The following is a 52,391-nucleotide window of genomic DNA, read 5'->3' as shown; positions in this document are numbered from 1 at the left end:
TTCTCCCGAAGTCATCTCTCCTCTCTTGCCTATAAAAGGTCATTCTCATCTGCCTCCTAAGGATCCACTAGCAACTCTCTTTCCCTCTCTCTCTATACCTCCTCACACTCCCTTATTCTCAAACTCTCTCTGAACGTCCTTTGTCTCTTTCTGTAAGTATGTAAGATATGCTTATTTTCGTATGTAATGTCTAAAACTCTAAATATTTCAGTTTTAGTATATAATTTTCTATTAGTAAATATGTAAGATAATTTATTTCCTGAATATATATATTATATGTGCATGTAAAATATCTGATTAAATCAAAATATTAATTCTCGTCTAGCTCTTCTTCCATCTTTATCTAAGTAATTCAAAGATAAATAGAAACAGTAAAAAATAAGTAAACTAAAATAAGACTATAAAATTTCTATTGTAATTTTTTATGCATGGGTCGGACTATAGGCGTGTTGCTAGGCCCCAATCATCAGCACGTGCTTGTCACGCTCTCTCCATCCCTAGGTCGACGCCTGCTACAAGTTACGCAAACCGTATCGGAATTTCGTTTGGTTTTGCTCGACGATTACGGCGGGAGCGATCCGGGACGGAGCTCGTCGTGTAGTGTCCCTGCTTTCCTTCTCGGTTTGCCTTCTTCGGATGTTAATTTTTCGACCTTTTTGTTTTTCTGTTCTACCGTTGTTCGCATGTGAATCGTCCTCCGCCAATTCTCGATCTGATCGTTGCGTCTCTAGGTTTCTCATGCACGCAGTGTCTGATATCATATTGGGAAGTCCTGTTCTTCCACCTTACCTTTGCGCTGTCTCACAGGCACAACCTCCCCTCCATCGGCGATTGCTGTGGCGTTGCTTAATGTAGTTTTCTAAAATTTGTAATAATCCGTGAGAATCTTTCCCGATGGAATTTATTATTGTGATTGAGTTTGTTTCATCCCGCAACATCCTCATTTTCTTCTTCTAGTAACTAACTGTATTGAGTGCTTTTCCATGAAGAATTAGCTCAAATCACTCTCTATGAACCTCTGCTAGTACATAGAGTTACTTGATTATTCATTTCCCTATATTTAGACTGCCACTAGACATTTTACATTATTTGAATATATTGGATCCTGTGTTTCCAGGAATTCAACACCCGGGATTATTGTTTTTTTCATTGACAATATTAGACCGACTATTGTGATGATAATCAAATCAGAGCTAGATTGAATGTTAGTTTACTTATTTATGGTCTTAATATCTTCATTTTTTTGAAGAAAAATTTATAGGTAAATTCATAAATATATTGCAAACATTTCTATGCCATGATACCCATATGTCCTTTATGATAGATCATTGGATGCTGGAAATAGGAGCTTTGGAGCTGTCAATAGTCCTAGAGAGGAGTGGGAGAAATCTATTTGGATTTTTTAGGACATTTGAGGGGTTCTTGCTTTCACAGAGGAGAGCTGAAGTGGATGGTTTATCCAACATTTAATTTGCATTGGTTATTGCCGTTGAGCATTTTGGAGGGCTTGGGCAATGGAGCTTGTGGAGCACCATTCGCATCAAGAATTTCTTTCTTGGTTTGCTTCACAGTTTTGACCTTTTTCATCTTTAATTCAAAAGTCAAAGAGGGTCCTTATCAATTTGAATCAGCATCAATGGAAGTTGGGGATTAACCTGTGCAAGTTTCATTTTATGCCTTTTTATATCTAAACTTTGCTTTTTTATAGGGACTATATTTACAGTGGCAACCATGAGTTCTCGACTAAGTCGTACACTTTATGTGGGCAACCTCCCTATAGATATACGGGAATCAGAAGTTGAAGATTTATTTCGCAAGGTTTCTATCTAAAGACACTTTCTTCAGCTGTTAGATATACATCATGTCATTTTTCTGATCGAGCTTGAACTAGTCTTAAAGTCAATAATTCGTCTATGCATTTAACTCTGCTAGTTGCTGCTTGAACTCCAAGCACATGCTTCCCACAAACTTATAGAGGATGGGTGGCAAATGTATTCTTTAAATGTATTGTAGGCATCATCTCCAGTCATTAATTCCCAAATGGTGGTTCTTTGACAATGATATTTCTGATATTTTCTATCTACAGTAGGTCCAATCTTGTCATTAAACAATATACTGACACAATTTGGAGAAATATATCATTATGTCACATTGAGCTCTAGTTTTAGTACCAGAGGTATAGGATAACAATTAGACATATTTGTGAGTTGAGTATTTTAATGGTGTCAACATGCAGTCTTACATCTTGTTGTTATTATGATTGTGTGTTTGTCAGAATTTAGAACTGCATTTTTTATAATAATATAATCTCATTGTAGTATGGCCACATAGTGGAAATTCAATTGAAGAATCCACCAAGACCCCCTGGTTATTGTTTTGTTGAGGTAAATGCTTTTAACTGGGACTTTAATTACATTTCCGGGGTTTTTTTCGCTTCCAAATCTTATGATTTAAATTGTTTTTGTAGTTTGAAAGTTCGCGGGATGCAGAAGATGCAGTCAGGGGCCGTGATGGCTATGAGTTTGATGGACAACGTCTTAGGGTAATAAGCATTTGTATCATGTGGCTATTCTGTATAATTACTTTGTTTTATCTCATTATTTCATGAAGGTTGAGGTAGCCCATGGTGGTCGAGGGCAATCGTTTCCAGTTGGACGAGGTAGTCGGCGTGGTGGGGGAGAAAACAAATTTGGAGCGTCACATCGTTCAGAATATCGAGGTGATTTCCACTAATATGTAGATTTTTTGCTAGGTTTCTATTTGATGTATTACAAATTTGACATTTTTATATTTTTACAGTGATTGTTCGGGGGCTTCCTTCTTCAGCTTCATGGCAGGATCTAAAGGTATGGAAACTTCCTGTATACACTTCAAACAATTGTTTACTTTTTTGTTGACCTTTCAACTTTTGTCATCCCAGGATCACATGAGGAAGGCTGGAGATGTATGTTTTGCACAGATTTACCGTGATGGTGATGGTAGGTTCCAAAAATCTATTATAAACTCTCATCTATATGGTAGTTAGTACTTGCAAAAATGTGAGAACAGCCAAGATCATGGTGTCTGTTGATATATACTTGTTACACGCATTATATACTTGTGCACATTTCACAAACATTAGAAACTAGCCAATGGTTTCAATTTTGAGTGATAGCCATTTTTATTTGTTGACGTGAACTATTAAGCACTAGACAAATTTAATCTATGAACTATTAGTGTCATATCTAATAACACGAGATTTAAAAGACTTAACTATTACTAGATAGCAATGCAGATTTTGTTAGCTTTTAGTGGGATAAATTTCATGTAGTTAATGCCAGAAAAAGAGAGAACATAAATTAGGGTGGAATGGATGTGGTCTAAGACGACTGGTAGCTTCTATTGTTAAGCAAGTTAAATTGATGAGTTGAAGGTGTGAAAGATAAGGGAGACCAAATATTACCAGTGATATGCTGGAGGATCAGTTTACAATTATAAATTTGTATGATATCCTGGTAAGTGATGATTCATATTTCATTTGATTTTTTTTTTTTTTTTTTTTTTTTTTTGCACTCAGAGCCAATTTACTGATAACTCAAGTTTTTGGCCTTTTTGATCAAGATGTCTTGTTTTACCAACTATACTTTAATTGAGCCATAAAAACTATCAACCTGTCATAGCATCACTTGTAGACAACATGATTGCCTCGACGGAGGTGCCTAGTTAATTAGAGAGTGACAGCTTTGCTACAATAGGGCAAGGGGTCAATTCTTGCCGGACGCATGTCAGTAAAAAAACTCATACCATCCTTTAGCATCTTGGCGGTCGGCTATAAGCTGACCTTGTGATTTACCTCCCTTACATAGCCTGGGGGCGGGCCTTCGGGGAAAAAAAACTCATACCATCCTTTAGCCACTTGGTGGTCGGCTATAAGCTGATCCCGTGATTTACCTCCGTTCACATAATCTAGGGATGAGCTATGAGAGGCGTTTGGGGTGAGCGTAATCATCTTTTGCTATAACTTGTATACAACATGATTAATCCTCACCTATAGTTTGAAAATATGGATGTTCTTGTGTGTATAATGATGCAATGCAGGTAACTTGTTACATCAAAAGCATCCCTGATCAATCATCTCGCTCATAATATGAAATACAAGCTGAAACACATACATACACCGTTATCTATAATTCGACAAGAATATGGAAAAATAAGACTTCTTTGTTAAAATTTTGAATTTTCCTCCAGGTGTTATGGGGTTGGTGGATTATACAAATTCTGAAGACATGAAATATGCCGTAAGAGCGTTTCTTCTGCCTTTGCCATTCTCTTAGGAATACATTTGATGAATATTATTTACCTTTTTTATGCCTTTGCCAGATTCGTAAGCTTGATGACACTGAATTTAAAAATCCCTTTTCGAGGTCCTACATCCGGGTATGTTCTTTCAAAATGGCAGATGTGAATTACAGAATGAAGTCCTAATTGTCTTGTAAGGTTTAAAGTATTGTTCCATGGCGAAGGTTTGGTCTCCAGTTGGAACGTACAACTTTGGTACAGTTCCATGTTGACACCTAGCACGCTTCATGCTAAGATTAATTCAAATGAGTCATCTTCACTTAGCTGTCTGCCTCCAAATATAAGCTTATTGGACTTACAAAGTCAGTTGGATTGAATTAAATTTTTAGGGTAACAAGTTGCAAGCACCTTGAGTAATGTATACCTTATTAATAATGGGTGTCATGCGTGAGATTAAAGCATTATTTCTCGTACCATCCTAGTTAAATCAATCCTATAATTTTATATTTTTTCAGTATATAGGTTAAATAATATTCCAAGGACATTTCGTGTTGGAACTAGTTACGTCATTTGTCAATAAATATATCTTTTGGTTAGCTATTGGGAGTTGTAATTAGATTGGCACGACTAAAAGTAGAAAAGACACAAAATATCGATAGTCTGATACATATCACATTCTTTGACTTTAGTGATCCTTTGTACACTAGTATTGGTAAGCCGATTATGCTTCTCTCATCTCACCTTCTACTCTTCTCCTCTTTGTGATTAGTGGACGAAACCATGGTTTAAAATTTCATTTCGTGCCGGATGAAATTTATTGTTCCCGATACTGGCTCTGTGGGCTATGTGGTTCCGTCCTAAGGTCGCCAAGGCATCGTGATTCCATGGCGACCTCCGCGAGCATGCAGGTGAAAATAACTTAGAGAGCGTTTGGTTATCCCGGTTTCTATTTTCATTTTATGGAAAATACGCGTTTTCTGGAAAATAAAAAATGACTCTTAGACATTCTCTACTTTTTCAGAAAATGCCATCTCTGTTTTTTAGAAAACAGATGTGAAAACTGCAAACTAAACACTAATTTCCAGAAAATGCATGTTTTCTAGAAAATGAAAAACATGTAAATCAAACGCTCCCTTAGGTTTTAATAATTAAACTTAGGTCAATCTCAATCGGTTAGCTATAAATAGGATAATATAACGGACGTAATCAAATCCTAATGAAACTATCCTATTATATTATTTGTTTAATCTTGAAAATATATAATAAATTATTTATTTATTTACCATATAGAGACATCGAGATCTCATATTTTTTATTAAAAAAATATTTTATTTTTTTAATATTTGATTAATTCTTTTAATTAAAATTTTATATTTCAAAAATACTGAAATTATATTGACACGGCACGATACGATATCAAAACTGTATCGTTCCAGTCATAAACTGAAACTCCTATATGTCTTGAGATTTTAAACAATTGACAAAACTGAAGGATGAATCTAGTGAAGAGTATCTAATGGTCTCATTTGATTTGCTGACACAAACAAACAGCAAGAAATGTGTTTGTTTGTCAAATGTGCAATCTTATCCAACACAAACAAAGAGATCAAATATAATTTGATTGTTTTCCTCATTTTCTCCAGGTGAAAAGCTATGAGAGAAGTATGTCAAGGAGCCGAAGTCCAAGCAGAAGCCGTAGTAGAAGCAGAGGCCCTAGAAGGAGTCGGAGGTAAATTTATATTCATTCGTTAGTTGACTTGAAGCCTATTCCAGCTATATTTTAATTATTATTATTTTTAGCTCAAGCAAATGTTTTTTTTTGTTCATTTTTGACCGTTTAGCCATCTCTCTTTACTATAGTAACTCATTTCTACTTATTTTATCCAGCAAATCATATGAAAGGGCTAAATCAAGATCACCATCCAAACCTGAATCTCCACGACCCAGATCTCAGTCTCCAGCCAGAGCGTCCAGGTAGTTTTCTGCACCAGGTTCTCATCTTTTTTATATGAAAATTTGTCAACATCCTTTTTTTCCAAATTAACTTCAATGAATATTTTGCTTCCAGATCAAGATCTAGGTCGAGATCCAGTTGATAATTCCAGGTGATTTTTAAAACCTCAATTCTTGCAAAGTAGTCGAAAATAATGTGTGTTTTTGGCTTAAACTAAAATATTTTCCATGCAATCCTCTATTTACATGATAAATTCAACAAGTAAACAACTTGTAGTATGCATGGAAGTGCTGACTAAAGGGAGTTCATTTTCTCATTAAATGGACACATTGCGAGTCTAATGGTGTGCTTAGTTATGGAAATAACTATTTTATTCTTTAGGAATTTCTATGAAGTAAATATTTCTATATTTTGGTTGCAAAACTAAACTTAAAATATTAGCTCCCATGAAATTGTGATTCTCTATTCATAACGAATAGCTATTCAAATAATTATTCCATGATAATTACATTCTTTAAATAATATATATTCTTACTCTATCCAACCATTTAAAAAATAAGAACATATATAATGAATGCGGGTGAGTAGATAGGTTACTAGGCCATCAGGTAGATTTAGTGTTCAGGCATACCAATAGAGTTGGATGGGTTGATCGGGTTAGATTGACCATTCGATCCCATTGGGCCAGATTGGTTGGGTGAGTCTGCACAAATCAATTGAATGAGAAGTTTAGCCAATCAGACGGGTCAGGTCTGATGGAATGGTCAGGCAGGTCTGGATATCTACAGATTGCATTTATTTTATTTTTAAAAAAATACTCGGTAAACCTATGTTTCTATGTGCTTTTTCATTCCTTGATTTTCCAATAATTTATTTATTTATTTTTTTGCAGGTCTGCGCCTCTTCAAGATTAACTGTATTCTCTAAATTCTGCAAACTACCGCCGTTACTTCCGTGTTATCTCTGTCTCCTTTAAATTCTGCAAACCACTGCGATGCTTCAGACAATGAGCGAATTTTATCTGGCATATTCAACTCTTGTTTGTTCAATTTAGTTACTTGAATTCGAGTTCTATTTGTTGTTTACTCTTACAAACTGTGGATCAAACAATTATCAGCTGTTTTGTGTGGAATTATCGAGTGCTTTTCTTATTTTAAATTTTGTAGGCTGTGGGTCTTTATTTCTCTACATATTAATTTCAAAATGATTAATTTATTAGCATGAACATTATGGGCAACGATGGATAGACATTGCTGGGGACGATTTGTAATTGTAGTGAATTTGAATCTTCATTTTCTTTCTGTTGTTTTTTTTCCTTGTTTATCATGTCTCTTTATCTCCTGTGTTATTTGATGTGATCGTGATTTCATGGCTTGTAAAATCCATCGTTTTTTTAATAGGGCTAGAATCAATACATGCAAGTGTACACATGGGTATTTTAGTAATATCATATGTGTACATTAATTACATGCATGTACATGTATGCATTCTAATTGGAGGATAAAAAATTCTAGCTGATCATATTATGGCCAACAAGAATTATCGTTTCTTTAATAACCTATTTCACAATTGAGCATGCATTTAAAAAGCTTATTGCTTGCTTGCTCCTTAAACTTGTTTAATAAATGTGTGTCTCATAGGGGTGAGCAGTCAATCCGCCAAACTGACCAACCCGCTTATACCGATTCGAATCGAATCGAAAAAAAATAATCCGCCGGATGTAGGGTCATAATATTGCATTATCTGATTTAGTAGGGCCGGATAGTTTTTTATCCCAATAATCGAACCAACCCGATCCGATCATCTCTACTTGTAGCAATTAATGTTGATAAGCTGTTACACATTGTAGTAACTACTGCCGATAAGTTGCTACACATTGTAATAATTATTTCCGATTAGCTGCTATAACGTGTAATGAGTAATGTCTATTATCATTTTAAAAAATTTTATTTTTTTTGTTATATTTATATTTATATTTTATATTTCATTGGATATAGGGTCGGATATCCAAATAAATGATGACCCGTCGGATATCTGAAACATAAGAATCGCCGGATATAGGACTGGATGTAGGTTCCGATTTTGCATTATCTGATCTAGTAGGGTCGGATAATTTTTTACCCCAATAACTGAACCAACCCGATCCATGATCACCCCTAGTGTTGCATGGCTATTTTTTGGTATTTGCTGAGTAAGCAAATTTGATTCAGTTCAATTTTTATTTGCCCCATCACTTCCATCCAATAAAAAAAATATATCTATTATCTTAGCCGTTTTTATAGTGCCGATTTTACTGATATAGAGGGAGATGAATATAGATTATATTATAGATATATGGTGGGATAAATTTTAGATATAATATAAACGTGCTCAAATCAAATATATATAGGCCGTCCAATTTTTGTGTGCAGTCTGCTTCCAGTGAATAAATTCCTGTCCTCTTATCTTATGCTTTCTGTTTTTAGAAAGAAGTTGTTTTCTTTTAAAAAAATAAATAAATAAAAGAAATGTAAAACCAGAAAATACAACATCAAGGAATCGACTTCGTACCAACGAGGACATTTGTAGTCCTCGTCGTGGCAGAGCAACGAGAAACGTCCGCAGGATGACGTCACGGAATTTGTTGCTTTCCGTGGCGTCGCATATTTGAACCGTGAGCTTCGCCCGGGACTGAAGGCGGTTATTAAATACCCACTCACACGCCGCCACGTGTCACCTCGGCTTCCTTCACAACACAATTCATGGCAATAAGTATACCGCTCCCACCTCGTTGTCTTCCTCACTCACGAACTTCCATCGCTAGCGGACGAGCCATCTCATCCTCGCTCTATTTTCGCCTTCGATCGAGGAGTGGAGTTCGCCGGTGAGTGCAGTTGATTTCTTCCTTCTCGACGATCTTAAAAGTAAAAACTAGAGCATTTTGTTGTGTTTATTTTTTTGGCAAAATTTAGTCACTGATTTATTTCTCCTCTCCGATCTGAATCTTAGAACATTTGTTTCGTAGATCTTTTCTGTTTGGACACTTAATTTTCTGCTCCGTTCTAATCTGTGGAAAATTTCTCGAGGAAGAGCGATTCTAGTTCAGGTTCTTGAACTAAATCATTGTGATTAATGGCGCTTTCTCCGGCCTCGCCGATCTGAAACTAGCAATTCGTTGTTTACTTTTATTTTAGAAGTTTTGCTTCCGCTCTGTTCTTATCGGTGTAAGATTTCTCGAGGAAGAACTCGGATTCTAGCTACCTTAGGTTTTTGAAGGAAAACCTTGCGATTAATGGTCTTCCTCTCAGACAGTGTATTTCCTTCTCTCATTTAAAACTAGACCATCTTTGTTCTTTTCTACTGGTCGGTGGAAGTCTTCTTGAGGTCCAGGAATCCCTGTGGCTTCTAGCGCTTGATCTCAGTTAACATGGTTGCAATCGTTTTGTTAAATCGTCGTATTTTCTGTATTGTCGTTTTTTAATGCAGTCGTTTCAACTTCCCACATTTGAACTCAGATTACAGTGTCAGTTTCATGGCTAGTGCCTTGTTTTCATCTTTTTAGAATCTAATTAATTGAGTATGGTTTCTATGGTTCTAAAATAAAATATGTAAAGTTCTTTCACATACGGCTAGCATCCAAAAGAACCCGAACTGTTGATACAAAGATTGTCTGGTAAGTACAGAAATCTCCTCTTTGTTATTCTAGATTAGAGTGGAAGTTGTAAATATTTTCAGTACAAGGATGAAGGAACCCCTTTAGGGGACATTTTTGGGTTTTGTTTTTTGGATTTTTCAAAGTTTTCCAGTGATTTGAGATAACTTGATATGCTTTTCGTTTTATTAAGTTCTTGAACGTGCATCCATTTTATTGCAGCGAGGATACCCCCATGGCTACTGTGACTGCATCACACTTCATTGCTAAAACCCCATGTTCCAGCTACAATAGAGCTGGTGTTTCTGAGGCTCTGGCCTTCCGAATCAGAACGATCCCCTATCTGAGTAATCATGCCAGTAGTTTTGGAGAACTGAGATCTTGGAACCGGATGGATTCACGTTTGATGCAATGCGCAAAGGCAACCCCTAGTCCAGCAAGGAAGGGGATCCGACATGTTGGTTTAAGACACTTTGTTGTCTGTGCAAGTGGAATGAACTTGGTCTTTGTTGGTGCTGAGGTGGCTCCATGGAGCAAAACCGGAGGGCTCGGAGATGTTCTTGGAGGACTGCCGCCAGCCATGGCTGTAATCTTTATATGCTTTATCTCTTTGTGCCTAAGTCTCCTTGCAACAGATTGACTAATGCTTTTTAGCTTTTTATGCGCAGGCAAACGGACACAGGGTGATGACTGTGGCTCCGCGATATGACCAATACAAAGATGCATGGGATACGAGTGTCACAGTTGAGGTATCATACTACCTTGTTAAACTTAGATGGTCTTTCTTCAATTTCTTTAATCTCTCGTTAAATCATGGTCCCTGCATGCAGTTGAAAGTTGGTGATAGAATTGAAACTGTTCGCTTCTTCCACTGCTACAAAAGAGGAGTTGATCGGGTGTTTGTGGATCACCCTTTCTTCCTTGAGAAGGTTTTATTACATGACCATGATTTTTTTGTTGTTAATACTGTCAAGTTCCTCCAATTAATAATGAACTGGCACAAAGCGTTACTGCAAATCTGCATTCTGAAGGTTTTGGGAAAAACTGGAGGAAAGATATACGGTCCTGACACAGGAACTGATTATGAAGATAACCAGCTAAGATTCAGCCTTTTGTGTCTAGTAAGTCTTCTTTATATACTTCACTAGGAATAGATTTCTTTTGGAAGCTCTTAGTTTTATTGATGAGAAATTGCTCCCGCTGAGTTATTTTTGTGTGCCAACCTCTGAAAGATACCAATTAGCTTCTGGTGATATATAACCAATCAGTAATTGCAGAACCGTTTAGTTACATGAAAGTGCAAAAATATTAAGCGTGCACTTTCCCATTCAATGATCTTTTCCTATCATTAGGCATAAATTTCAGTTCAAATTTCTTGCTACTAAGATTCTCACAAAGGTGTGGATTGACTCTTCCAGGCAGCTCTGGAAGCTCCAAGAGTACTGAATATCAACAACAGCAAATATTTTTCTGGACCATATGGTATTCGCTAATACTTTCAGCCAATGTGCTTTTGAACTGATGATACCTAACAGTTTTTTGATCTTTGACAATCACTTATTCATCCAGGGGAGGATGTTGTATTCATTGCTAATGATTGGCACACTGCTCCGTTGCCTTGCTACTTAAAAGCCTTGTATCAAGCCTATGGAGTCTACAAGACTGCTAAAGTAAGTCTGCCAAGAACTCCCATTCTGTTCTTGCTTTTCAAAGCTTTATTACTGATTTAGGTGACTGATTGTTTGGCAATTCTTTTCTTTGTTTCAGGTTGCTTTCTGCATTCATAATATTGCATATCAGGGTCGGTTTGCCTTGGCAGATTTTTCACGTCTCAATCTCCCTGAAACATTTGAATCTTCTTTTAATTTCATCGACGGGTATGCTCCTTGATCATGCACCGTTATTTAATAATCTCGAGTTGTAAGCCATAACCATGTGGCTTCAGTTTTTTGAGAATGGAGAAAATCAGATATATTTGTTTTGCAGCTATAGCAAACCAGTGAAAGGGAGGAAAATTAACTGGATGAAGGCTGGAATTATAGAATCAACTCGAGTGTTGACTGTGAGCCCATACTATGCCCAGGAGCTTGTTTCAGGGATCGAAAAGGGAGTCGAGTTGGACAATGAACTGCGCATGAAAACCATCTATGGGATTGTAAATGGAATGGACATCAATGAGTGGAATCCGTTGACAGACAAATACGTATCAATAAACTACGACGCAGAGACGGTTCGTCTATGCCTTATTTTTTTTCGACTTTATTTTTAGCTTCATCATGAAGCTCACAATTGATGTTTCAGGTAATGGATGCAAAACCTCTCAACAAGGAGGCTTTGCAAGCCAAGGTTGGTCTACCTGTCAACAAAAACATGCCTGTGATAGCCTTCATTGGAAGACTAGAAGAACAGAAGGGTTCAGACATTTTAGCGGAAGCAATTCCAGAGTTTATTAGTGAGGATGTTCAAGTTATAGTGCTCGTAAGAAGGCTATCTTTTCTTCTCTCGACTACCATACACAATTAGACATCACCATGCTAATTGCGAATGATAAATAGGGTACGGGTAAAAAGAAGTTAGAGCGTCAACTTGCATTGCTGGAGGACAAGTTTCCGGACAAATTCAGAGCACATCTGAAGTTCAATGTTCCTTTGGCTCATGGAATCATGGCAGGTGCTGATATGCTTATTGTTCCAAGTAGATTTGAGCCATGCGGTCTCATTCAGCTCCAGAGCATGAGATATGGAATTGTATGTTGCCTCTTCTTATTCACCATTAATCTTTGAACTTGAGCACCTCAAAAGTGAACTGAGAAATTATTTTATGTATTTGACATTCGACCCTTTCTGAAATTTGATGCAGCCTCCCATATGTACCACCACTGGCGGACTCGTTGACACGGTAAAGGATGGCATCACTGGTTTCCATATGGGCCCCTTCAGTGTAGAGGTATAGACATGCTTCCTAAATCTAGATGCATCACGAATCACAATATATATTAGATGCATCAAAAAGATTCTGTTAAGCTCTGCTACCTTGTTCAGTGCGATGCCGTGGATAAATCAGACGTGGAAAAGATTGTAAAAACGGTGAAGAAGGCCCTCAAAGTGTATGGGACACCAGCCTTTGCGGAGATGATACAGAACTGCATGGCTCAAGATCTCTCCTGGAAGGTACATCTTCTAATCGTCAATCCCAACTATTCATTTATTGTGTAAGGCCTCCCTCCTAAAGGTTCCTAAACGTTTGGGGTATCCTTAATGTCCCTTTTGGCAGGGCCCTGCGAAGGAATGGGAGAAGTTCTTGCTGAGCCTTGGTGTTGAAGGTAGTGAAGCTGGAATAGATGGGGAGGAAATAGCTCCTCTTGCCAAGGAAAACGTAGCTACTCCATGAAACTGATGGGGCTAGGTGTTCCTCTCGTTCGCACAAAAGTAGTTTAACTGACACTCCTCACCTTACGTAACGTCCACAAGTCATCATAATGCACCATCAGTTGTTGCTTAGTGTGAATTGTTGCTTGCGTACGCTGATTCAAATTTTGAGAAAAGTAGCACCTTGGTTTTCAGAAAAGTGCTGACTCTTAACGTGCAAAAAATATACGTAACGTGCTGAAAATTACACAACTATAAATATAAACTCAATTACATATTTAAAATAATAATTTTCCCGATTAAATTAATTGAACCAACAGTACGTACCTACCATAATTGCCTATTTATAAAAATAATTTAAACAGTAAATAGCCTCAATTCCTCTGAGCAAAGAGGCTAATAGAATTTTATGCTTCCAAAAACACATGAATTAACTTTTATTTATATCAAACTCTACTAGACAACACTCATGCTTGCTGTGCAATGGTTATTTACTACACTATCAGAAGCATGAATAAAAATCTACAAGTTCGAGAGATCAAATGGAAAAAAAAAAACGAAGCAAGCATTCAAGTTTGAGAGATCAAACAGCTCCTTAAGAAAGAAGAGAAGCTTCTGAACTACAAATTGTGGCATAATAATCGAGCCGATAGATGGTATTCATGTACGTGCCAATTTATAGTAAATAAGAGAAGCCAGATGGCCTTGAAATTGGATTTAACAGACTAGGCTTATGATTCTGCGATTGTGACTTCAACCTCAACACCAGGCTCAATTGTAATGGAGGTGATCTGCTTCACTACTTCAGGAGAGCTGCAAAGATCAATTACCCTCTTGTGTACCCGGAGCTCAAACCGATCCCATGTATTGGTTCCTAGAATAATGAGTTTCTGGTCAAGTTCCTCTTCCAAAAGGCAAGTGTTTTACAAAAAATTGCAGAAATATCAAACAACAAAATGCATTGGTTACCAATAATGAAACTAGGACAGTAATTTGTTTATTATTGATCATCGTTTTCACAATCATATAGTAAGATTGCAGACAGAAAGTCAGAAAGTCAATAAGCAGTTTAGCCTGACTCAGTCCATCTGTTACAGGTATCCCATAGCCATCCTAATGGCATTCTGGTGAAACAAGTATCCACAAAACTTGACCAAACAGTTAAGACTCAAATAGCAAACAAATTAATGATGATAATTCAAATATAAACCTGAACCAATACTTCAATATGAGTTTTAGAGAGCTTGGTTTTTTTTTCTGGTGAAATAAGGAACATCTAACTACACAGAATTTCCATGATACGTACGAAGATAATTAAATCCAAAGTGACTCAACATTACTGTTGAAAATTTTTAAGAAGGCTTGCTGATTTCTAGGGTAAAGTGGCCATGTTTTCCTACAAATCTCTTATGAAAAAAGAAAAACTAAAATTTCGTATTTGAAAGAAATGAAGTGATATAGAAACATGTATTAATGAAGAATGCAAGTCTTCTTAACCACTATCAGCATACTGTATTATCATAGTCACACAGAAACAAATATACTATAAATGATTAGGGCAAACTCGAACTAGAAGAGAGGTTGCAGTACCTTCACCGCACGGAGATTTCCGGGTGGTAATGTTAAGTACCTTGGTGGGCATCCTCACGGGCCCCTTAACAGTCAGCGCCTTGTCCTTGGCGCCCTTTACCAGATCCGCACACACTAAAACATCGAACTCGATCAAAATAAATAAATAAAAAATAAAATAAAAAGGAAAAACAAACACCAAAAATAGAATGCACTACAGCAACCGAGATCACAAGGCCTCACCTTTCTCCAGATTCTTGACGTTCTTGGAGGAGAGGGTGATCCGGATCCGGTTCAGCTCCTCACGGGGCTCCTCCAGCCCTATCTTAGTTGGCTTCGCTGCTGCGTACGCTGTCGCCATTGCTTCGAATCTGAACAAGTCGATCGACAAAGTGGTCGGAGGAACCGAAATGAGCCAATAGATTACAAATTAAATGAGATATCACACAGTGCGCGAGGAAATGATCGAATCTCCAACACCGACCTTCCACTGGCTGCCACACGCGTCGAAGAAGCAAGAGAAGGACCGAGGAGGTATTAGGGTTTCGCTCTCTTCGGCTATGGTAGATTTTATATACTCGTACGGACCGAGTCAAACCGGGCCTTAACGAACTATGTGGGCCTTTAGAATTGGACCCAACTCGCACTTCTTGGGCCAACAAATCAGTGAGATTAATTCATGTAAAAGTTAAGAAACTCAATTTTTTCCCCCTTAATAATAAAATAATAAAAAAAAGAATGAACTTAATTGCTGTCAAAATCTCAAGAACACCCCTTAATTCGCATTCTCTATTTGCTACAGATGCATATTTAAGATACAAGTGATTAGTGAAAAATTAATCTTCAGTGATGACTAGGAACAAACAACTCGCGGTTGTTTTTTAAAACAATATTTACAATGTCGATGAACTTGTATCCTGTTTTCTTCTCCAAAGATATGAATTTTGCTGCCTCCACTGAAGACTCCAAGTAGCCATTCTTGCTGCCTTGTCGCATAACTTCCCCCCGCGACTGATGCAACATGAAACAATTCACAATCGATCACACCAACTGATCAACACACAGCCACGCATTATGTCTTAAAATTCAATACACAATCGCCTCAGCTCGGATTGGAATACGGGGCTTGAGATGAGAGTCCTGTGGGCAAGCAGCCGAATATCTTCTCGTGAGCAGTCACGAGATATACGGACGAGCTCCCACAATGCTCCCTCGCTGATCATGTCCTTTGCGTTGATTTCTGCATTGCAAAGGTAAGGGAAAACGACGGTAAGGTTTTGCGTTACTGATGGTGTTTAGGATATGTTGAAGTTTACCGTGTTGAGACAAGTGGCATAACGCGAGCTCAATGTGGCGTCTTATAGGCGAAGCTTCATGATTGGCATTTTTCACAATCCAAGGGAGAGCTCCATCCTCTATCAAAAGAGATACACCTGCCTTATCACCTGAAGGAAGGAAATTAACATGAAGTGTGAGCGATTGTTAAGCAAAGCGACTATGTGCACGAACTATAAATTTGGAGGACTTCCGAATGCAAGAAATGAAACACAACATTTGTGATCACTAGACAACACATTGGTAAAATCTACCGACTGTAAGTGCAAATGCACTAAAGAAAACAAAATAACGGAACACTCCTTAACTCTTGAACAAAAATCAAGGAGCATGTTTTTCACCTTGAGTAGAAGCTCTGGACTCGCACTTTGCGAAGTTGGCAATGCCTCGAGCAACTTGTGCAAGAACATCAGGGTGTCCACATCTAACCATACCTAGTAAAGCTTTGATGCCACCTTCCCTACTAAGCCTTTTTTGTAGCTTATCTGCAGGAAACAATAAGAATCTCATTTATCAATGGCTAGCTAAAAAGATGGGTGACTAGTTGTAGAGAAGTGTCATAAGATATTGATAGAAAAAAAAAAAAAGTAATCTTTGTTTGAGCTCCAAAGCGAACAGTTAGAAGAGAAAATTGATTGTATCTGCTCAGATGAGACCCCTGTTGCATTTGATCATGATAGTTGAGAACCAAATGAATATTTTGCGATGATCATAGGTACCCACAGTGTAATTATTTATTAATTTCCAGGTAATTAAAACAGAAATATCAATTCATAAAGAGAATAAAAATTTGAGAAAAAATTGAAGGAAAAAAAATCTATATGTAGAAGGAAACATTGCCGCATTATTCAGTGACCATTTGGAGATGAGCAAACAATAATTCTGTCAACCTGGTCCGTAATTATCATTCTTGTTATCTCAAGTGGATTGACTATATATATTGGAAGTACAAGAAGACGACATAAAAGAGTTCCAAGAGGATTACTTGTACCCTTTGACAATGCATTCAGTTGACACTCTAGAGGCAGAAAATAGGATATTCGAGAAAGGTACTATAATCTCCTGTTTCTCAAGTACAATTCTACAAATATATTTAAGATCTTAACTGATATTAACATAAGATACAACCTAACACTAGATCCCCACTAATGAGGATATGAAAAGATAAAATAAATATAACATTTGAATTAGGATTGTAAATGAATAAAATGTTTGTTAAAAAGCTTGATAAGAACCAATTTATGTTTGTTTGATGTTAATAAAATATAAAATGAACTAGCTTAAAGAATAGCGAGGCACGATTAATTATATGTTCATGGACGAAGCTCTTGGAAAATCCATTAAATTACAAACTTAAACAAGGCTCCCTTATGATTGATTACTTCAGTTTTTAATTTGATTGTATAATATATATTACATGGATACATTATGATGTTAGTTATATTTATTCTTTGTGATATCTTACAAAATTTATAGTTGGAATCATCTATTCATTCTGGGGACAATGTTTTAGTATTACTGGTTTTATATTTCTTTGGACAACCTTGTCTCTAGTTGAGCATGGTAAAAGTTCCAGCTCAGCTCAAGTTTGACAAGATTTTTAATAGACAAGTTGGATATTTTTTTAAGCATAATAAGATAGCAAGTAAGTTTGGGCACTCAAATGTGATTTGGATTAGAAAAGTGTGCTCTATCTATTTTGTTATCGCGCATGGTAAATCCAACTTACAACTACAAGCCAATGTTGAAGTAGGGTGGGTTGTGGCATTAGCATCTTGAACAAGGATATTAAAAAAGGGTTCAGTCTTACCATTCCCACATAAATTAGCAATGGCTCCAGCAACCATTCTAAGCGTCTGGGGCTCCTCAGCATCAGCAGCAGTCACAGATAACAAGCCAATGCCGCCTTGAGCCATGATAAGCTCTTGGTTGGTTTCTGTGGTGATAAAATGAGTAGAGAGCAGAAATTAGAAAGTCAGAAAAGGAGTCTGTGCTTAAGAGCGAAAAACTATGGTTCTTGTTGGTACAGATGCAAGAATGCATGACAAAAGCATAGGAGAACTATATAATATACTTGCCATTCATTGCGAGGTTAGCAATCGCACCAGCTGCTACCCTACGTATAGTTTCATCCTCTGAGCTTCTTAGAAGCATTAGTAATGATGTAAGCCCACCAGCCTCTACAATCTTCTCTTGGTTTGCTTCTGGTAACCAAGACATATTAACATCATACAACAAATAATTAGTATACAGAATTAAATGCTAAATGCCATGATGCACTCATAGTAAAAGAATCAGACTGTAGACGGCAAAGATGCGTAAGTTAAAGGCCACCTTCAGCTGCTAGATTTGCTACAACTTTCACCGCGTGAACTCGAACATCAAGATCTTCAGATTCAAGCAATGACAGTATCTTGTGCAAACCCACTGACAAAGGAAGAACCATTTAAAAAATTCAAAAATCAAGCTCAATAAATTTTCATTAACCATTACTATCACCAAGTTGTATAATTTATTGGTAAATTTGGACAGATGATTCATTGAAAGATCTAAACTAGCACCTTGCTCAAATAGTTTAGCAATTGAAGCCTTAGGTCCATATGCTGAATCTCTAAGCTGAGAATGTCTAGCTTGAGAAACAAGGGAGTCAAATTCTGTTGATAATTTTGAGGGCACACCTCTGTCAAGGCTTCTCTTAGTCTAAATCAGAAATAAACTCAATCGGGTGATTAACTCAGCCAAGCTGGATATATATATACATACACACACACATATATACATTCAAAAAAAATTTGGCATGATTGCTGAGGAAATTGCAGACATGCTCAATATGATTGCATAGAAATAATTTTTAGTCATGTACCTCATCTGCCTGGAAACTTAATTGCAATAATTGACTTTTCAGCATTGCTATTTCTTCTTCAAGTTTCTGCTTCTGACTAGCTTCACTCTCCAGCATCTTGCGAAGCTTCAAAATTTCAGCATTTCCAACTTCCTAACACCAAAAATGTATAGATCATACAGAATACAAACCCATGTCAGTCAGATTCTAGATACTGATAGGCATTCCGAATTATATCCAAAGTATCACATACCTCTAAATGTTTCCAATGTGACACTTCACTTTTAAGTTTGTTAACTTCATCCTCAATAGACTGCCGTGACAACCTATCATTCTGATGCAACTGTCTAACCTCGCTAACATCAACTGAGGTAGATGTTGATGGATCCTTTGTGCCAGAAATTAGTAATTTGGAATTGTTAGACAATCCAGAAAAGGAGCAAAAGAAAATATGCATTTCATCAAAGAAAAATCACATGACTGGCAATCTGAAAGTTTTGCTAAATGTTTGAAGTGTGTATGAAAGGTATTGTGCAGGAAGCTATCAACGTGTTAGCATTTCAGTCATTTCTGTGGCATGCTTAGCTTCATATTTCTCTATACCTGAAGGACACCATAGAGACCTCTAAATATCAGCAAAACTATATCAAGATTGGCACATCTACTTACTAACTATGTTGTGCATCCAAGTACGTTACTAAAAAAAGGCACTTGCATTCTACAATGGTGATGACTGATGAAATCAGATAACATGAATAGGCATCTGAAAAGGAAAATTTCTACAGTATCCTAAAAACCAGTGAAGATGCAACAGAATAAAGTTAGCACAAAAAGAAAACTTCTGCAAGAGAGTAATTTGAATTATACTTATTAAGAAGTGCTAATGGTCATTAGTTACTTTATTTTATGTATGAATATTGCATCTCCATAGCATTTTATGGGCATGAAAGCCAACGGAATTTGCTTTCTTTAGTGCTAGTATTCTGCTTAAGAATCCACTGAAAGAAAATGCAATCACAACTATATTTGTCCCATATTCATCTAGCAGATTATTTATTCATATATGTTCATCTATAAATCATCTGATATCTCATGACAAGGCCTAGAAGCAAGGAAATAGTTTCCTGAAATATTTTATGGACGGACTTCACTATATACCTCTACATTATGTGCCTTTTCAAGACAAAGATTCTGATGTTCTATTCGAGCTTTCTCAACATCGCATTTCCACTTCTCCTCAAGATTCTTTATTGAGTCCAAATAATCTTGCTGGTACGCCAGTCTTTCATTCTATGTAAAAAGGGAGGAATTAAACTAATCAATGAGATGTACTGACTAAATCACGTTCAATAATAATGTTAAAGCTGGAGCCAGCAATTGATATCAAACAATCTATACAGATTCCAGATACAAAAAGTAGCTGCTATATGAGATCAAATCAGACAATGGCCAAAGTAAAGAAGCACACAGGTAAGAATGAGGCTATAATAATCTAGTCCAAGCTTTCAATTCCAATGAAAATGGATTTTTGTAGGGAAACGTGATTTCTAATGACTAGCATTTACAATTCTCATGTTGATGTTACCCTGAACATGGTAAAACTTCAACATGGACGCATGGATCTAAACAACATTTTTGGACTTCACTTGCTAAATAAGTGCATAATTTGATTCGACCAAGATGGTCAAGAACTGAAGATCACTCAACACGGAGTCATTGACATAAATCTCGACAAGGAGGCATGAACATAAAATTCATTTTTAAGCTTACTTACCCAAATAATGGATAATTAACATAGGAAAGTCACAAATTATTTTGTAGTTACATACAGCAGGTTGCTATCTTGTGAGAATTGACAAAACTCCATCTTAAACTTCACATTCTTTGTATTATTTTTTGTAAGTAGAAAATTTTGTTTACCAAAAAAGCATATCATATTGTATCTCAAAGCAAGAAGAGTTGGAGTGTCAGGAGCAGATGGGCCCTCATGTGCATTCTATGAATTTTGAAATGAATTGAGGAGCTACATGAAGCTTATAAAAACCTTTAAGTTTCAAACTCATCAACCAAACCAAATAATACTTTAGATATTAACGCAGTGAAGTACAGGAGACTATTAGTTTAGATGTAATCATAATTTGTTAAATCATACGTCCAAACAATTTAAGAAACTTCAAGAAATTGCCTATAAATGAGGTGCAGAATTAAATTTAAACACACCTTGAGAGAATCTATGTAGATTCTTTCTGCTTCAGCAATTCGGCTCTCTGATTCCATATTAATTCTCTCAATTTCATCTTCAAAATCTTTCCGTTGCCTTTCATTTTCCGCAATTAATTTATCAAGCTCAATGTCAAGCCTCCTGCATAAACTTTTATAATCAAATTCCTCCTTTAGTTTGACCATGTTCTCTACCTTCATTGCCTGCAATTCACAAATTCAATTGAAAACGCCTCTTAGAGTGAGACACTCTGTGCAAGTTACTATGCCGATCTTAGATAGAAAACATCAGACAAGCAAAAAGGGCATGCAAACTAATTCATTTATGGCAAGGGGGAAATCAATATAGAATAACCATACCCTCTGTCCAAACATTATGGTGCTTGCAGTCTCTCCTCTATGGCGAGGTGATGGGCCAATTGTGATCACCAATGAAGTTCTTGCACTGCCTGTAAAATATTTGCATTTAATAAAACATTAGGACAAAGATAGAGCTACTTGTGTCTGTGTCAGGCAAAGAATATTTGAAGATTCACATATGATTTAACAGAAGCTATAGGAGATTAAGACACAGATATAAATAAACATCGGAGCCCACAAATCAAGCATGCAATCAAAACAGTATGCAAATAAAAAGGGCATAGTAATTTAAATCAAGAAGCAGAGATTAGGCAGGATTCAGTTTGATATTCTCCAATTTTACCAGTCTCAGGCCTTTTTTTCAAGATTTTCAAATGCAACCGTGGCAGTGTTCATAAAAACTATTCATTAAGTTAAATCATCCGAGTTACGGGATCGTCCAAGTGAAAATTTCAGGTATATAATGAACAAGTAAATGGTGATCCAAGAGGTTCCACATCATACCTCCAAATGAATCTCGAAGGAGTCTTGTAAGCTTTGAATCGCGAACTGGAACATGAGGACTATTTTCAGCAAGTGCATTGATGCATTTACCTAAAGCACTCAGTGATAGATTTATTGACTTTGCTTCTTCTAGAGAATGTCCCTCACTTCCTATAAGGAATAGTAGTGCAGAAAAGCATTATATATATTCTATAAAATCCATTACCATATAGAAGAGCATATGCTCTTTAGAGCAATAACTACAAGAAGTCCAATGAGTCAGGTACAAGAAGAGTATATGTTCTTTAGAGCAATAACTACAAGAAGTCCAAGGAGTCAGATACAGAAGAAGAGTATATGTTCTTTATAGCTACAAGAAGACCAAGCAGTCAGATATAGAAGGATCAAGATAATTATGTAAAAATTGTACAGAATATATATGCACTTTCTGTCTGGTAGAAGAAAGAAACAAATTTGAGTGAAGGCGTTCATATCATCATTGCAAAGGGCCTAATATAACATGATTCAGGATATAAAAGTTCAGAATGCTGGAGGGTGTAAATGTTGCACATCAGGGAGGGAAATCCTAATGTTTTATTCTTGGTTGATAAGAAAGGCAAATACTACAAGACTTTTGCAACTAAATTTTGGCCAAATATCTGGATATAAATGCACAAGTACCTGACTTGTCAATCCTTTCAGAACCAGCAAGATCCACAACAACTAATTTACTTTTTCTAACAATTGGCGGCTTGAAGGATGATACCAAATTGGAGGCCATGCCATTTTCACCATGAAAATTTTGGTCAGCATCAAGTCTTCCTTTCACTGACCTCTTGACATGTACCTATGATGATACAGCAAAAGTTATTTTCAAAGTTCAGGTTATCACAAAAAAATTGATAATTTTTTTGCTCACAATCAGAATAGCATGACTCCTAGATGATTCTGTGTTGAGCTTTGTATTAGCAGCAAAACGGTGTGCTTCTCCTACTCTTAGGAGCTCCATAAAGCTTTTTTGATCTCTAATTTCTACACTCGTTGCACCTGGAAGTGAAACATCCCCAGTCTTTGGGTCTTCTACAATGTTAATATTGTCATTTGCAGGAGTGAGAAGATCTTGTATGCTTTCCATATAAAGCTATTCCAAAAACATACAAAATCAAATGTTAGTCAACATCTAAAAAACAACTATTCCAAAGCATGTGTCCTAGTAAGCTGGCAGATTACATATAAAATTCTATCAATTCAGATGCTTTATAAGTCAAATTATATGGCATATGGGAATATCACATTTTAAACAGCAACAAACCTGCAGATATGATACTGAAACAAAATCAATCTCTGGAGATGTATCTGCAAGAATGTCTTCCATTGCACGGACCATGATGCCTCGGGCAGCTGTATCTTCTTCTCCAAGTCTTCCAAGAGTAAAAGTCTTGCCAGTGCCTGTCTGTCCATAGGCCATAACTGTTCCATTATACCCTTCCAAAACACTCTGCAAAAGAAACTCTTAGCCAGTGGTTGCAAAACCAGAATAACATGGAAGGTAATGATAGCGAACTCTATAATGTTAGAATTCGAATCCAATAGGACCACAATTACTTCATCAAGCCAGAACAAGAAACAAAAGTACAATAGACTGACATATTTGGGATAAAGATCAAAGAATCTCAAATTTGCCAGTCTAAGAATGGGGAGATTAAATGGAAAATAACAGATTCAAAAATTAAATAATTACTTGAGCAAGCTTCAGGGCAATTTAAAATGGATGTTTAGTCATTTGTTTTTAACATCTTCAAAGAGTAACGTGAACATCTAAAAGTATAACTGTAGTATCAAGCATTATTATGTAGAACTGTCTGTAAGGACACAGATGTGTATGCATCTCATGGAGAAAGGAAAATTTTGGCTGTGCACAAAAAAAAATTGATCAAAGAATTAGAAAATGACATAAAACTTTGAGACAATAAACACATCTACAAATAGAGAAACAAATTTTATAGTTTGCCATTGAGATTGTGCTAATACGTTGTATACACATTAAAGGGGGATTTAAAATAGCAAACAAGGGTAATTGGAAAGTAATCAAGTTATGCATGTGCATCACGCATTCACATACCTCTACAACTGGTTTTGAAACAACTTCATATACACGTTTTTGTGAGGCAGATTCTGTCAGCACCTCATCAAACTCATAAGTTTCTGAATCCCAATTATTCTTACGGAGCTTTAACCTTTTGAGCTGCAACCCATCGTTAAATGTTTAATAGAGCTGTCAGTAAACTTCAAATTTTGCACTGAAGCAGTCAAACTTATATCTCAGACTGCTGAAGATATAGAATTTTTCATTTAACATAAAAGCAGACAAGGACCTCTGGCAGCAACTCAACGCAGTCAGCAAAATCAGCATCTGCTATCATCTCCTCTGCGTTTTGAGGCCGAAGTCTTACAGCCACACGAACTCTTCCAGGAACTATGAATTGTGAAGGGCATGGAAGACTATTAAGTCTTGAAATATGAGAACAATCCAGAAAGAGCCAACATTGAAAAAGTCTACCAATTACCTAGTGACAAATTGGCAAGTAAGAACATTACACTATTATTCTAGGGCCATTCTTCTACTCAGGCATACAACAAATACGATATTAACTGAGGATCATGTTTGTTTCATGTTGTGCTATACATCAATGCACCTACACAACCTAATGACTAATCCAGACTAGTATGCTTTCCAACAATAATTAATAAGTTGAAATATTTGAAGCAAACATTCTTCGAACAGATGTCCCTCTTTCTGCTTAGGACAAACACACATCATTCGAAGAGGAATGCTGGCAATACAATTATCTTGTGGAGTATATTGTCATCAATTCTAATTTTATATGAAATATTACCTTTAAAGAAATCTTTCTTAATACTTGTGTAAATTTTAAACTTCAAACAAGCAACTAAAGAGCCATTATTTCTGAACTACATGAAAAGTTTCGAAATGCAAGATAATGAACCTGATAGTCTTATGCAAAGAATGTGAAAACACTGCATCAGAAAAATCCATTTCAGAATAATAGGAACACGAGATAAATTACAGAAGATCATCGAGTAGAAATGACAAAAAGGGAATGTCAAGACAAACAGAAAAACAAAAGAGAGAACAAGAAAAAAGTGTGAGTCGGTTTCCTCAGTTCATCAAGGATTTTATGGATTAATTCAGCTCAAACTTGAATGTGATGCTAGTTCACTTACCTCCTCCCATTTCGCACAGAACCTAGAAAAAAAGTCCAATCTCTACCCAACCAGGAAATTGATCAAACAGCTGGGGTAATTATTCCTTTGGGTCATCACTTTCCGAGCCACTTCCTTCATAACTGCAGCATAACTACTCTGAAACTTCTTTAACACGCTAAAAAATGAACTTCCATCGAGAAGTGGCTTCATAAAGTTCTACAAATAGAAATGTAACTGTTGGCCAGTTATAAAAGTTTAATAGCGTCTGCAACTTTCTTGAATCAATTAACTTCTGGTACGATCTCTCTCAAAATCATACGCCAGAGGCAAGTCATTGCCTTTATTAAGTTATTCATTAAGTTATACTAGAGGATGCCGTGCTTCATACTTACTACACTCAGTTGCACGTCAGACACGATCATAAAAACTCTGAGACAGTGTTTTCACCAGCATTTCCCCGACTTAATTGTTCAGATGCCCCATACACTTGTAAGTTATCTTAAACCAATCATACAATCCCATCCTCATCTCTAATCTCCACGCTACGATCGCTGCAAAGTTGATAGTGTAACATCAATTTCCGTGCAGCATTGCATTTTTCAACTACACTGTCTCAAGTACCAGCCAGAGCGCAGAAAACTAATCGATAGCTTAGATAATGATATTTTACTATTTTAAGGGTAAACAAAAAAGGATAAACCCACAAAACAGAATCACGCATTCCACTGGATATAAAAATTGTTTTTTTTAGCCCTATTCAAGTCCTGAGATCCAATTAGCCCACAGATCGGTGCAAAATGCTGGCGATCTAGACCAGATCCCAGCGGAGTGGAGAGGAAGAGGGGGAAGAAGGACACGAACCTCCGGGATCTCCACCAGCCCTACTGGCGGGAGGAGCCATAGAAACGCCGCGGCGGGAGGCGGCTGCGGCAGCTGAAGGCCTGGACTTGGCAGAAGGCTTGGGCGTGGCGTAGCCAGCGGAGGACGGCGGCAATCGGTCGAGCTTGGAGGCCACCTTGACGCCTCCATTCCGGTAGCTCCCCGATGCCATATCCCCGTGAAAAATAAGAAGAAACCAGAAATGTACCTCCTTTCCCCCTTTCGCCTGCGCCTTCCCCGACTCTGCTACTTCGACAGCACAGCAAAGCGCTTCTCCCTGCTCGATCGCGTCGCAGAGAGTAGACTAGACACGAGATGGAAGCAGGAAGGAGGCGATTGCGGATGAAGGATGCAAAAAGAGTGAGAGAAGGCGAAGAGTTCAAATCAAACGACGTCAGAAAGGGCAAGCGCAGTTGGCGTCCGCTGGCTGCCGATGGGTCAATGGTGTCGGGGAGCAGCGCCGGGCCCCACTAACGTGGGACAGAGAAGGATGAAGACAGGGCTCTGCGGTGTCGGTGAACAACGGGTGGACAAACACCGGGTAAGGGAAGATTATCGCTTTTGTTCTTGGTGTTATTATTTAATTATTTTCAATTTATTTTTACAGTTCTTTTCTTGAATAACAGAAATTAAATTACGACAAAATATTTGATATTGTGACAAATTTTATTAGGAATGAGTTTAAACTATGCTAATAAATGTTATACAAAATTAAATTCGAATCAATTAAATTATTATTTTTATATCATGAATAATCAATTATATTATGTCCATCTGATTTAAGAAATGGCTACCTACTACATGCACATTTCAAACGTCATAAATAGCGACAAATATCTATTTATGATGTAATAAATAATATGAAAATTCCCCATGTGTAGTAATAGTTATTTCTAATTTAAAAAATGTTAAATTGTGAGATGTGATTTATTAACTATTAACGGGAAGGAGACACTAGTACATTTCACTGTTAGAATTTTTATATGGAATTTTTAAAATTTTTCTCGATATAAAAAAGTTTGTAAATTTTATAAATTTTGAGATTTTAGTATTCCATTTATTATGATAAAAATAAATCCGAAAATGGTCAAATATCATATTTATATATTTTTTAATTACGATGGAATAAAAAATATAATGGATTTCTTTAATTAATTTATTATAATGATTTAACTTTTCGTAACGCTGGCCACTCACTTTCCTCACGGCCTTAACCACGAAATACTACACCTACCCATGGATACCAACCCATCTACACCAACCAGATTCCTCGATCAAATGAAAGAATAATCACGGACACAATCTCTGGGCCCCGCTCTGACTTTCCAATAAGAGAACCTCATTAATTGATTTTTGGTGGGAAAAAGCAAACCCAAACACCATGCGACCGTTACATGGGTTGTCGGTAAAATAATGATAATTATAATAATAATAATTTTTGATTAAGAAGGTGTTTGGCTAAACTTATTAAAAATAATTTATAAGTTCGTATAATTTATAAGTTGTTTTTATGAGCTTATAAGTTGTTAGGTTTTATTTTAAAAATAAGTTGTTAAAGTGTTTAGGTAAACTTATTACAATCAACTTAAAGATATTGATGTGTTTGGTATTATAAGATCTTTTTATTAATAAAATTATCAAAAAGGATATAATACTATTAATAGAGGGTTTTGAGAGCAATTATATAAGGATATTTTAGAGAAATAAGTTATTAAAATAAGATCTTTTTTTAAAAAGTAGGGTCTACCATATTTTTTTAAAAACGGCTTATAAGCTCTAAAACAACTTATTTTGACAACTTATAAGTTATTTGAAAACAAATTTACCAAACAAATTTGAAGAGTTTATAAGCTCCAAAACAACTTATAAGTTATTTTAGAGAGCTTATAAGCTTAGCCAAACACCCTCTAAATACATACTTTAACATTAATCCAATTTCATCATGTTCACTTTATATGTTTTTTTTTTAAACTAAAAAGTATGATGTGAAAAGAAAAATGATATGCTCGAGAAAGAATCTCAATGAAATATTCAATGATAGACATATAAAATGATGGAGTTCATAAAAAGTGAAATGGTAGATCATAAATTTATGTGTCTATCCTTGAATATTTCATTGAGATTTTTTTTGTATCCCAAGTAGCGATTATATATTTTTATTTACCAAAGAAACATCCTAATTTTAAAATTACCAAAAAGAATATTAAAAATAGTATTATTTCCTTACTATCCCCTCGTCAACCTCCTAAATCTCCCTTCTCTCGTCATTTTTCAATGCATCCCCTCTCTCCAGGATTAAAAATGATCTAATATTTTCTTATATCAGGCTCAACGGTATGATTCCATATCAGAGTCACGATGGATTTGATATTTCCCATATTAAGGCCTACTCTAGCACGGTTCAAGATTAATATGTTAATAAAAATTAAAAATTAAACATTAAACATTAAAAATTAGACATTAAAATTTATTAAAAAAAGGGCTTGCACTTATTTAAGTTGCCTACGTATCCCTTTAGGGGAATCAAAGCCCACGTAGTGGGGTCGGGTCTACTCTAGGGTTGATATAGTTAATAGGGATGACAATTTCACTCGAACCCAATGGAGAATTCGATATCCGGCTCGAATGGAGGAGGATATGGAGAGACTATCAATACCCGACCCGAATATCCGATTAAATAATATATATATATATATATTAAAGAAAATTTTCTTTTTTCAAAATCAACTTACTATTTTTGTTGATATTAGGAGAAGACTATATAGATTTTTAATCTATTTTTTAAAATTATATATATATTTTTATTGAATGATAATAGTCGGATAGAAAGAAAAAAATTATAACCATAAAAGATATTTGATCATTTAATGGATATGAAATAGTTAATATCAGACCCGGTGTAGGTCTGATATTTTTTCACATCAGGCCCAGCATGAGTTTGATATGATCCAATATCAAGTCTAGTATGAGCTTGATATTTTCTCACGTCATATCCAACGTGAGCCTGATATTTTCTCATATTATGGCCACTAAGAGATGCATTGGAAACAACATCCGGAGAGAGGCGATTTAGGAGATTGACAGGAGGGGTAGGAAGTACATAACATTAATTTTATGCTATTTTTTATAGTTTTGAAATTAGAATGTTTCTTTTAATAAATAAGGAAATATAAATAAGGAAACATCATCGTTCCTTTTCATAAAAAACCATATTCTATAAATAAAAATTAAATTGATACAAAATCAAATTATATAAAGGAAAGAAAAATACATAATACGACATATATTATAATGGTAGAATGGATACAAAAAATTATTGTAAATAATAAAAATCATTAACATATAATTCCTGAATTTTCCTTTTTACTGTAAAACCAAAAAAAAAAAAAAAACATCAAGAACATTTTCAAGAACTAATCATTTGATTGGCACTATCAAATCTCTCAAGATTTAGATCGATTGATAAAACTTGTTGTCAAATTAAGTGATGCCTTGTGATGGCTACTTGCCGCCTACAATTTCTGATAATGACTTAACACGTCTACACTTTGAAGAAAAGTTATGTGATACATCTAGTCGACAACTTTGATTCAATCATTTTTGTTTTGTTATTCATATTTTAAAGGGATGATCAATTGGATTCCAATTACAGCCGATCGCTCTAGCTATATCTATCAATATTATTTATAAAATATCGACTCTGTTTTTTTTTGCTTGGAAGACAAGCCGAATAGCTCGCTTTAAATAGTATGAAACATTGAGTCAGAATTATCTGGATCGTAATTTATTATTCAAAGATGAATCATATAAGTTGATTGATTGATAGAGATGGATCTCACTTATAACAGATAGAATTCATCCCCATCTATTAATGAATATAGTGATTCATCCTCTAGATCATAAATTGTGGTCCAGAGGATATGTACTCATTTAGGAGTGGAGGAGGAAAGAAGAGGAAGAGTTCAGATCTCTTGATTTTTTTTTTCTAATTGTCATTTTATTTAATGAATTCATCCTGAAAATAAAAATCTAAAATATCTTAATTCCATTCCTAAATTATAACTTTTTAATATTTTTTTATCTTATAAATATATTTATAATATTTTTTTTATATCTGAAAAAATTATAAATACATTTATAAGGTAAAAAAGTGTTAAAAAATTAAAATTTATACCTGGAATTAAGGCGTTTTAGATTTTCAATCTTGGAATGAATTTACTAAATGAAACAGTGTGATCCAATTAAGGCGTTTTAGATTATGTGTAATCCAATTTATCTTATAATATAATCAAATTTATAACGTAATATAATATAATTTTAATTATATTATTATGTTTGATAATGTAACGTATGTAATCTTATATTACAAGGATAATTATATTATTTTGTTTTAGTTCGGATCCTCTGTCCTTATTTTTCTCTGTCTCCGTGTCTCATTGTCGATCGAATGGATCAGATTAAATTTCAAGGCATCATGACATCTTTAAAATATGTGTAATATCCTCGTGATGTTCAAAGTTCACTTGTCCCAACATTAAAAATAATGGACTACGTTTGATTATGTGTAATGTAATTCCCTTATAATATAATTAAATTTATAATGTAATATAATGTAATTTTAATTACATTACTATGTTTGATAATGTAATGTATGTAATCCTAGATTACAAGGATAATTACATTGTTTTGTTTGGCGTCAATTATTTTTTATAAGGAATGTAATTTATATTATTATAAAATGATATCCTGCGACCTCTACTAGCGGCTGTCGCACCTCTGTCGGAGCCAGCGGGCGCCACCGGCAACCAGCGACCATCGCCGACAACTAGCGGGCGCCACTGACAGCCGCCGGCAACCGCCGCTGGCAATTCGGCAATTGGCGGCATGTCGACAACCTGAGTCCGCTGACGGCAAACGGCGGCCAACGGCGACGGCCGACGGCCAATGGCGACCTACAGTGACGACAGTGGCAAGCGGCGACCTACGGCGACATCGGCTAGCGGCGACCTACAGCGACGACGCCCTGCAACGACCTACGACGACGGCAACTAGCGACGACGACGGCCAACAATGGACTAGGGGTATATTTGACATTTTAATTTTGATTAAACGGTAATCTCGTAATGTAATTAAATTATATAGTATTTACTTTATAATTCAGATTACAAAACTTCATGAGTTTTTCAATCTAGATTACATTATATTACATTATAAGTTTAAAATTAAACCAAATAAAATAATCAACCTTGTAATATAATCAAAATTACACCATACCAAACGTATTCTAGATTCTTCACATTATCATCTAAGTTAGAAAATGATTATGAAGTCCTTGAGGTTATGATACCGTAGTAAGATATTTAAGTTGTTATTTAAGTATTCATGATTTATCTTCAGCTATGAAGTATTTATAAGAATATAGATGATAAACGATATTTTTACTGTGCAAAACACATATACATATTTAAAAAAAAATCAAATTATTTTATCTCTCAATATTTACTTTATTTTTAAATTGATAAGTTTTCGCTTAAAATTTATTTTTCAGTCAAACGGAAAAGGATAACAAAAATCTTCTTTTTCTTAAAAAAGAAAACAAAAAAAAAAAACACTACACGAGACAGCATCCAAATCAAGTATAAACAAATTGACGATAAAAAGGCACCACTCGACGAAAGTCAAAATAGGAGGAGAATTTTGGTTGTATTAACCTTAATTTAGTGGCGAACCCTTTTCTTAAACACCAGTGCGTTCGATCGGCAGTGCTAATTGACTCACGCATTTGACTTTCATTAATTTTGACTTTTACCGGCCGAATTTGAGATCCATTGTCAATCGCGAAATTATAAGGAGCGTGCAGGAGTCAACGCCTATGAAAAAAAAAAGAATATTATTATGACGTCATGCCATAGCAAAGCGTGAAGTCTTTTTCCCAAGAAAAATAACAATATAACGTCATTGTTCGACTATATATATATATATATATATATATATATATATATAATTCTAACAGTTTAATGAAAATTAATTGACTTTGTCCCTAAGTATATTATAAAAGTAAGGAAGGCTGTAGAATTTATTTACAGCCGAACTGTAATTTATTTTATTTTATTTTAGGCCGTGAAAAAATATATATTTGAGAGAACGTTTGCATTGATCATGGATCCTCTCATACGTAAAATGTGGATTAGAAAATGAGTCATTCCTTATTAATGATGGAGAATGATGATCTTTACTTATTTTATATATGGAGTCATTACTCTCCATTAATAATGAAAAATGATATATCTTCTTCAGATTCATATTTTAAAGACAAAGTATCTTAACTAGCTTGCACCACAAGAACCATTGACTTTGATAAGGTACGGATGATTTCACTTATGTTCCGATAGATTTGGTGACGCTGGTCAAAGTTTTGAATTTTGGGCTGTTGACTTTTGTTGATTGACTCGAGAGCTCATTGCCATGGTTGGTTGGTTGCCGACTTCATTAGCTTGAGACTTGAGGGAGAGGGGCTGTGCCAACAAATTTCTTAATTATTTTAATCGATTTAGTTGTTTTGTATTTAGCTAACACGGAGAGTATGTATTAAATGGTTAGAATCTTTCATAATTTTTAGCCATCTATTTTTTATATTTAATTTTTAAAAATTATCTTTTTTTTATTAATAATTAATATTAATGAATGTTTAAAATATCATCTTATATTCATTTACCCTTTTTAGATTACGTACCTTTAAGTATTTAATACTTCTAAAATATTTAGGTTTACTATATGCATTAATTGAATTTAAATAGTACCTTATTTACCGTCAAAATTAATCAATCAAAATTTATAATCTATAAATTACGGATAAGATGATTCCATCTGTTAAAATATTTCCTCTTTTTATTTTTTCTAATATTAATGAATGTTTAAATAACTAATATCGACTCTTTTATAGCTAAATGGTCGGTCGGCAAGTAATTACCGGGTTTGGTAGTCGGTAGGCAAACAAAAATTTGAAAAGTTTACGGATTTTCCCACCTTATTTTTAATTTTCTGAAAACAAAATCTAGAAGCCAAAAATAAAACCAATGGTTTTAGACACTCATAAAATCGATATAATTTAAGAAGGAAAAAATTATTTATTTGTATTTATTATTATTATTATTATTACATTTTGGAAAAGAGAGACGGCAGGTGGTATAGTTTGGGGAAGGAAAATGATACTTCCCTAATTTTAGTATTTAACTGACTTTTCATCCGAGCTTCCATGGCGTCCACGTGGCATAGAGACTGCGACATGGTGCGACAAACGCGCGACCGCGTTGATTACTGATCTAAACTTGACCAAACATAATTCGTTAAATCTCTGCTGTTGAATACACTGTTGAATACAAAGATCTTCCGAGTACAATTTATTTGTCTTTTTTTTCCACGTCTATTCTCATCCACCGACTTTTCGTTAATATTTTTTTTTCTTTCTAAAAACTATAATAATTTAGTTTTATGTAATTTAATCCATTTATTTAAATCTACCTACTTATTTAATTTAAGCCTGAATTTATACAAGTGTAGGCCTAACATTTTGGGCGTGTGGATGGGTGCTTCGGAAAGGTGGTTTTAGAAAATATGAATATAGAGGGTGCTTTTTGATAAAATGATCTTACAAATATATAAGTCTTGCTCTCCCAATATTTCTTTCACTCTGTTTTTTCTGACCGCCTCGCCGGCGTGCCGATGTCGGTCGGCATTACCATCGCGCCGGCGCCACCGAGCATCTCGCCGGGCCTTAAGCCCTTCCATCGCCAGGCCATTTCGGCGGCCGCCACGATCTCCACATCCACCCACCTTGCCAACCTGGACCGTCTCCTCCAGAAGTCAGTTGCTCCACTGCCTCCGCCGCCTCCTCCACCTCCTCCGCAGATCGTGGAGCATCGACACCGCCGCCCGCCTCCGCTCTCTTCCCTTCCTGACCTGCCCTTCTTCCCTTTCTTTTCCTCTTCTTTGCATTCGAATAAGCAGCAGGATGCCTCCGGCGCCGGAGAACAGATCTCCCCGCTCGCCCTCGCTCTGCTCTCCGACTCTGCGCGACCCTCGCCGCGCGGCTCCATTTCGGCAAGCTGGCGCCGCTACCACGGCGAAGGCGACTGGGAAGGCCTCCTAGACCCGCTCGACCGCCACCTCCGCCGCGAGCTGGTCCGGTACGGCGACCTCGTCCACGCCGCCTACCGCGCCTTCCACTCTCACTCACGGCCGCCGGTCGACGTCGTCCTTCCCGACCGCTCCTACCGCGTCACCCGCCACCTCTTCGCTACCGCCTCCATCGACCTTCCGACGTGGCTGCGGCCCTCACCGCGCACCAGCTGGATCGGCTTCGTCGCGGTCTGCGACAGCGAGCGCGAGATCCGTCGAATGGGGCGCCGGGACATCGTCGTGGCGCTAAGAGGGACCGCCACGTGGCTCGAATGGGCCGAGAACTTCCGCTCCGGATTGGTGGACGTTGGGAATTCGGCCAAGGTTGCGTGCGGGTTCCGGAGTCTGTACAAGACGGCGGGGACGGAGGCACCGAGCCTGTCGGAGGCAGTCGTGGAAGAGGTGCGGCGGCTGACGGAGCTGTACGCTGGGGAGGAGCTGAGCGTGACTATGGCCGGGCACAGCCTTGGAGCGGCCCTAGCGGTGCTGGCGGCGGAGGAGGTGGCGCAGCGCGTGCCGACGCCGCCGCCGACAGCAGTGTTTTCCTTCGGCGGGCCTCGGGTAGGCAACAGGGCGTTCGCGGAGCGGGTGGAAGCGCGCGGAGTGAAGGTTCTGCGGGCGGTGAACTCGCGCGACGTGGTGCCCCGCGTGCCGCCGGAGGGCGGCGGAGCCGGGTACGCCCACGTGGGGAAGGAGCTGCGTCTCGACAGCCGGACGTCGCCGTACCTGCGGCCGGATGCGGACCCGATGTGCTGCCACGACCTGGAGGCGTACCTGCACCTGGTGGACGGGTACATCGCCGCCGGAGGGCCGTTCCGGCGGGACGCCAAGCGAAGCCTCGCGCGGTTGGTCACCGAGCAGAGCGCCAACGTGAAGAAGCGTTACGTGAGCGTGGCGCACGCAGCGGCCAGAGAGAAGTCAACTCCGGCCAGCCGGTTAATTTCCCGGTGCAGCTCCGCCAGTAGCCCGACAATCGGTTCCAGCCTGTCCATAGAAAACGTAAAAATTCGATGACATTGTATTTTCAAGGTTTTTTCAGATGAAAATTTCAATAGCTTCTCTAGGAACATTATTATTCCTAGATAATTGTTTTTAATATGACATACAAAAAATAATTAATCAGTTGAATAACGTCGAGTTTGGAGTGACCAATCCGACCCCATGATTTCTAATATGACATACAACCTGATCATCAAGAGGACTCCATAAGATGTTTTTTTCTTCAAAGCTTCAATGAAGTGATGGATTGATACAAAACACAAAGTGCAAAGTAATCACTCACAGCTTCAGGTTTACAACAAAGTAAAGTACTGATCACTGAACTGATTGGATCAGTCATGACTCTCAGGTTCTTGAAGCCATTCCTTAAATTTAGCCTCTTGCTCGGATTTAAACGCGCCGTAGCCTTGCAACACAGACGCGTCAATGCACAATGTCTCAATATTGTCAAACTGACCTTCCACAAGTTGGCTCGATAAAGGCAATTCCTCACCTTCTGTATCTGTATGGGTACCATCTCTGGATACTTGCGAGGAGGCCTCGGATGAAGATTGATCGCACTTGTAGTCTTTCACTGTACTTGACTGGGGCCATCCGAGTCCAGTTGCTTTCTGCTTCACTGAGTCGAAAATAGAAGACAGATATCTGTGACTGAATGAATCGCCGGTGTTTGGGTTGCTTACTCGAAAACCCCAACTTGTGTCGCGAGTCAAACTACAAACAAATGCGTAAATATTACCATCTCAGCAACAACATTATGTGGTAGAACGTTTTGGAGAACAAGAACATCTCCTTACACTTTCTCAAGAAAAACAGTAGAGAAATTGATAATTTTTCTTCATAAAAATAACTATGAAGTTTGAAAAAACAATAGTAACAGGTTTGAGAATTCATTATCAAAACAATGGCTCATGGTATGCAACTCTAACTCGATCTGATCATAAATGTATATAAAGCTTAAAGACCACATGTTGAATTTTTAGTATGGATCATAATTAGGCCATACAGATGTAAAGTCCAACACCTGCAATTACTTCTAAATTTCAACCAGAACATGCAAAGAAACAAATACAAATTTGCAAACCCATGCATATAAATATGCATGATAGTCATCTAGATGATTTGTTCTACCAAAAACAGGCTTATTGTGGATTAGATCTTAAAGAACATCATGAGACAAAAATGTGGTTTCATCTTGCTGTTTGAAAGTACAAGAAAAAGTCATGCCAATTATTGATATTATAATGCTTTTGAGTTGAGCATTATGTAATTATGTCAAACAATGAATTAAAGAAAGAACTTAAATGAGATGTATTTTGCAGTGGGACAAATAAGAAGGATAGAACTCTTATTTTCCTAAAAATTAAGACACTTTATCAAGGCAAGCAAGGCCATTGATTGGTAAAACAAAATTTATAGAGTAAATTAGATGGATAAGAAGTATCAATTAGTTAACACGATGTTTTCGCAACAAGGCTCACATGTGAAAATCAAAACCATCAGCCACATATCAAATTGAAATCAGCAACTTTAATGTGCTAAATAATGATGACGGTTCTTGTTCCATATAAATTATGATAGACACATGACTTAAATGAGAAAACTAACTACATATCAAGTTAGAACCTATAAACAGAAGGATACAAGCACCTAAATAAATCAAAACTAAAGGAAAATAAACACAAACATTTTTTCCCATATGAATTGGTAGTAAACTAGTCATACCCTCCCTTAAGTTTGGATGCCGACATCAATTGTAGTGATCTATTAATGTCCTTGATCATCCCATCAGCAATTGGAGTGCCACACTCTGCCATTGACCTCACTGAACAAATAGAATCTTCCATGTTTTCAGTGTGTAAGCTTACTTCATGAATTTTCTTCCTAACCTTGTCCTGAAATATGGAAGATCATGAATTTACCACAAGGCAAATGGTTGAGATATCTCAAACCCAAAAGAAGTATACAATAAATTGATCAAATTTATGAACAGAATGAGTATTCCATCACTACAATTCAACATGCAAAAAGTAACGCAGTAGTTACATCTTAATAGGTCATCAATTCCATGGTAGTCCAACAAAATATAGTTTAGGGATTGTAAACCAATGAACTTCTCTTCCAGTCGTGATTCAAAAAAGTGAAATTTGAAGTAAAGCGATGAATATTTCAAAACCTAATCCATCCGTCCAATCAATCTCTACAGTAAATTGATCAAATTTTCAAACGGTGCTCCAAATTCGAACCAATAGACAGTCAACAAACTACAATTCATCATGATAGTTCAATAAGGTAAAATTTAGGGATTGTAAATCCCTCGACTTCCAATCGTGCTTCAATAAGTGCTTCTGAAGCAAATTCATGAATATTTCAAAACCTAATCAATCTACCCAATTCGACGAATAGAAAGGGCTACCTACCTTGACTCCGAGGAGATAGGGCATGGAGGCATGGGCGTGCTGCTGGACGAAGAAGAGCCCAACGGTGGGGTCGTTGGCCAAGGACACGATCATCTCATCTACCCCTTCCTTCACTGCTCCCCCCAAATAAAGGAACAAACTTTGGTAACAAAAATTAAGAAATCAAACCGGGATCCGAACTACAAACACAAAAGGGGAAAGGAAGGAAGAGTACCGTCGTTGAAGAAGGAATCGACCGAGGAGGAACCTTGATGCATCCCTGCGTCGCCCGGAGGAAATACGCCCTCATCACTTGTTGGACAAGGATAAAATTATGCAGCGAGAGCAAGAGAGTGGGATTCGGTCGGTGGGAGATGACGACGACGGATAGATAAGAAAGGATAGGGAGGTGGTGAAGGCAAAGAGGCGAAGCACGCATGACAAACCCGTTGGCTGAGGGTTGTGGTAAGTGGTTCGATCATTCATGTTATTGGACCCGAATAACTTGACACTGTATACGGAAAGTTAAATTCCCTTCGGACTAGAAGCAGATCCAATTAATCGTGTCCCCTCATACGGTTCAGTGGATAGTCCATGAAATATTATTATCATAATATTTAAAGTTTAAATTTTGATAAAATCGATGTAAATATTTTTTTTTTTTATGTATTAATCATTATTTCAAAGATTAATAATTATTCATGATTTATCTTTTCTGTGTTGATCCTGGGATGAATTTACGGAGCATTGAGGATGATCGTATTCGTCTTTTGTCACCCTATCGAATTAATTGAAAATTAATTTAATGTTGACTTAACAAATTGAATTAAAGTTTTATTAAAATTAAATTAATGGAATAAAATTAAAAATAGAATTAATTAAATTTATTTAAAAATAATAATTAAAAAATTATACAAAAGTAATACCATATTAATCGAATTAATCAATTTAGCTCACCCTACTTTGCAGTATTAAAGGTGAAACCCTCGCCCCCAGGGTAGCACCCGAGCTAACATGGGACGGACCGGGTGGGATACAGGGATAGGGGATTTATTCTCCCGTTGCCATTGAGTTTCGATCCGACGGCCTCCTTGCAGTAACTTCCACCTCATACCATCTCGGATGACCTACGGGGTTGAATGCTCACCCTACTTTGGTCCTTCATATAGTGATGTTCATGATCCACATGAAAGCCATGACAAAGAAGATGACTTGCAAGTTAAAGGGATTGCCGCTTGCAGCAAAGACTATAGGAAGGTTGTTGAGCAAGAAGTTGGATGAGCAATACTGGAAAAGTATTTTAGATAGTGAAATATGGCAGCTTTCCTAAGAAGAAAATGAGGTTGTGGCAGTGCTACAACTGATGAGCTATCAGCATCTTCCTCTTCATCTTAAGCAATGCTTTGCATTTTGCTCCTTGTTTCCTAAAGATCATAAGTTTTTTGAATCTGACTCGATTGGTATTTGGATAGAAGAAGGATTCATAGTGTCTCGAGGAAGTAAGACAATGGAGGAGATAGGAAACGACTACTTTCGTGAGTTAGTTGACATGTCATTCTTTCATAAGTCACTGGACGTAGGATTTATAATGCATGACCTTAAGAAATTGTTAATTTATGAATCAATGTGTCTTTGTATAAGAGATGTGATATTGATACAGTCATCCGTATTTAAATATAAATTCACTGCATTAACAATTTTTTTTAGTATCGATCTTATAAATATGGAAGGAGATATATGTAGATATATATATAAGTGTCAGACGCATTGTGAGATAAATCGCAGGTCATCAGTTCCTGAGAATCGCCCCCTGACTAATATTACACCAGAGATGCTATGTGCGCCCACCGTCTGTGCTACGCCTGGGGGCTATAGTGATCCGTATTTAAAAGCTAGAAGGAGATTGATCTTCCCGTATTTGACAAACTCATGAAAGTGATCCGTATATGTTTTTTCTATCTTTTCGATTATAGGTTATAGGGGTTGATGTCACTGAGAGTATACTCACTCCTCTGAGTGAGTACAATAGTTTTGGACAGTGTCAGTTAGCCCTAGTACATATAGAGGTTACTGTTCAGGGTGGTCTAGCTTGGAGAGGAGGTATTTGTAGGATCGAAAAAGTACGATAGAGGGGGAGGGTGAATATCATGCTTTTAAAAACTTATCTTTTAATCCTTTAAATCAAAGTCGTGCAGCGGAAAGAAAAGAACATGTTTGGTTACTTAGTTCGAAGTCTAGGTCGATTTCTACTCCAAAACCCACGATCTTTGATCGCACCGTTGGGTAATCCATTAAAACTCTTATTTCCGAAAACCTCAGAAAGAAGCAGTGCGTACAATATGTAAGAATATAAGATGATAACAACCTACTATCTTATGTGAGTTTAAGTACAATGCAAGTTTTAAAATAAAAGTATACCGACACTTATATGGAAGATGAAGCTTAGTCGGCACTTGAATGAAGTAGTTGTTTGCGTGAAGACGAGTTGTAGAGCAGTAGCACGAATAGCATCAGCTAGCACAGAGATGAACTTCGAACCAAACATATTTCGTTTTTACAGCCTCGGACCTCGAGTTCATTTTTATATTGACGTTCGGTCGACCAATCCCTAGGTTCGGTCGACCGAACTAGTTCCCTTCCATCTTCGCTGAGATCTTATGCTGATTCGATCTTCGGCATTTAATGACATTAAAGTATTCGGTCGACCAATCCCCTTGTTCGGTCGATCGAACAGAGATCCTTCCCTATTCGCTGAGATATGGAATTAATGTGCCATTAAGGGATGATGGTTTGATCGACCGTTCTCTGGTTCGGTCGACCGATCAGTCGCTTTTCCTTCTTTGTTTCTGATTGATCTGAACTGACTGAGTCATCAAGGTTTGGTCGACCGATCAAGTTTAGATTGGAACGTGCTCTGCTTTGGTCTGAACTGATCTCTGATCTGAATCAAGCTAGTTCGATCGACCGATCCCTACGTTCGGTCGAATGATCAGGCCGAACCTGCAACACAGAGTTAAATAGAGTATTCCTGCAACACAAAAGTTAGCACAGTAATATATATAATGCATGAGTAATATTAGACAGTAGAACTGTTTTGATCTTAATTTGAAAATCATCTCGGTTTCTTCAGTTGGATCAGTGACCTTAGGTTATTCCTTTCAGGAACACGACCTTACTGTCATTCCTCCAGTTGCATACCTCAACTTACTTGTCAAACATTGATCCTCCAGACTTGTTTGGACTTTGTCTGCTCAGTGTCTGATCGTCTGATCCACCAAGACTTTTCCTACAATACTACATTAGCCAACAACAATAATATTAATATAGAATACTATGATAGACCTAAACTTAGATTTACCGAGATCCACTGGTCCAGTCGACCGTGTGCGGTCGACTGGAAACCATCCGATCAACCTTGCTTGGAGTTCACTCCTCCAAGACTTTTCGCTACCTAAGGTTATCTCCCCCTAGAATTTTCACCACCTAGCTTCATTCACCAAGACTCAGTATTCTGCTACCCAAGGATTAGGTCCTCCAGACCTACGAATCCACTTGGCTTCTACGATCTACCGAGATTTCACTTGCCTCAGTATTCGGCTACCCAGTTATCAAGTCCTCCATATCTATTGAATCCACCTGGTTTCCACGATATACTGAGATTTTCCTTGCCTAGCCTGCAACTAGGACTTCCCTTGCCTAACAGCAGTCACCCAGTTGACTTCCCAGTACCCTTGCCTAGCCACGACTATAACTTCTCATGATCAAGTTCAATTAAATATACTTAAACATATTTGTCGGACATTAAAACCTTAGAGGTCGATTGCACCAACAGTATCCAGTTCCAACCAATCGTACCTGTCAGGGACGACGAGACAATCGAGCCAGATGAGGCTACAGAGGAGGAGATGCTAGAATTTATATTTGAGGACATCTTTACATCCTCTCCGCAATCGACACAGCTTTCGACCACACTTTACGTAGAGGATCGCCTTGCTAGGTTAGAGGAGTCTTCCGCCCAGATCGAGTAGTCAGCCTCCGAGGGTTTCACTACTCTTTGTGACGAGGTGACTACTCTTCATGACGAGATGACTACTAGATTTAGTAAAACATAGTTTTCTTTAGTCTAGTAATTTAGAATTGACAAACCATGTATTATTGTAAATTTTTATCATTAATTAATCAAGGATTTATAATTCGAAACTCAACTACAACGTATTATTAAAAGAATTTCATATTAATTAATCAGATATTTAAAATTTGAGATTCATCATTATTAATTTTTTAAAAAATAATTTATAAAGAAATATATATTATCACGCTTCTTTTTAATTTCATATCTTATAAAGTATAATTTTTTTTAGGTTATTAATTTTTGAGGTTTTTTTTTTTTTTTTTTTTTGTTGTGTTTTCACGCGGCTGACGTGGCAAGTATCGCACGGCACCGCACCTTATGCACCACAGCATTTTATATATATATATATATATATATATATATATATATGAGAGTCTTGGGCTTCTCGAGTAAGTAGATTTTCATTCAAAGATTTCCATTCACTTGTACGTACATTAGCTACTATCGGATAGTACTTCTGACATCTAATTTTGTACACGATCTGCTCGTGAATATTAAATAGGAGAGGAGATAGCTTGAGAATAATGCGAAATTAAGAGGCCAAATAAAAATATACTATTTTCGTTGGGGTTTTCAGTGCTGTTAATGGCAACACTAGTAAAGCCCTGATTTATATGTATATTTAAATTCTTTATTGTTTGTTTCATTCAGCTGTCTCCATCCATGCTCACCTCATAATAAATGAAAAATTAAATCCCTCCGAACTATTGTTATTTTAACTTCAACTACTGAAACTATTATTTGAAAATGATGTCTCGAATTTGCCATGTTGAGATTAGATTTAAATTTAAACTTATTTGATAAGATAATCGAGCCGAATTTAAAATGAACTAAGTTTTTGAAATGATTATTCAAATTTGATTTAAGTTTATTTTTTATTAGTTTAAGCTCGATTCGTTTAGATGTTATCGAGCTCTCAATTCAAATTTGATTTGAACTTGGTTCGTTTAGATGTTATCGAGCACTCAATTTAAGTTTGTTTGATTGTTTGAAAATTTTAATTGTTCAATTGATTATTAAACTCGATAATTCAAACTTGTTTATTTTATTATTTATTTAGTATATTGATAAAAGTTTTATTAATAAATATGATTCCTGAACATTGTTCACAAACATTAACAAGTTGAACACATATGTGTTCAAATTTATTTGTTTAGTGTAACGAGCTGTTCAAACTTATTTATTTAATTAATCTTATATATATTAAACAAACATAAACAAACTATTATCAAGCTAAACACTAAACTTATCCCTTTTCACCCACTTGAAATACTGTGGTTGGGACTATGGTTGGGACTGCGACTACAATTATACTATTTATATTAATAATATGATGTAATCACAAAATATTATCCCAAATTAAAATCCATATTCAATTAAAAATTAATTATTAATTTTTATTTAATTAATAATTAATAAAAAAATTATACAAGACGGGTCTGGGACGGATCGGATTAAATCCGGGACCTTCCCTGAATCCATATAAGATCCATTTATACGGGTTTAAATCTATCCCACTGAGACGAATTTATTATAGGTCTGGACTTCAATCCGTCCCATTGTTATACGGTTGCTCCGTACTCGAATCTCTCTCTCTTTTTATATGTTTGTTTCCTGTCTGGCATCTCGATAGTTACAGCTCGATAGATCATAGTCCGTAGAGGAATGCCTCGACGCAATAACATTCCGGAGGAGGTTTTAGGTTGGATTTTGTTTGTTGGGCTCGAAATTTGAGCCCCTTACCAGTTTTTCATACTCACATTCGCCTCTCCAATGCTCCTGAAAAAGTCTGGTCGACGGATTCACCTCCGCAAGCAAGGTGAGTCTTGAGGGTTTTCCCTTTCTTTGAGCTCTCAGATGCCACATTTGCTTTAAAACTGTCCATGACAGCTTTATCGGTTACTTACTTCTCTGTCCTCAATGCCTGCTGCACTTGTTTTCTGTTGCGATTGTGCTCGGAATCTTTCACAACCAAACAAATTTGTTCCAAGAAACTGCGAAGCCACTTGCAATTGGCTTTCATCCCTTCTGCAGTGCTTCCTTGCCTGAAGTTTTTTCTTTCTCTTTTATATACTTAATACCCGAATGTTTTACTCAGTTCTTCCTTGTCTGTGAACGTCTTCTTCAATTCCAGCTCCAAGCCGATTCGACAAGGTAAGCCAGAAGCTTTTTTTCTTTCTTTCGTTTTCTTCCTATTCCTCCCTTGCCCACTTCCACTCTCCTCAGTAAGAATGGCAATGATATTGTTGTTGAGTTCCGTGTTTTTAATTCAAACTATTCTTTATTTTTTGTTATTGTTCTAATAATACATATGTGTATACATTTAGTCTCACGTTGCTAAGTTAAGAAGATTGGAAGATTTTATATATGGAGTCCTTCCATCCTTGCTTAGCAAAGTTAAGGGGATCTACACGCAAGCGCGGGCCGAGCCCAAATCAGGTGGTTTCGGGGGGTTCGAGCCAAAAATCCATAAACCGGGCACGACGCACGCGATCATCGCGCGCAGGGGGTGCAAATCCCCAGCTCGTGGGCCTCACGCTTATAGGCGGCCTGGTTTGGTTTGGCTCTGTCCCGCGCGCGTGAGGAAGTGCGCTGTCCTGAGGCTTGGTATTCCGCGATCTGAGGTTGAATCCGACGTTCGTATTGGAGTACACCTACGGACGACGCGAGTGGTTGTCGGATCTTAGGAGAATTTTGCCGGAGAGCTTCTGCACCGTGGGCAACAATAAGATCTATAAAGACAGTCGGCACGCCGACGCTTCAACCGAATAATAACAATTTCTGAATCTTACTCTTTTATTTACCTATTCATTACATATTTACTATTTTGGTGCAAATATATTACCGTAGCTCTCCTACAACACCAATTGTTTCATTCCAGCTGATATTGTTTCTTTCTCAGTTTCTGTCTGTAGGCTCTGTTATGTTACCTCCCTAGCTTAAGTTCCAAAGAACCGATCTTTCATGTTCATTTCCCTTTTTTTGCCTTTTATATTGACGAAGCTACATGTTTATTTTATGCTCGTCTGATCACCTTCATCGAAATGTTAGTTCAAATCTCTGGAGGAACTCCAATTAAGATGCTTTTATTGGAGGAATCTAGATCAAAGAAACCAAGTGTTGTGGCGAGACTCATGGGCCTTGATTCTATACCAGTCAGAGGGAAAGTTAGAGACGACGATAACTATTTAATGAATGGTTTGAAAGCAGCATTTCAACAATTGCAACAACAGCAGCAGGCAAGTGAAGTAGAACAGCAGTTAAAGAATGCTCGGGTTCTGAACTCAAACAGAGATTTGTTTCTCGAATTTCTTGAACAACCAAACTCACTGTTCAGTAAACATCTCTTCCAGCCACAGACAACTCGTATAACTGTGCTGAAACCTTCGATTACCAAAAGACCGACGAGTATAGTTGTTTTGAAGCCTACTGGAGATCTGGCTAGTGATCGATTGATAACTTGTAGAGATATTAATAATGGCTACATTGCTGATGATGAGGTTGGCAGTGCAAGTGACTCGGATTTAGCAACTTCAACTTCAACTTCAATTAGTCGAGAAGCGAAGAGAAAGCTTTCGGAGAGGCTGGCTTTCGGATCATCCGACATCAATTTTCTAGAGCGACGGTATTTAAGGGCATCCGGGAGCACCTTAGGAGAGCTGCTTGGTGTTTGTGAGGGAAGCAACGAGGAGCATAGGAAGTTGTCTTTGAAAGATAAGGTGTCGAGTTTCTTCTTCTCTAGAAGGAAAAGGACAAATGCTTATTCATGTCCAATGTTTCCTGAGGTAATTGAGTTTATGTTTGCTCTGTTTATGCATTTCCTAAGCCTTTGTTTAGTCATGGTATGAGAATGGAGGCACATGATCTGCAGGACAAATGCAGCTCTGTCACCATTGCTGGACGTCCAGGTGAGTATCTAGCTATCACGTTGTTTGTTCTACAATTCTAGGAATCCGCACACACTGCCTGAGGTAACTACTGACTAACATGTCCGGCCATCTAATGCAGAATCCGTGTCTAGGTCTCGGCCTATCGAATCGGTTGCTCGGTCGGTGGCGGCGGCGGAAAGGGTGATTCCGAAGGAGTCTGCATGCGGCGGCATTGGGGTGGTGGAGAGAGTGGTGAAGAGAGAGGTGGCCGGAAGGCAGTGGGAGGAAGCAAAGTGGTTGGACTTGTGTGAGTTCAGCGAGGAGGTCGGTGGGAAGGTGATGGAGGAGTTGGTCCAAGACTTGCTGTTTGAATTATCCTGCCGCTAACAAATGTAATTAGTTTTCTGTTTTTTCTTGGCCTATACTTCTCTGCTCCCAACTAGAAATATGTTAAGCTCCTTTTTTCATGAGCTTTCTTGCCTTCCGCTGGATGTTTGATGTAAATGCTATTTAAATATATATGATTTTCTCATCCCACTATGAGTAGGATGGGTAAATGTTAGATAAATGTTGTAGAATTGAGACAGGAAGAACAAAGCTGGTCTCGTGAATGAATGAATGAATTGATAGATGAAGCAGTTAAAGCAGCTTTAATTCAGCTGTACTGGATGAGCCATAACTGACAAGAGGCCTTCTTTGGCATGGAAGGACTAGGTGGAAACAAACCACGTGGTAGGTGCTGGGATGGGTAAGGAGGCACCCAATTCATGAACCATAATAATTCAATCAAATATATAAAAATTTCAAACAACTAAACCAATCAAATTCGAGTTAAACTTAAATTAAAAACTCAATAATATTTAAAAAATCAAACTCAACATTATAAAAAATAAATCAAATCAGAACAATTATTTCAAATATTTAGTTCATTTTAGACTCAGCTTATAAGCTCAATTACTTTATCAAACGCTTAAATACTCCAAACTTTAACTAAACTTATTTACGTCCCTAGCTATTTCATCACCTAACTAAATAAGTAAATATTCATGTGATGAACATATGGACAAATTATTACCTGTCAAACAACAATGAGTGATATGACAAATTTTAAATACTCAAAAATATTTTGACAATTCTAATATTCTTAAAAAAAAAATTAAAAAAAAAACTAAGTAAATTATATCAGGTTAGTTAATTTTTGTTAAATACTCAACAAAACTAAACAAGATCTAATAGCAGAACCACCAAACCATTGACAATTAATAAAGATAAAATTAAAAAAATAAAACCCGAAAACATGAGACACTTTAGACATATAAATGAATATCAAGAATTATCTCATTCACAAAATTATAATTAATTTTAATAAGTACGTTAACCGCATTTTTTAATATCCTAAATCATTCAATCATGTAAAATTATTATACATTAAGTTTTATAATTTTCAACTAATAACAAAATCTATTATCTGCCTGCCTACCTTCCCCTATTTAAAGATCTATAATCCTATTGTTTTCTTTTCCTGATTGATATGCGATACAATTCCACTGTACATTACTTGCATCTAAGGTGACGGCTTCACCTTTTGCCCCAAATCTATATACACAATAAACTATAAGTGTTTTCCCGGCCGCGAGATTTTCTAATGCATTGCTGGCTACAAAAATGTTTCCCTGATTAACCGAGCTAACACACGAGAAGTTAACCTGTTCAACACTTCGGGAAGAATGTTAGCGGATATGCTCGGTAGCAAAGGAAGAAGTTCTCGGATATAGAAAATATCAAAACCCTGCAAAATTCAAAATTGTAATTAGGCAAAGCATATTTGATCTACTACCTAATTGAATTCAATCGGATAAAAATGATAAAAAATATAAGTTGAACGCATTCTTAATAAGCTCTAATCAGAAAGACTACAACACCTGACCAGTCAATCTTGGTCCATGCTTGGAAACACAGTAGAAAAGTGAATCAAGGCATGAGTAGCTAGCGCGCGATGGAAGTAAGCAGAGTATCCGAATCTGAACCTGATTCGGAGTTCCGAGCGAACACAAAATGTGCTACTCGAATCCTACCCGTTTATGTAAACAAGAATCCGAATCTACGATACTTGTAGCAACTACACATTACTATATAATATTCAAGCCTGACAAACATGTTAAGAAGCAGCCATTCCCTATCCTAAACCTGAGGTATGTTTGCTAAGTTTTTCAAATTTAGATAGAAGGACCAGATGCAGGAAGTGTTAGGTTAATTACAAACCTGATTTGTTCTTGAAGTTCCCGATGTGAGAAACTTGCCGACTTTTTCGACATTGTTAAGTATGGCTCTGTCCTCCTCTGTGACGGTCGGCAGCAACGCTATAGGCCTTCTAGCAACCATACTAAAAACTGGGAAGGCTGAATTCCCAATTCCTAGAGTTGCAGCGAGCTGGACCAACTGCTCTCGAGAGAGTGCATCAATTGCTTTAACTACCTGCACAAGATCCATAAAGAAGCTTAAATCTAAAGCTTTATCCAGCTTTGAATCAAGAATATCGACATGTTCAAAATGCTCAATAGATTGAAAAGTTAAATCTATTAGAGTGGAAGACATAAGGTGTAGCGGGAGACCAAAGAAAATTTATCTAGTTAATTTGAACATTACCAGTGATATAACATTGCATAGAGTTCAATGAATATGAAAGATTCATATAACATATAGCCGAACGACAAATAACAGTTACGACAATCATGGCAGAAGGATTGATGATCACATGAATGTTGAAACACAAACCTCATCGTCATTGAAGAGTATTTATTATTCGAGAAATCTTAGAAGTCAACATTAGCAAGGAGCAATTGTCTAAAATAATACTGCTGGATACAATCAAAAAGTTATTTCAGTAAAGTTCACCTCATCTAGAATGAATTCTCTGAAGAAATTGCCTTTGTCAGATAGCAAAAATATAAGAGCTGCCCTTGTTTTGACAGGCTGAGCAGGTTGAGGCACTGCTGTTGGAAATATTGGCACAAGAAAACCCGATTGACTCTGCAAAGAACCAAGGCCTGCCATATTTCCATTTAGGTTCTCACCACCACCACTTTTTGCAGCAGTAATGAAATTCTCAAAGGCTTGCATGACGTCGATGAACCTCTCGGCGTCAAAGACTCCGTGTTTACCATATACCATATATCGCAGTGCTGCCTTTAGCCTTGGCGAATCGTCTGTTAAAAGTCTCTGTTTCAAGAAAAATGAAAAACAAAACTAAGAAAGTTGGAACTCTCCACAATTGTGGTTAACAGAAGCACAACAAATCAGTACAAATCCAAATCATCATCAAATTTCATCATATACAATGTAATGTTGAAATGGATAGATATGATTATATACCTGAGCTAGATATGGATATGCTTCATCTACAATTGCAAATTCAGGATTTCCAACCAGGGCAATCCCTTCTAGTACTCCAATTGCTCTGATAATTAAAGCAAAGTACGGTGGTATTCTGAAAGGATAATCAAAAGTGATTTGAGCCAGATCCGAAGCCAGTTCTTGAAAATTAATGTTTTTTGCACCACCTCCTCCAAGGGCTTGATCAAAAACTTTGGAAAGCACAGGCAGAATCGGGTCCAAATTGACCCCCTCAGGAATGAAATCAAGCTTTACAAAATCTTTCACAATTTCATCATAGTCGCGATGGATCAGATGAGCTATTGCTTCAATTATACCATACTTCTGGTCATCAGTCAATCTTGTTACAAGACCTGATAAACAAAACTCAATGCATCAAAATTTTCCAATTAAGGTAATGGATCAAAAAAGCCTGAAGTGATAATGCAATCTATAAATGAAAATTTTAAACCAAAAAGATTGTTCTGGTCAATATCACAACTCTTAGTCCATGTGTATATGTACCTAGCAATTTGTATAGATTCTTCATTAAACGTATTATTCCACCTCTACATCGATTAAGTTGAGCATACGACTATATTGATTATGTTTGTCAAAAAAAAATTATGATAGGAATGATATGAGCATGTCTAGAAAACTTCAAATCTACAATGGACAATTACCAAAGTCAAGTATAGCCAACTTCCCATCTGGTGTCCGAATCATATTCCCAGGATGAGGATCAGCATGAAAAAAGCCAGTATCAAGCAGCTGCCAATCAAAATAGTTCATCGATTATATATAATCTATTGTGTCGTCTATTATCTTAAACCGTCATATCAACCATAGACTGACCTGCTTTAGGTAGCATATAACTCCAACATTAACCAATTCTCCAACATCACTTTCAGTACTTTGAGATAGTTTTTCTCCTTCAATCCATTGGGTAGTAAGTACCCTTCTCGATGTGTATTTATGGAAAGTATTTGGTATGACTACCTGAAAAACTAAAAGCATTAAGGTTAACTATCAAGTAATTAGTTGGCAACTGGTAAAATATAAGAATACATTGTTTAATATTAACAAGGAATTAGAAAGCATTGCTTCTGTAAGAAGGAAATTAAGAATGAGCATTTCGTGTACATAGAAATTGCTTAGTTCCAGACTTAATTAAACGCAACATACCTGAGGAAGATCTTCTCTCATCAATTCAGCAAAGCGAGTACCGTTTTCTCCTTCATTTACATAATCAAGTTCTTCAAAAAAACGAGCAGCCCATTCATCAACCAAGCCAACAACATCAAGAGATACCTGAAAGTCATAAGAAAAGACAAATTACAGTGGGTTTTTCCATGTTTAAGATGCAGGAACACAAATGACCAACTGTTTACTTGTGGGAATCTTCGCAAAAACAATCCCAATTTGCGTATAATGAAGAGATCTATAGTTACAGTCTCCAAAACAAAAGGCCGTTGCACTTTAACAGCCACCAGATCTCCAGTTTCTTTCAAACGGCCCTTGTATACTTGCCCCAATGATGCTGCATTAATACCATTACCACATGATAGTTCAATAACATATTATGTATGCTGCTGAAAGGAAACTATGCACATAAAAGTAAAAGATATGTTGCTTCAACAATTAATCTCTAGAAATACAGATGATTTATACAGATGATATTACCAGCGGCAATGGGGGATGAAGTCAGTTCAGAGTACATGTTATACCAAGGTTGCCCAAGTTCTTCTTCGATAAGTGCCATTGCCGCATCATCAGGAAATGAAGGAACCTGAAGTATCAAAAAGGGGCATTGCTTTTAGAAATCTATGTACAAAAAAACAGAGATATCATAATCAATATATAAGTGTCTACAAATATTGGATATGGTTTCAGAAAACAACAATGTATATAAGGTAATTATTGAAACTTGAAAAGAATAATAAAAAATAAAATGTCATTGATTTGAGACCTAAATGTGTAACTTTTCTATCATCTAAGGGTATAGATACTATTTTATAACTCAAGAAGCACAGCTTGTTGATGTTCTGGTCCATGATTATGAATGTCACAACGTAATGCATTACCTTATCACATAGCTTTTGCAGTTCAATCATTGCAGCAGGAGATAATATATCTGGTCGAATACTCAAAGCTTGCCCAAGTTTTATATAAGCTGGCCCCAAAGATGTCACTATTTCTCTTAATTCAATTGCTCGTGCAACCTCATTCTGAAATGTTGCAAAAACAAATTGTTGAATCAGAAAGCAATTAATGCCTTCTCTGCAAGTGCTGAAAACGAAAACATGCACCGATTGAGGCAGTTAAACGATAAATTTGATTTTTTCTATGGCTTTACCTCTTTGATTTTCTTGTTAATCAAATCTGAAGCAATGTGAGAAAGAAAACCACCAGCCACAGATAGAAGCTGCACGATGCGTGTTGCAACAGCTCTTGGCCTCTTGCCCCAGTAGGATGATATAATGTCTGGATCATACACTAGTGGCAATGCTTCTCCACTGGTTACATCTGGTACCTAAGCACATAAAACAACTGCTGTCAAATAATAAACAACTGCTGTCAAATAATTGAACTGTCATTTCAGCATCTTAAAGAATATATAGTTTGATCCTTCTGAAAATAAAATGCACATGATCATTTGACTAAGATAGAGGGAAGTGACAACGAAAGGGTCATTTATTAAGAATGAAATTGAATACCCTTGGAGATTACATGACTTGGAAAGGTATTTGTATTTCTTTATCCATGGAAAACTATAATCAGAAGAATAAGAAGATAATTTCATGAAGGCAAATTAAGACGAAATTGTACACCATAAATCACATCTGTCATAACATACATTAGCTTTTTCTGTTGCTCCAAGGTTTCAATAAATCTCACAGATCGATCTATACGGTGTCATCAAGATGTGTTTATCCCAATTATTTTGCGTTGCTACCTGAATGTTATCCGTCCATTGATCACTAAGCAAGTCTACATCAGCATCACTTATATGTTTCAAATATGATTGAATTAATGCAAAGCTCAAACTGTTGGATACAGAAAACGCACCTCAACTAATCGAAGGCGGATGCTCTCATCGGCGAACTGAACATCGGTGAGGTTTTGACCTCGGAGCCCTCGCATCAGCGAGGCCAGCTGCTCGTCCTCTTCCATTTGCTTCCGCACCTTTTTGATCTCCTCCGATACGTTACCGAACCTCTACCAATTTCCCACCAAAACTCCACAATAAATAATCAATCTCAGCTTTGCAAAATTAATAAAATAAATAAAATAA

The 52,391-nt window shown here is 36.8% G+C and overlaps 8 protein-coding genes across 17 annotated transcripts; 4 read left to right on the top strand and 4 right to left on the bottom strand.

The window, feature by feature from the left end:
• The first annotated feature begins 413 nt into the window (after positions 1-413).
• Positions 414-7,397, top strand: LOC122037102 (serine/arginine-rich splicing factor SR34A-like). 5 transcript variants are annotated; one of them, XM_042596587.1, is made up of 14 exons: positions 497-621; positions 1,325-1,558; positions 1,709-1,818; positions 2,319-2,384; positions 2,468-2,542; positions 2,611-2,719; positions 2,800-2,846; positions 2,921-2,978; positions 4,228-4,277; positions 4,360-4,416; positions 5,922-6,007; positions 6,166-6,252; positions 6,347-6,383; positions 7,125-7,397. In XM_042596587.1, exons 3-13 carry the CDS (start codon positions 1,732-1,734, stop codon positions 6,372-6,374), a joined length of 750 nt encoding a protein of 249 aa, XP_042452521.1. In that variant the 5' UTR covers positions 497-621; positions 1,325-1,558; positions 1,709-1,731; the 3' UTR covers positions 6,375-6,383; positions 7,125-7,397. The 5 variants fall into 5 exon arrangements, with proteins under 5 accessions (XP_042452519.1, XP_042452518.1, XP_042452521.1 ...); XM_042596589.1 differs by lacking the exon at positions 1,325-1,558 and adding an exon at positions 808-878 and having other exon boundaries at positions 556-621; XM_042596585.1 differs by lacking the exon at positions 1,325-1,558 and having other exon boundaries at positions 414-597.
• Positions 7,398-9,024: 1,627 nt separating this feature from the next.
• Positions 9,025-13,423, top strand: LOC122037116 (granule-bound starch synthase 1b, chloroplastic/amyloplastic-like). The gene is made up of 14 exons (XM_042596608.1): positions 9,025-9,095; positions 10,086-10,449; positions 10,532-10,612; positions 10,694-10,792; positions 10,895-10,984; positions 11,282-11,345; positions 11,433-11,533; positions 11,631-11,740; positions 11,850-12,093; positions 12,165-12,341; positions 12,419-12,610; positions 12,723-12,809; positions 12,905-13,033; positions 13,137-13,423. The coding sequence occupies exons 2-14, from the start codon at positions 10,099-10,101 to the stop codon at positions 13,251-13,253; spliced, it is 1,842 nt and encodes a 613-aa protein (XP_042452542.1). The 5' UTR covers positions 9,025-9,095; positions 10,086-10,098; the 3' UTR covers positions 13,254-13,423.
• A 376-nt stretch (positions 13,424-13,799) lies between these two features.
• Positions 13,800-15,359, bottom strand: LOC122037114 (40S ribosomal protein S20-1-like). 2 transcript variants are annotated; one of them, XM_042596605.1, is made up of 4 exons: positions 15,285-15,359; positions 15,044-15,171; positions 14,822-14,935; positions 13,800-14,105 (listed from the first exon to the last, which is right to left on the bottom strand). In XM_042596605.1, exons 2-4 carry the CDS (start codon positions 15,159-15,161, stop codon positions 13,963-13,965), a joined length of 375 nt encoding a protein of 124 aa, XP_042452539.1. In that variant the 5' UTR covers positions 15,162-15,171; positions 15,285-15,359; the 3' UTR covers positions 13,800-13,962. The 2 variants fall into 2 exon arrangements, with proteins under 2 accessions (XP_042452539.1, XP_042452541.1); XM_042596607.1 differs by having other exon boundaries at positions 15,249-15,350.
• Positions 15,360-15,548: 189 nt separating this feature from the next.
• LOC122037105 (kinesin-like protein KIN-UB) lies at positions 15,549-26,549 on the bottom strand. Its single transcript, XM_042596593.1, has 19 exons — positions 26,130-26,549; positions 24,416-24,516; positions 24,163-24,285; positions 23,353-23,538; positions 22,960-23,181; positions 22,722-22,887; positions 22,062-22,211; positions 21,558-21,646; positions 21,198-21,401; positions 20,136-20,267; positions 19,231-19,365; positions 18,999-19,130; positions 18,697-18,835; positions 18,470-18,562; positions 18,214-18,339; positions 17,946-18,071; positions 16,477-16,620; positions 16,117-16,245; positions 15,549-16,040 (listed from the first exon to the last, which is right to left on the bottom strand). The coding sequence occupies exons 1-19, from the start codon at positions 26,317-26,319 to the stop codon at positions 15,880-15,882; spliced, it is 2,748 nt and encodes a 915-aa protein (XP_042452527.1). The 5' UTR covers positions 26,320-26,549; the 3' UTR covers positions 15,549-15,879.
• Positions 26,550-33,820: 7,271 nt separating this feature from the next.
• On the top strand, positions 33,821-35,339 carry LOC122037099 (phospholipase A1-Ibeta2, chloroplastic-like). Its single transcript, XM_042596581.1, has one exon. The coding sequence runs from the start codon at positions 33,870-33,872 to the stop codon at positions 35,337-35,339; it is 1,470 nt and encodes a 489-aa protein (XP_042452515.1). The 5' UTR covers positions 33,821-33,869.
• On the bottom strand, positions 35,167-38,173 carry LOC122037112. Of its 5 annotated transcripts, XM_042596604.1 has the most exons (6): positions 37,959-38,173; positions 37,745-37,857; positions 37,050-37,219; positions 35,818-36,038; positions 35,608-35,730; positions 35,167-35,309 (listed from the first exon to the last, which is right to left on the bottom strand). In XM_042596604.1, exons 1-5 carry the CDS (start codon positions 37,999-38,001, stop codon positions 35,657-35,659), a joined length of 621 nt encoding a protein of 206 aa, XP_042452538.1. In that variant the 5' UTR covers positions 38,002-38,173; the 3' UTR covers positions 35,167-35,309; positions 35,608-35,656. The 5 variants fall into 5 exon arrangements, with proteins under 5 accessions (XP_042452538.1, XP_042452535.1, XP_042452537.1 ...); XM_042596601.1 differs by having other exon boundaries at positions 35,608-36,038; positions 37,959-38,172; XM_042596603.1 differs by lacking the exon at positions 35,167-35,309 and having other exon boundaries at positions 35,512-35,730; positions 37,959-38,172.
• A 7,478-nt stretch (positions 38,174-45,651) lies between these two features.
• Positions 45,652-46,213, top strand: LOC122037123. The gene is made up of 2 exons (XM_042596619.1): positions 45,652-45,763; positions 45,864-46,213. Exons 1-2 carry the CDS (start codon positions 45,700-45,702, stop codon positions 46,109-46,111), a joined length of 312 nt encoding a protein of 103 aa, XP_042452553.1. The 5' UTR covers positions 45,652-45,699; the 3' UTR covers positions 46,112-46,213.
• Positions 46,214-47,135: 922 nt separating this feature from the next.
• On the bottom strand, positions 47,136-52,335 carry LOC122037121 (uncharacterized protein sll0005-like). The gene is made up of 12 exons (XM_042596618.1): positions 52,166-52,335; positions 51,453-51,629; positions 51,181-51,324; positions 50,780-50,885; positions 50,488-50,636; positions 50,282-50,407; positions 49,952-50,095; positions 49,780-49,867; positions 49,097-49,470; positions 48,620-48,943; positions 47,987-48,199; positions 47,136-47,513 (listed from the first exon to the last, which is right to left on the bottom strand). Exons 1-12 carry the CDS (start codon positions 52,268-52,270, stop codon positions 47,382-47,384), a joined length of 2,082 nt encoding a protein of 693 aa, XP_042452552.1. The 5' UTR covers positions 52,271-52,335; the 3' UTR covers positions 47,136-47,381.
• Between the last annotated feature and the right edge of the window lie 56 nt (positions 52,336-52,391).

Source organism: Zingiber officinale, unplaced genomic scaffold, assembly GCF_018446385.1.
Source record: "Zingiber officinale cultivar Zhangliang unplaced genomic scaffold, Zo_v1.1 ctg233, whole genome shotgun sequence".
Taxonomy (NCBI): Eukaryota; Viridiplantae; Streptophyta; class Magnoliopsida; order Zingiberales; family Zingiberaceae; genus Zingiber; species Zingiber officinale.
This window is presented reverse-complemented; position numbering and strand designations above follow the sequence as displayed.

What these genes read in the sequence shown, in the direction of transcription:
- LOC122037099 (XM_042596581.1), top strand. Translation starts at nt 33,870, where the DNA reads ATGTCGGTCGGCATTACCATCGCGCCGGCGCCACCGAGCATCTCGCCG.
- LOC122037121 (XM_042596618.1), bottom strand. Translation starts at nt 52,270, where the DNA reads ATGGAAGAGGACGAGCAGCTGGCCTCGCTGATGCGAGGGCTCCGAGGT. An exon ending in TTATATGCTACCTAAAGCAG is followed by an intron (nt 49,868 to 49,951) that starts GTCAGTCTATGG and finishes TTTGATTGGCAG; the next exon opens with CTGCTTGATACTGGCTTTTT. An exon ending in GAACTTCAAGAACAAATCAG is followed by an intron (nt 47,514 to 47,986) that starts GTTTGTAATTAA and finishes TGAATTTTGCAG; the next exon opens with GGTTTTGATATTTTCTATAT.
- LOC122037114 (XM_042596605.1), bottom strand. Translation starts at nt 15,161, where the DNA reads ATGGCGACAGCGTACGCAGCAGCGAAGCCAACTAAGATAGGGCTGGAG. An exon ending in CGTCAAGAATCTGGAGAAAG is followed by an intron (nt 14,936 to 15,043) that starts GTGAGGCCTTGT and finishes TCGATGTTTTAG; the next exon opens with TGTGTGCGGATCTGGTAAAG. An exon ending in GAAATCTCCGTGCGGTGAAG is followed by an intron (nt 14,106 to 14,821) that starts GTACTGCAACCT and finishes TCATTATTCTAG; the next exon opens with GAACCAATACATGGGATCGG.
- LOC122037112 (XM_042596601.1), bottom strand. Translation starts at nt 38,001, where the DNA reads ATGCATCAAGGTTCCTCCTCGGTCGATTCCTTCTTCAACGACG. An exon ending in CGATTCCTTCTTCAACGACG is followed by an intron (nt 37,858 to 37,958) that starts GTACTCTTCCTT and finishes TGGGGGGAGCAG; the next exon opens with TGAAGGAAGGGGTAGATGAG. An exon ending in GCATCCAAACTTAAGGGAGG is followed by an intron (nt 36,039 to 37,049) that starts GTATGACTAGTT and finishes ATTTGTTTGTAG; the next exon opens with TTTGACTCGCGACACAAGTT.
- LOC122037116 (XM_042596608.1), top strand. Translation starts at nt 10,099, where the DNA reads ATGGCTACTGTGACTGCATCACACTTCATTGCTAAAACCCCATGTTCC. An exon ending in GACTGCCGCCAGCCATGGCT is followed by an intron (nt 10,450 to 10,531) that starts GTAATCTTTATA and finishes TTTTATGCGCAG; the next exon opens with GCAAACGGACACAGGGTGAT. An exon ending in ATATTTTTCTGGACCATATG is followed by an intron (nt 11,346 to 11,432) that starts GTATTCGCTAAT and finishes TTATTCATCCAG; the next exon opens with GGGAGGATGTTGTATTCATT.
- LOC122037105 (XM_042596593.1), bottom strand. Translation starts at nt 26,319, where the DNA reads ATGGCATCGGGGAGCTACCGGAATGGAGGCGTCAAGGTGGCCTCCAAG. An exon ending in GGCTGGTGGAGATCCCGGAG is followed by an intron (nt 24,517 to 26,129) that starts GTTCGTGTCCTT and finishes CACAATTCATAG; the next exon opens with TTCCTGGAAGAGTTCGTGTG. An exon ending in TTTCAGTATCATATCTGCAG is followed by an intron (nt 23,182 to 23,352) that starts GTTTGTTGCTGT and finishes TTTTTGGAATAG; the next exon opens with CTTTATATGGAAAGCATACA.
- LOC122037123 (XM_042596619.1), top strand. Translation starts at nt 45,700, where the DNA reads ATGAGAATGGAGGCACATGATCTGCAGGACAAATGCAGCTCTGTCACC. An exon ending in CACCATTGCTGGACGTCCAG is followed by an intron (nt 45,764 to 45,863) that starts GTGAGTATCTAG and finishes CATCTAATGCAG; the next exon opens with AATCCGTGTCTAGGTCTCGG.
- LOC122037102 (XM_042596584.1), top strand. Translation starts at nt 429, where the DNA reads ATGGGTCGGACTATAGGCGTGTTGCTAGGCCCCAATCATCAGCACGTG. An exon ending in CTGAAGACATGAAATATGCC is followed by an intron (nt 4,278 to 4,359) that starts GTAAGAGCGTTT and finishes TGCCTTTGCCAG; the next exon opens with ATTCGTAAGCTTGATGACAC. An exon ending in TTTCGAGGTCCTACATCCGG is followed by an intron (nt 4,417 to 5,921) that starts GTATGTTCTTTC and finishes CATTTTCTCCAG; the next exon opens with GTGAAAAGCTATGAGAGAAG.